Source organism: Tinamus guttatus, unplaced genomic scaffold (assembly GCF_059628265.1).
Source record: "Tinamus guttatus ecotype Peru unplaced genomic scaffold, ASM5962826v1 Tinamus_guttatus_pri_ptg000629l, whole genome shotgun sequence".
NCBI lineage: Eukaryota > Metazoa > Chordata > Aves > Tinamiformes > Tinamidae > Tinamus > Tinamus guttatus.
In genome coordinates, this window is record NW_028289163.1 from 607600 (window position 1) to 671880 (window position 64281).

A 64281-nucleotide genomic window follows, 5' to 3' on the forward strand; every position below is an offset into this window, starting at 1 on the left:
ATGCAGCCCGGCGCCGTGAACAGGGTGTCCTCCCCGCTCCCCAGCCCCAGCGCGCTCAGCGACGCCGCCAACTCGCAGGCGGCCGCCAAGCTGGCGCTGCGCAAGCAGCTGGAGAAGACGCTGCTGGAGATCCCGCCGCCCAAGCCGCCCGCGCCGCTGCTGCACTTCCTGCCCAGCGCGGCCAACAGCGAGTTCATCTACATGGTGGGGCTGGAGGAGGTGGTGCAGAGCGTCATCGACAGCCAAGGTGAGCGCCGCCCGCGCCGCCGCGCTCCCATTGCCCCTTTGCCAAGCTGCGGTCCGGGCTCTGATGGGTTTTAGGCCTGCAATCCGGGCTCCGATCGGTTTTAGGCCTGGAATCTGGGCTCTGATTGGTTTAGGCCTGCGATCCAGGCTCCAAGAGTGGTTTTAGGCCTGTGATTTGGGCTCCGATCAGTTTTAAGCCTGCGATCTGGGCTCCGAGAGCGGTTTTAGGCCTGTGATCCGGGCTCTGATCAGTTTAGGCCTGTGATCCAGGCTCCGATGGGTTTTAGGCCTGCAATCCAGGCTCCGAGAGCGGTTTTAGGCCTGCGATCCGGGCTCCGATGGGTTTTAGGCCTGCGATCCTGGCTCCGAGAGTGGTTTTAGGCCTGTGATCCGGGCTCTGATCAGTTTAGGCCTGCGATCCAGGCTCCGAGAGCGGTTTTAGGCCTGCAATCCGGGCTCCGATCGGTTTAGGCCTGCGATGCGGGCTCCGATGGGTTTTAGGCTTGCAATCCCAGCTCCGAGAGCGGTTTTAGGCCCACGGTGCTCCGGGCTCTGATCGGTTTTAGGCCTGCGATCCCGGCTCCGATCAGTTTAGGCCTGTGATCCAGGCTCTGAGAGCGGTTTTAGGCCCGCGCTGCTCCGGGCTCTTGCTCCCTGCTGCTGTTTTTCTCCGGGCTCGGAGCACGGGCCGCGGAGCTCCGGCTCTGCCGAGCGGGAGCTGCCCCTTCCGAGGCGCTTGGGCAGCTCCCGCTCCCCCCCGGGAATGTGAAAACCGCCGGAGCCCCGTGCATTGCCCGGGATCCTCCATCCCTGTGGAAAGGGGGCGGATGAGCCGCCGGCACCGCTGCCCATTGCCATGGGAATGGGAAGAGGAGCCGGTGCTGGCCGAGCAGTAGGAATCCGGCCGTGCAAATTCCCCAGGAATTTGCGGGAGGGCTCGGCGCGTTTCGCCGGGAGCCCCTGAGCTCTGCGATTGCAGCTCCCGGGTTGGGTTTGGAGGCAAAGCTCTCCCGAAAGCCGGAACGTGCTTGATCCGTTGGCCCTAACTCCTCCTGCTGGTGACTTCCAGGGAAAAGCTGCGCGTCCCTCCTGCGCGTGGAGCCCTTCGTGTGCGCCCAGTGCCGCACCGACTTCACCCCGCACTGGAAGCAGGAGAAGAACGGCAAGATCCTGTGCGAGCAGTGCATGACTTCCAACCAGAAGAAGGCGCTGAAGGCCGAGCACACCAACCGGCTCAAGAACGCCTTCGTGAAGGCCTTGCAGCAGGAGCAGGCAAGTTCCTTCCGCGCTCGGAAGCGCGTCGGCTCCGGGAGCGCCCGGAGGAGCCAGCCCCAACGCGGCTCCGGGATCTGCTGCTCCCTCTCCATGGGGTCTCCTGTTGGAGACCAAAGCCAAGTCCCTCTTGCTGTTCTGGGGGCAGTTGTGGTTCTCCACAGGGCTGTCCGGGACGTAAAGCTTTAGGGAACGCGGCGCGGGCGGCCGCTCCGTTCCCGTCGGATTTGTAGCTCCTTCCATTGGCAGCAGCGGGAGGCCGGGTCAGGACAGTGAGTTCTGGTCCTGCTTCCTGGAGCGCTTGGGAAGTCCGAGGGGGTCGGAGAGGGCGCTCCGAGCCCCGGGATAGCGCGGGAACGGGGCCGGCTCGGAGCGCGGCCGCCCCTCAGCGTCCTCCCCCCGCCAGGAGATCGAGCAGAGGCTACAGCAGCAGGCGGCCCTGTCCCCCACGGCCGCCCCCGCCGTGGCCAGCGTCAGCAAACAGGACAGCATCATGCGGCACCACTCGCTGCGGCAGGTGAGCGCGGCGGGGGACGGAGCGGGACGGGAGCGGGACGGGGACGGGACACAGAGCGGGACGGGACACGGAGCGGGATGGACACGGAGCGGGGCACACACGGAGCGGGACCCGGAGCAGGACAGACACGGAGCGGGGCACACATGGAGCAGGACAGGCATGGAGTGGGACGGGAGCGGGATGGGAGCGGGACGGGAGCGGGACATGGAGTGGGACACGGAGTGGGACAAGGAGCGGGACGGACATGGAGCGGGACACACACAGAGTGGGACACGGAGTGGGACGGGCACAGAGCGGGATGCACGTGGAGCGGGACACACACGGAGCGGGACGCGCGGGGCTCCGCGGAGCAGCCGGAGCGCTGGGAGAGGAGCCTCCTGCCTGTTCCCAGGGCGGCTCCCGGCTCCGGCTGCTCTTTGAAGTCGGAGCCTTGGCTTTTCCGAGCACTTTGAGGTTGCTTTGAGCCCTCGTCCCTGGGCCAGGGCTGGTCCGTGCAGGGCGTTAATGAGGCCCCGGAGGAGCTGCCTCCTGGCCCCCTATTCCCACCTTCCCACTGCTCCCTCCCGGCTGTGCGGGCGGATAACCCGCCCGGCCCGGGCCCGCGTCCGCCGGTGCCGTCGGGGACGCGCAAACACCGTTCCCACATTCCGGGCAAAGGCCGCGGGGACCCCCCATCCGAGCGGGTCCCTTCCCGGCTCCCGGGAACGGTGCCGGCCGCGGCGCTCACGGTGCCCCCCGCAGGCGCCGCAGCCCCAGAGCTCCCTGCAGCGCGGCATTCCCACCTCGGCCCGCTCCATGCTCTCCAACTTCGCGCAGGCGCCGCAGCTCTCCGTGGCCGGGGGGCTCCTCGGCATGCCAGGTAAGAGCGGCGGGATCGCGCGGAGCGGGAACGGCGCGGGAAGCGGGAGCGCGGAGCGGGAGCCGCGCGGCGCCCGGAGCGGAGCCCAGCGGCGCTGCCGTCCCCGCAGGTGTCAACATCGCCTACCTGAACGCCGGCATCGGGGGGCACAAAGCGTCCAGCCTGGCCGACCGGCAGCGGGAATACCTGCTGGATATGATCCCCCCGCGCTCCATATCGCAGTCCATCAGCGGGCAGAAATAGCGCCCGCCGCCGCCGCCGCCGCTTCTGTCGCATGCAGTGCCTGTACCGGCGCCCGCCGGCCACGGGAAAAAGAGAAAAAGACAAAAAAAACACCGAAAAAAGAAAAAAGAAACAAAAAAAAGCCCATTTCCGCCCTCCAGCGACCTGTCCTTCCCAACCCTTCACTCCTCCGGGTTTCTAGAGCAGCGAGAGGTCACCTCGCCGCGCTCAGCGCGCCGGCCGCTTGAGCTCAGCCCTGTCCACGCGCTCGCGCTTGGTTCCCGCTATTTTTTGTAACGACAAAGCCTAGGATTTCTCCCCATGTTGTGTTTCTTTCTCCCGCCGCTCCGGGCCGGATCCGCGTTGCCCTTCCCAGAGACTTCCCGAGCGCAGCCCCCCGGAGCGGGAGAGGAGCCCCCGGCCGCGTCCAAGCGATTTGCACTTGACCCTCCACACTAACCGCCCTCCTCACCCTCCTCCTCCTCCTGGTGCCGCCCCGGGGCTCCCGCCGCTTCCTGGAGCTTTTGTGTCGCTTTTCTTGGAATTCTTCTCATCCCCACCCCCCGCCCCGACCTCTCCGATGTTTAAGAAGATATAAAAAAATCCCAAAAAAAAGGAGAACTTGTGCAATGGGGAGAGCGAAGCCGCCCGCGCGAGGGGTCCCGGCCCCCCTGCCCTCACTGAGCACTTAGTCCCGCGGGGGCCTGGGGGGGGCCCAGCCCCCCAGAGGCAAAAGGATTTTTTTATTATTATTATTATTATTTCCCCCCTTTGGAAGCTAGTGAAGCGTAGTGGCATATATAGATATACATATATATTTTTTTTGTGTGTTTGGGGTTTTAATCTTGTTTAGCTGCGCGGCTCCCCCCTCTCCCCCCCCAGCCCTTGACTGTCACCGTCCCTGTAATCCCCCCCCCACTAAAAACCCTAAATCGGGATTTTTCTCACCGCCCCCCCCCCCCCTTTGGGTTTTGTCCCCTCCTGTCCCCGGTGCTGCCCCCCCCCCCCACAAGTGCCATTTCCCCCCACCGGGCGCTGCCCCCGGTACGAGGGCACCCCCGGTCCCCCCCGAGCTCCCAACGGGGGCAGGAAAAAGGTAAAAAAAATAAAATTTGAAAAAAAAAAAGTGCAATAGTGGGGCCAGGCCCTGGGGGCGGGGGGCGGCTCCTCGGTGCTACGTGGGACCTGGGGGGGCAGCGGGGCCCGGATCCCCCCGCACAGGTTAATTCTGCTTCTGTTTCCCTTTTTTCTTAAAAAAAAAGCCTTGACACAGCGTGTGCCCCCCCCGCCACGTGGTGGACGGCAGAAAATCCTCCTTTTTTAGTACAAACCGATGGCATTTGGGTTCCTCCCCGGGCTCTCCTCCCGCAGCTCCTCGGGCGCCGCTCGTGACTCCGCTCCGGGCCGGGGGGTTCGGGCTCGTTTCGTGGGTCCTCCAGCCCCCCCGCCCGGGATCTTAACCCGCTTCGCTATTGCTGCCCAGACGGTCTAACAAGGACTCATCCGTGTATATAAGCTATTTCTTGACACGTTTAAAAAAAAAGGAAAAAAAAAAGAAAAAAAATTGTACATTGTGTAGAAAAATGGAAAAAAAAAAACGGAAAAAAAAGAAAAAAAAAAAAAGCAGCCATGGGTATTGTGGAAGTTGTTACGTCCTCTTTTTTTTTTTTTTTTTTTTTTTTTTTGTAGTGTGACCTCTTGTGTATGACATTGAACCGTGCAAAGGGAGCGGGGGGCACGGCGCGGGGCCGCCCCCGGCGCGGCCATGCACTGGTGGCAGCCGCCACCGCCCAATCTGTGCCTTGCGCCACCGCGGCCCGAGCCGCGCCGGGCTGGGGGACGAGTATTATAAACTGTAACTGTATTTGCACTGTTTTTATTATTGCATTGGCATATATACAATATACATCTATAACAACCTGCGTGTGCGGCCTCCTTCATGTTCCCCCCAAGCCACCCCGCGCCGGACCCTGCTGTCCCCAGCTTGTCCCCACGGGACCCCCCCTTCCCGCCCTGGGACCCCCCCCCCTTTTCCTCTCTGTGTTCGGGGTCTGGGTTCAAAAACATTAAAGGAAAAGAGGGAGGGAGGGGGGAAAAGGCAAAATTTTTTTTAAAAAGCGCCGCGAAGCTGCTCGGATCCTGCCACCTGATTCTGCAGTGACTGGTTTAAAAATTTTTTTGGAGAAAGGATTAAAAATAATAATAAAACACACAAAAAAAAAACGAAAAAAAAAGAAAAACTTTGTACTATTTATCACGGCGAGCTATGTTTAATAAAGAAAGGACTGGTTTCTAACTTTTCCCAGGCTGCTGTGCTGCATTCCGGGCGGGATGGTTTAGGGATGGGTGGTTTAGGGGTTTGGCCCTTTTTTTGGGGGGTGGTCCCAGCACTCTGGTGCTGGTGGCACCGCGTTCGCCAAGACCAAGACGCGGGCGGCGAGACGAGCTACAAAACGGTCTTTATTCCCCAGAAAACGGGCGGGACGGGATGTGTCCGTAGGGAACGGAGGGCAGAGCCGCCCTAGAGGCGCAGGCGCCCGGTCACCAGGTCGTCCCAGCGCCGGGGACCCAGCTCCACGTAGGCGCCGGCGGCCGCGTCCAGCACGAACAGGGGATCGGCGACGCGGGCCGGGTCGAAGCCCTCGCGGGCCAGACGCCCCTTCTGCTGCTTGAAGGTCTCCGTCATGTCCAGGCGCTCCTGCGGGGCCGAGGGGCAGGGGAGCTCCGGGCGCTGGGGACCGGCCCGGGTATCCCGGGGGCCACCCTGACCCCCTGGGCACCATCCCAGCATCCGGACATGATCCCAGCATGCCAAGCATCCGGGCACCATCCTGGGCATCCCCGGTACCATCCTGAGCATCCCGGGCACCATTCCAGCATCCCAACATGATCCCAGCATGCCAAGCATCCGAGTACCATCCTGGGCATCCCCGGTACCATCCTGGCCCTCCTGAGCATCCCAGGCACCATTCCAGCATCCCAGGCATCTGGACATGATCCCAGCATGCCAGGCATCCAGGTGCCAGAATGGTACTGGGGTACCATTCCAGGCATCCTAAACACCCTGGGTGTTTAGGCATCTTGCGTACTATCCTGGAATGCCGGGAATCTGGATACCATCCCAGGCATCCTGGCTTTCCCAGGTACCATCCTGAAGCCCATCCCGGGCACACTGGGAACCAGCCCGGGCCTCCCGTGCGTGCCGGGTGCACCCCAGGTGTCCGGTCCCAGCGCGGGCAGCGGCGGCGCCGTTACCTGCAGCCGCAGGAAGCGGGGCCAGGCGTAGGGCGGCAGCAGCTCCCGCAGGTGCCGGTAGAGCCGGGCGCCGTCCAGGCGGCAGCCGGGACGCAGCACCAGGGCGGCCATCCCGGCGCGGCCCTCGTGGCCTGGGGGGACCGGGCAGAGCCGCGGGGTCGGGACGGGGCTGGGGCAGCCCCAAAGGCCGGCGAGGGGAGCGGGTGCCGGTACCTGGGACGCTGACGCCGTAAACGGTGGCTTCTTGCAGCGCCTCGTGGGCCAGCAGGGCCTCGGCCACCTCGGTGGTGGCCACGTTCTCACCTTTCCACCTAGAGGGGGACACCCTGGGGCTGAGCGGGCGCTGCGGAACCGCGGAACACCCCGGGACGGGGGGGCGGTGGCACCTGTAGGTGTCGCCGGTGCGGTCGCAGAACCGGACGAACTGGGCCGCGTCCTGCTCCATGAGGTCCCCGGTGCTGAAGTAGGTGTCCCCTTCGGCAAAGACGTCCCGGAGCAGCTTCTGCTCCGAGAGCTCCCGGCTGCCCGCGTAGCCCAGGAAGGGGGTGCGCGGCGTCACGGGGGCGATGAGCAGCCCCGGCTCCCCTGCGGGGACGGGGACGGGGCCGGGTGACGGGGACCTGTGTGGCCGGGTCCCCCCCTCCATCGCCGCCAGCCCAGGGCTACTCACCAGGCCCCACGCGGATGCAGCGCCCGGCCGCGTCCCGCACCGGGGCGCCCTGGGCCACGTCGTAGCGCACAAGCTCGAAGGGCGAGAAGAGCTGGGGGGGAGCTCAGGGTCAAGTTTAGGCTCCAGATCAGGGCCAGGGTCAAGGCCGGGGCCGTCCCCGCGCTGGCACCTTGTAGATGAAGCTGCTGCGGCCCACGGCGCCCGGGGTCCCCGTGTAGTTGAAGAGCGTGACGTTGCCCTCGGTGAGGCCGTAGGTCTCCACGACGCGCACGGGGCCGAAGCGCCGCACGAAGGCCCTCCACACGTCCGGGCGCAGCCCGCTGCCCACCGCCAGCCGCAGCCCGTGCGCCCGCTCCCCGGGGTGCTGCACGGGGGGATTTGGGGGCCGGGGTCAGCACCGGCTCCCCCCGCGGCCGCCCCGGCCCCGCACCGCCGCCCGGGCCGCTCACCGGCGGCTGGTTGACCAGGTAGCGGCAGAGCTCCCCGATGTACTGGAAGACGGTGACGCCCTCGGCGCGGCAGTCGTCCCAGAACTGGCTGGCCGAGAACTTCTCCTTCAGCACACACGTGGCGCCTGCAGCGGGGGAGGCGGTTTGGGGCGCTCAGCCGCCCCCTCGGCCCCACCCGCCGCCCGCCGGCGCTCACCGATGCCGAGGCAGCCCACGACGCCCAGCAGCGACCCGGCCATGTGGTAGAGCGGCAGCGCCAGGTAGACGACATCGCCGCCGCGGGCGCCCACCAGCTCGTAGAAGCTCAGGCACATGATGGACTTGAGGTGACTCACGCAGGCGGCTTTGGGCAGCCCTTGGCAGGGAGAGGAGGCGCCGTCAGGTCCCGGCCCCCCTCCCCGCTCTGCTCCGTCCCCGCTCGCCGCCGGCGGCACCCACCGGTGGTGCCCGAGGTGAAGATGTAGAGGCAGGTGTCCTGCATGTCCTCGGGCACCCAGGCGTCCTCGGGCGCCAGCTCGTCCGAGGCCTCGTCCAGCAGCGGCTGGAGGGCGACGGCGCCCGGCGGGTAGGGGCCGGTGCCCAGCACCCACACGGTGACATCGTCCTCGAGCAGCTCGCCCAGGATGGGCTCCACTGACGCAAACAGCTCTGCGGGGGCATCGGGCGCCATGGGGGCAGGTCCCGGCCCCAGCAGATCCAGCCTGGCGCATCCCCAGCTCCAAGGCGGCCTCCCCCTTCCCTCCACGTCAGAGCTGCCCCCATCCCAACCCTCCACCCCCCAGGGCCCTGGAAGGATGGAGGGGGAAGGAGGGACAGGGGTCACCACCACCCCCAGCACCTTTGGGTGCCCCCTGGAGTCTTTGCAGCCCCCAGACCCTTTTGCAACCTCCCACTGGCCCCAGACCCTTTTCCAACCCTCCCCTCCCAAGATCTTTGCATCCTCCCAATGCCCTCTGACCTACTGCAATATCCTGGTGTCCCAGACCCTTTGCACCTCTCTGGTGCCCCCAGACCCTTTGCAATGCCCTGGTGCCCCCAGACTCTTTACTATATCCTGGTGCCCCCAGACCCTTTGCAATCCCCTGATGCCCCTGGACCCTTTGCCCCTTCCTGGTGCCCCCAGACCCTTTGCAATATCCTGGTGCCCCCAGACCCTTTGCCTCTTCCTGGTGCCCCCAGACTCTTTGCACCGCCCCGGTGCCCCCAGACTCTCTCGCAGCCCCCCGGCCCTTTGCGTCGCGCGCCGCCCCGCGCTCACCGTGCGCCACGAGCAGGGCTCGCGCCCCGCATGCGCGCAGGCAGTGGCGCAGGGCGGCCGGGCGCAGCGCGGTGCCCAGGAACGCGGGCCGGGCGCCCAGCGCCGCCAGCCCCAGCCAGGCGCACACGAAGCGGGGCTCGTTGCCCACCAGCAGCCCCACGGCCAGCCCGGCCCCCAGCTCCCCGCCGCCGCGCAGGGGCCGCCCCCGCAGCGCGTGGGCCACGCGCGCCGCGCCCCGCGCCACGGCGCCCAGCGGCAGCTCCCGGCCCGCGTGGCGCAGGAAGGGCCGCGCGGGGGCCGCGCGCGCCGCCCGCAGGAACCGCGTCGCGAGGCTCCCGCCGCCGCCGCGCGCCGCCCGCCGCCGCCCCCGCGCCGCGCGCGCCACGAACGCCACGTCGGCCCACGCGTGGGGCCAGAGCAGCCGCTGCAGCAGCAGCGCCAGCGCCGCCGCCGCCACCGCCACCGCCGCCGCCACCGGCACCATCGCTCCGGCCGCGGCGCCGCCCCCCGCCCCGCGCGGGCCCCGCGCTCCGCCCGGCGCCGCCCCCGCCCGCGGCCCCCGCCGGGCGCCGCCACCTCCCGCCCCGGCCGCTCCTCCCGGCCCCGCTCCGGGGGCTCCGGTGCCGCCTCCCCCGTCCTGCCCCCCCGGTGCTCCCGCCCTGTCCCTACCCCCCGCACCGCAGCCCCCATCGCCCCTGTCCTGCCTGTCCCCAGTGTCCCCCGGCCCCGGCCGCCCCCCCCTCACCCCTTGTCCTGCCTGTCCCCGGTGTCACCTCCCCGCTGGCCCCTCGTCCTGTCCCCCTCCCCGCGGCCTCCCCGTTGTGCTCCAGGTCACAGGTCCCTCCCTGCAGCCCGGGCAGGGGGTGGCGGCAGCCGCAGCCCCGACAGGGACAAGGACGAAGGACAAGGAGGAGACGAGGGGGCCCCGGCGGCGCTTTGTACAAAACCTCTGTGAGCCTTTATTTATTTATTTATTAAAAACGCTTAGAAACGCTAGAATCTCTGGGGTGAAAATTAAAAGCATCGGGCAGGAGAAAGCCCCGCCACAGCCCCACGGCCCTGCTCCGAGCCGCCTCCGCGGGTGACAGTGGCGCTGGCCACCCCCCGCAGCCCCCTTGTCCCAGCACCCTGGAGCCGCAGGCTGGTTCGCACTGTTTATTTACATTTCTCATACGAAAATAGGAGGCGTGTGTGTGATATACGGCCGGGGGCTTCCCGCCCTCGGCCCTCTGTCCCTGCGTGGGGACATCTGTCCGTGCTGCCCCGCGTGCAGCTGGAACCCGGAGGGGCTCCCGCTCTGCCGGGGGAAAGGAGCAGGAGAGCCGGGGGTGCCGGCACGGAGAGGCCCCGTGGGCTCCTTGGCGGCTCCCGGCTCTGCCCTCAGTCGCTGTCGGAGCCCACGGCCGAGGAGCCTTTTCGTTTCCGCTTGGTGGGTTTGGGCTTGGTGTCCTCCTCCTCCTGCGCGGGGGGACAGGGGGAGGCGGCGCTGAGGGAGGCCGCGGCGGCGGGGAGGCCGCGGCGGGGGAGGCCGCCGGGCCGCGCTTACCGAGGCGCTGCTGGAGGCCGACTCCTCCTCGGCGTTGGGCGGCTGCGCCGCGTTCTTGCGGCTCCGCGGGCTCGAGAGCGTCGCTTTCCGGCGGCTCTTGGGCGGCTTCGACGAGGAGTCTTCATACTCCTCGGCCAGGGAGAAGAGGTCGCTGAACCTGCGGCGAGAGGAGGGGGTCAGGCAGGGCCGCGGCCTCGTCCCGGCCCCGTCCCCGTCCCCATCCCCGCGTGGCGGCACCTACTTCATCTTGTGGGCCTCGTCGCAGCTGGCCTGGACGTGCTGCAGCGCCTGCAGGATCGGCGTTTGGCTGAAAACTGCCAGGGAAGCGGCGGGAACGGGAGTCAGAGCCGGGGCGCCGGGGTGCCCGCTCGGACCGCGGCGCCGGCGGTACCTACAGTTCTGCTTGGTGTTGGTCAGGTTGAGGCGCAGGTTGTCCAGGTGCTCCAGGATCTGCTCCAGGGTGAGCTGGGCCAGTTTGCTGCTGGAGCTGCGCAGGCTGCGGGCAGAGGAGCAGGGAGCGTCAGAACCGGGCCCGGACGGGGCCCTGCTCCGAGGTGACCCCGTTTTGTCACCCCGGGATGGGGCATGGGGGTCCCTGGAGCTCCCAGAGACCGATCCCGCCCCATCCTCAGTGGAGGGAGCAGCACAGGATCCATCTCTTGGCTCCAGCAAAGCAGGGGACCCCCCGGGGCTGCTCCATGCCAGGGATTAGGGGGATAAACCCCACTGAGGCTGCTGGCTGCCTCCATCCCTGGCGGATTTGCGGGCACTAAGAGCCCCGTGTCCTGTGCCGAGGCCGCAGGACGGTGCCAGCGCTCGGGAATAGCAGGGGCCTCAACCAGCCGCCCACTAATTAACAGGGATTAGACCTGGATCCGCCTCAGAGCCCGGAACGGCAACCCTGGAAAAAGAGCCACGTTGTTTGGCCACAAAAGCCACTAATTAACGCCGAGGAGCAGGAGGGCCCGGAGCCCCTGCGAGGTGGCCGGGAGCGCCTGGGGACGCCCCTCGGGACACGGGGCCGGAGCGAGGGGCTGCTCTGCTTTCCCGGGACACTAGATGTCCTTCCTGCTCCGGGAAAGGGCGCCGGAGCCGGACGTGGGCGCCGCTCACCTCTGGCGTTTGCGCGGGAGGCTGTTGTTCTTGATGAGCAGCGACTTGATGTGCTCGGCCAGCAGGTCGTCGTGCTTGATGCACCAGTGCCGCAGGATGCTGGTGGTGAACTGGTCGTCGGGGTGGCAGGGCCGGCTCAGCACCATCTTCACCATCTCCTCGCTGGGCCTGCGGCACACGGGGAAGGACGAGGGAAGAGCGGGGAACAGCTTGGGGCCTCCAGCAGCGGGGAGGCCACGTCCCGCTCCGGGATGCGCAGGGAAGGAGCGCGGGGAAGCGCGGGAGGGGAAGGAGCGGCGCCCACACTCACTTCTCGCGCCGCAGCTGCAGCAGGAGGCAGGACAGGGCCTCCGGGTGCTCTGCAAGGGAAGGGAGGGCCGGGCTGAGCGCGGGCCGCGCGCGCCGCCCGCCTCGGCCCCGCCGCCCGCCTCACCTTTGTACTTGAGGTGCTGCAGGATGGGGATGATGGTCTCCAGCGGGATGCTGTGCGCCAGGAAGAGCTGCCACGTGCAGTACTGCTCGAACGTCTCCCAGTCGAGGCTCTGGACTAGAGGGGGGCACAAGGGGCGCCCGGGAGCTGCTCAGCCCCGCGAGCTCCGGCCGGGCGCATCCCGCTGGATGCCCGCAGTGCCCGGGATGGGCACGCTGGGATTTGGGATTGGCACTGGGGCTGCTGCATCGCACCCCGGGGAAGGGGATGCAGCTGGATGGGGCTGGGGGCCTGTCCCTCCCGCCGGAGCCGGTGGCACCAGGACCGCAGAGTCACCCCACGGCTCAGAGCAGGAGAATTAATGAGGCTCTTTAATTAACAGGCTTCAGCTGCTACTTGCAGCTGGATCAAGGCAGCTGTGTGATGAAGGCAGCGGGATTCCCGCCGGGAGCTCCAGGCCGGCTCTGCCCGACACCAGTGAGCTCGGCCGGCACCGGAGCCGCAGGGACACGCAGGGACATGCAGCAAAACGCAACGTGCAGCTGGGGGCCTCCCTGCGATGCAGCAAGGGTCAGGCTAAACTGCAGCCAGGGCCTTTTTGCTGCTTCTCTCGAGGAGCCGTCGAGGCGGCACCGCCAACAGCAAGCACCGGGAATCCTGATCCCAGGATTTCTGAGCACCGAGCTGCTTTTCCATCGCCTCCCAGATGCTCCCCGGGAGCCGTGACAAAACCGGGAGGATCCCAGCTTGGCTCCCCCAGCTAAACCTTGGAGCCGGTCAGGGCAGCGATCCCTTGAGCAGCGGGAATACCCCAGGGAATGCCGGGCTCGGCGGGAGGCCTCGGGAAGCACCGCGGCTGCAGCCTCAGCCGCCGGGACCCCGAGCGTTACTCACTGAGGATGTTGAGCACCGAGTCCTTGCGGAACATCACCAGGTTGCCCATCATCACGTGGCAAACCAGCTCCTGCAACTGCACGCGGAGCGCGGGGTCAGCGGGATGCGGCTCCGGGCCCGGAGAGCCGGCGGAGGCTGCTCGGACGGGCTCAAGAGCCCGGGGGCTACGGCCGGACACGCGGCCCCGCTCTGGATGTGGCAGCGAGTGCCGGAGCCCCCGTGGGCTGCAGGTGCCAGGGAGCAGCAGAAGGGCAGCACGGGGAGCTACGGGTCTCCCCGTTGGAAGCAGGATGCCCAGCGGGTCCCTGCAGCCTCCCTGGAGAGCTGGAGGCACCCGGAGCTCCAGCGGCTGCAGCCTCAGCCGAGGCCTCCACGGCCGGAGCATCGCGGGGAAACAGATGAAGAATAACAGGAAGGGACGAACGAGGCGGGCGAGGGAGGAGGGAGGAAACGCGGCTGGGAAAAACAAACCCCGGCCCCCGGGCGCGCGGCGGAGCCCGGCGGCAGCGCGGGGCTGAGCGGGGTCAGGGCACGGAGCCGTCCCGGCCCCGGCGCAGCAGGAGCTGCCAAGGAAAACGCGCCGGGGAGGGAGGCCCCGCGGCCGGGAGAGCAGGGCCAGGACGGGGGTTATGGGCACATCCCGATCCCGCCGGCGCCCGGCTCTATTTTGGGGCTGCTCCGAACGCTGCCATGGCAGGACCGTGGGGAAAGGCTCCTTCTGGAGCGGCGGGAGAGGCCGCAGCTTCCCGCTCGCTCCCGCCGGGATGGGGGGAGCTGGCGGCGCCCAGGAGGGCCCTTGGGGGCTGTGGATCTCTGCACCTTCCTCCCTGCGCTCTTCCTCGCGGCCCCTCTGCTCTCTCCTCCCGGACACCCACCCGGCAGGTCCCCTGGGACGGATCCCATGGGATCAGCCTGGAATTCCTGGCTCCGGGGCAGCGCTGGCCGTCGCAGGCCTCTCGGAGCGGGTCTCTGCCTCGCGCCCTGCCTGTTACTCAACAGGGATCAGAGTAAATCCAGACAAATCTCTCTCGGCTTGAATGTCCCAGCCCGGGGGGCCTAGGAAATCCCTCGAATGAAGCAGCTTGGATTTGCCCTTCTGACACTGCAGCTCCCCAGCACGCAGAATTCCTTCCGTGCGCTGCAATTCCTCAAGCTGGAGAGATCCCGAGAGGTCCCAGAGCTCCTGTGTGCTGAGCCCGGGCTGCTGCCTGCCGCCTGCTCTGCTCCTCACCCAGAACCAAGGGCAAGAGGGGCTGAACAGGGACTATTGCCCCTAATCCCCAAAGGACAGGCCGCTTTCCCAGCTCAGGTTTAAATACCAGGTCTAGGAGAGTGGAATGAGGACGACGCTGCCCCGCAGCCCCCAGGCAGGACCCCCTTACCTGGGCTGAGTCGATGACGGCCACGATCATGTTGAGCAGCTCGCCGCTTCGCAGGGTCTCGTCGGGGAACTGCAGGGGCCAGAGGGAGGCAGCGCTCAGGAGAGCGGCCGCGGGTGCCTCTCTGCGTCACCCGGGCCAACTCATCCCCAGCTACAACCGGCAGCACTTCCTAAACACAGCGAGGGGGGACTAGGGGCAAGAGGAACCCAAGGGCAGGAGGTTTGATGGACAGTGGGGACCAAACTGGTTCCTCCGCTGCGAAAGCAGCGTCGTCTGGGCTCACTGGGGCAGCAGGAGCAACGAGGCTCCACGTGGGGTGGAAGTGGCCGTTTCCCTACACTCGCTGCCTTCGTTAACAGCTCTGGGGCCTCGAGCGCGAGGCGAAACTGCAAGGAGATCAACACGAACACACAGGGCGAGAGGCCAGACCCGGCCGTCCGCCCGGAGCCCCGGCTGGAACGCGGCTCCCGGGACGTCCCGCCTGTCACCGGGCTGCAGAAGCAACGTGATGTTCCCCCCTGCGCGGGCGCGTGTGGAGGGGTTTAACCCCGAGCCCGGAGCAGCAGGCAGGGGATTGTGCCGGTGCTCGGAGCCAGGATGGCTCTGCAGAATGCCGGGGTGCAGGAAAGCTGCTGCACGGGGCCTGCTCCCGCACAGGTTTTCCTCCTCTTCCCAGGCTGTCCCTGTGCCCCCCTCTCCACAGCAGCCCATGGGAAGCCCTCGTGGGGACGGGGCTGCACAGCCTCAATCCAGACAGATGTTTCTGCTGCACCAGCCAGGAAGGAGGGAGGAAGGAGGGGGCAGCTCATTCCTCCCAGGGGAGGAATGAGCTGCCCCCTCCCTTCCTCCCTCCTTCCTGGCTGGTGCAGCAGGAAACATCCTGTCTGGATTGCGGCACGCTGCAGCCCCGTCCCTGAAGCCAGGGGACGGCGGGACGCGTGGGGGACGCAGCCTCCACCCTGCGACCCTTTCACAGAAGCGATTGGAGCCCGTGGAGCTGAGACAGCAGCATCTGGAGGGGGACGGGGCCAGCCAAGGCCCAGACAGCCCGTGTGAATCGAGGCCGAGCTCTGACCTAGCTGGGCAGATGCTGAGTGCTCTGTTCCAAGTGAGCTCTGCTATCCACTGCTTTGCTAAGTCCAGCTGGCTCCAGCTCAGCACAGGGTGCTGAAAGCAACAAACCGTTTCATTAAGCCTAAGGGTTTCAAATAAAGCTGAAGCGAAGAGCCCGGAGCCCTGGTGTTTGGTGTTGCTGGCGCTTGGCAGGGCCTTACCTCCGTGTAGATGGAGGGGGTGAGGTAGCAGAGCAGCCGCACGTCGTCCTCCTGGCAGGCCTTCATGTCCATCATGAGGCACGTGTGCAGGTCCCCCAGCTGCGTGGCCTGCGCGAAGGACTCGTACAGGTTCATCTTCCCCGCTGCAGCTTTGCTGCAAGGAGACGGCGGCGCTGAGGAGCAGCTTGACATGACCCCGGGCTGTCCCTGGGAGGCAGCACGGGCCAAGCCAGAGCCTGGACGCTTCCCCACTGCTCCCTCTGGCCTACCTGGCTTTTAAGTAGTACAGAAGGTGGTAGCCAATCTTGGGTTGCTTCTGATAGAGCTCTGATAGGAGATCCAGCAGCAGCGAGAAGCCGCTGTTATCTTCCTGCATCTGGCAGAGGTTCCTCGGGGAGCAGAGGAGACAACCACGTTACACGAGAGCTCTCTGCTGACGCCAGGGACCCGCAGCACGCGGGGAAAGGCAGCTCCAGGCCCCAGGTGTCCTTGTCATCTGCTCTCCAGCCTGGACACAGGGCTGCTGCTGAGTGTGACGGGCCACACAGCAACACCAGGATGGGGACACGACCCTGCGGCCACACAGGGAAGGACCCAGGAATCCTGAGCTTCCACAAACAACCAGATAAGCTGCGATTTTCCTGCGTTTGAAGTGTTTTTACTAAACAAAACACAGTGTAGGCAGAACAAGGCAATAAACTCTCTGACTCTGGGATCCTGGGGAGCACTGTGGCAAGCCAGAAGGCAGAATTAGATCCAAGCAGTTCACTCATGACAGTGGTCACAAAAAAGCTCTGGACATTTCAAAAAAACATCAGACAAGAAATATCAGACATACCTAAATATTAGGTAGAGCGGCTTCCCCACTGACTCCTCCAGAGACCTGCAGGACAAATGCCATGGTCAGAGCGCTGTGTGCATCTGCTTTGGGCCAGCAAATGGCAAACGGAAAGCCTTGCACGTTGCCTGCTGCTGTGCCTGGGGCCCTTCAGGATTAGCCCTAGCTAATGGAGAGACAGAAATAGTCCTGCTAACAGCACCCGGGAGCTCTGACCCGGAGCTCTGCTCCAACCCAGCCCAGGAGGAAGCTGTGGCACGGGCTGTGTCAGTACAGCAGGGACACGGGGTATTTAGCAGCCCACATGCCTGGTCAAACAGCCAGGAGCCCCAAAAGCACCAGCTAAACTGAGCTTCGACAGCACGACTTGCGGTAGCAGCTTCTTCCTGCACTTGTGCAAAGGAGGAAAACAGACTGTTTTGTGCACTGGATACAACTATTAAGCAAATTCATGCTGACTGTTTGCAAACGCTGGAAGCCCCAAAGAGAAGCTGGTAGTTTCAGTGCAACTTTCTGAAAATGGTGGAAATTTTACTGTGAAAAGCCCAAGTTCCACTGTGAAAGGATGAGAGGGAGGAAAATAAATGCTTACTCCTCTGTGATTTCTTCTGGCAAAACCTCACCACGGAAATGAGCCTTAAATAGCTCTTGGAGGCAGGATGCAAGCACTGATAACTGCTCTGAGTCAAAGTCCTCCTGGTGGAAAGAAAGGAAGAAGTGAGCAGGGGAAGCAGGAGCTCAAAGCCTGCCTGCCCAGCACAGGTCTGGTTGGAGGAACCCAGCATGGTGCTGCTGTCCCCAGCGGGGCTCGTGAGCCCTTGTGCTGCTCTGCAGCAGTGACAGGAGCTGCCAGAGCTGGTCACCAGCAAGACGAGCCCAGCTCCAAGGCACTTCTCAGCCACCGGGATGCCCTTCTGCTCGAGCAGCCAGTGATTCACTGAGCTCAGCTCTCCCTCTGCAGAGCAGGCAGCAAGAGCACTTAGCAATGAGGATTCCCAGCCCTGCCAGCCCTTTCCCAGCGTCCGCACGGAGCGGAGGAGCAGCCCTCGTGTGCTGAGAGGCCACTTGACTCTCAAGGAGCTCATTAGAGGGAGGGGACGATGTTTAGCTCCCTCCTGGAGAGCAGCGAGGGCTCCACCACCGGGCAGGACTTGCTGTAGCCTCTCCTGAGCACCAGGCCCTGGGCCAAAGCCAGGGGAAGCCGTGGCTGCACAGCCCACGTGGAAGGCCCGGGAGCTGCGTGGCCACCGGGTGAAGCTGTGGGCACATCCCAACGCCTCCTGCCTCCGCCAGCATCCGCTGGGGCCGAGCGATCCTCCCCTTCCCCTGCTAAACCTTCCAGCAATCAGCAATTTGGAGCCGTCCTGAGCTGGAGGTGACACGAACATCTGTGTTGAACAGCCACAGACGGAGCTGCCTGGTGTCATTCTGAGCTCATTTACGTTCCGAGCTCCCTCGGCCTCCTGTGCCCCAGTTTAATTGCAGCCCTGCCACCTCTGCAGGAGCTGGGCAGGCTCTGAGCTCAGCGCGCGCCGCCGCTCCGCAGCGCTGCTCCCAGCTCCGCGCTGTTACCTCCAGGACTTGATCCACGATTTCCTGCATGACCTCACACTGAGCTTCCGTATCGCTGCAGCACAAAAACAAGAGGAAATCCAAGTTACAAAGGAAGATACGGAGAGCAGGGACAAGGGGGCTTTGTGCTGAGCTGGCTACGCTCGGGAGGCCCCAGGACCTGCGTCCTGCTCTGCGTTGGTGCCATGTCCAGAGGAAGGTCCTTGAGAGCCCCAGCCCTGGAAAAATGGACTACGCTGCTGCAGCACCTATTCCCTAAGTGCCTGAGGCAGTCTGCAGCAAGACAAACTAATTAAATGACTGAAAGCATAAGATTAAATGCACTTAAGCCATAAAGACATAAATTAAATCAGCCTACTATGCCAAGGCCTGGAAAGCAGGAGCTTTTTAACCTGCTTTAGATGGAGTTAATTCCAAGGTCACTGTAAAATCTACAGTGGAGATGGGGAAATCCAAAGAACAGGCACATCTCCATCACTGGGGAATGTGCCCCATGCAGAGAGGTACCGAAACACCCCAGAAGCAGCAGCCCCAAAGAGCTCCCACCAAGGCTGTTCATGTCACACCACAGACCCCACCAGCCCTGCGAGATGGGCTCGTGGAGCAAGCGGCACTGCCTGACAGTATTGCAAGGTTTTGTGTGTGGCTGCCCTGAAGAGACCCACACGAAACACAACAACACCCCAAAATACCAACCTGCCCTTCTGCAGCTGCAGGACTTTATCCTTCAGTGACTCATCCAGTTGGTCCAGGAACGGTGTGATATCAACAGGCTCCTCCACAATGGTCTCTTTGATCGGATGAAACCTGAACTCCCTCTTCTTCCCTGCAACAAAGGAAGCGACAGTGGGATCGTTTTCCACTATTTTCCCAAGCAGCTACGTCTAGGAAGTATCCCGGGTGATCTCTGTCCTAGCAGCAGGAGTCACCACCCAGGCAAGCAGCTGTCTGATGTTGCCTTCACCATCTGGACCGTGTTGCCTTCACCATCTGGACCATCACGGTGCCCTGGGAGGACAGGCCTGGATGCAAACGCAGGTCACAGAGGAACAGGGAATCCACAAGTGCCACAGCCCACGCAGGAGCGCCAGCGAGGGAGCTCTGGCTGCAGGTTGGCTCATCCCCTTTCCTGGAGTCCTCTCCTGCTCTGCGTGGCGCTTTGGAGCCTGTGCCCCCTTTGGAGGCTCCGAGCCAGCCGAGCCGGCTGCAGGGCACCACGGGGACAGGATCACACTCCTCCAGCCCATGCTAGGCCTGTGGCCCCTCGCAGCAGAGGGTGAAGCTCTCCACGGAGCCACGAGAGCCCTTCCAGCAAGGCCGGGAGCAGCTGGAGGCGCCTGCAGCTCCAGCGAGCTCGCGGAGGGGACGCCGGCCTCGTGCGACAGCCTGCTCAGCCCGAGGCCTTTGGACGTGGAGGCCTCCTGCACGCGTAATGCAAACCACGTGCAACGCAATTAGCAGCTGCCTGAAAACAGACACCCTGTTCCCAAACAAACCACCCAGGCCAGCATCTGCCACGGGGATCGATTCCCAACAACACAGTGCAGCAAGGCTCTGGGATGAGGCAGAACCACGAGCTGAGAGTGGGGAAAGCGCCGTGTCCGAAGGGCCGAAGCTTTCGGGAACAAACACCCGAAGGAGAGGAGGCCCAAGAGACCCTTCCCGTGGAGCCAGGAGCGAAGCGCAGCTCTCCCCGCTGCACCATGACACCAGCGCTCCGGAGCATCAGCACAGCTGACTGCAGCTCTCACCTTTGCTGTTCAAGTCCTCTTCGTCATCGCTAAATGCGGCTTCTGCATTGTCATAGCAACTGTCATCCTTGTCAGACATGTGATTGTCCATTTCCATGGAAACGGGCTCCTCAATTTTGACTGCAAGAACAAAATGCAGGGGAGTAAGAGCAGGAGTGAGGTTACGATGGCTCCTGGCACAGCCCTGGGGCAGGACAGGCTCTGCCTACAAGTTGCATCTGCTGCTCCTCAGGCTCCAGCGAGGAGACCAAGTGCCCTGTGGAGGGGAAGAGACTCGGCAAGACTCTGGAAAAGCACCCTGGGGAGCGAGACTCTATTTAACCATCCCCATTTGGTGCCACATTTGGAAGGAGAGCAGCAAAGGCCTGAGCATCGTGCTCCCTGCATCATCCCTCACCCACGCCAGCCTCAGTCCCTGAGCTTCAGCCTCACCATCAGCTTCACCAGCTGCACCAGGCAGCAACACTCGAAGCATGGGGAGATGCTCCTTCTGCTGGAGCAGCCGATGCAATGAGGAGCCCAAACAGGCACGGCCCTTTTGCAAAACCGACAAAGCAGCAGCTCAAATGCAGGGTAGAAACACTAGCTATTTGCTTAATCTCATTTTAGTAATTAATTAGTCTACAGAGAAGGATGGCTAAGTAGTCCCTGTGGAGCACACCGAGAAATAGGTAGTTTGCATCTCCAGGGTGGGCTGAAGGAGCTCACCCGTCAGCTCAAGCAGTCACAAACGTTGGCATGCAGTGACCTCCCTCTGCTTGCCCAGGGGTTGCTGGCAGCCCCTGGTCCTGCACTCCTGCTGTGTCTAGCAATGCTGGACAGGGCCCGTGCCTCAAACGGAGGCAGGAAAACGCAGGAGCAGGTGGCACAGGAGCCAGGCAGGGATGCAGGGATAGGAGATGCTGTGCTGCACCCACGGGGGAGCAGGCAGAGCTGCAGGGCTCCTCCTCGATGCGCTCAGGACCACCTCGCTGCCTCTCAAGCCTAAAACTGGACCCTGCGGAGCCCCTCGCTTTGCTCGACGCCCTCGGGCACGGCGCTCTCGCAGCAGGGAGCTCCCCTCGTCCCGCTGCAGCGCCCGCGAACGCTGCGAACAGCCAGGGAAGGCCCCGCGGTGCGAAAGCTGCCGCCGCCTGCCTCGCTCCCTACCTTCGATGGGGGGTGAGGGCGAGCTGCAGAACTCCGGGAATTTCTCCCTCAGCATGGCACGGAGCTCCTTGTCCAGCTTGGGGTTGTCGAAGAGAGGGGCCAGGTGCCTGTGGGGGACGAGAAGAGGCTGGGATCACTGCCCTGCTTGGAGCAGCCAGCTCCTGCCTCCAGCCAGGGCACAGTCCTGGCAGCCCTGGCACTGCCCCGGGGGCCACCCTGGCACTTCTCCAGCATCACCCACCTGGATTCTCCCTACCAGCCTAAGGGACGCGCTGGCTCCATGAAGCCACTTGCCCCAACTCTGCCCTCTCGCTGCCAAGAAGGGCAAGGCCACAAACACTTCCCATTGCACCAGGACACAGAAAAGAGCCTTGATCTGGAGCCCAGGAAATCTCCTCAGCTGGGCAAGGGCTTTGCCTGGCACTAGGGCCTGCAAGCCCTGACCTCCCACTGCAGATCAACTGGGGCTCCCTCACTTTGTCACCACGGTGGCAGCAAAAGGCCCACAGGGAGAACTGAAGAGGCCTCATACGAGAGGGGAACTTTGTTCTGGTCACAGCTCGGTCCCCACAAAGGTTTGGAGACATTCCTACTGACATGGAACAGCTCTGGGTTATTTATCCCACCCCTTCTCTTAGCTCAAGGAACGGCTCTCAGGACAAGCCTCAGGACCATAAATACACAGCTGTGTCTTAAATATGAACATATTTGTGTTCATAAATAATACAAATGCCCTCCGCAGCTCTTCCAGAGCCTGGAGTTCATTTTTGCTAGGCTGGTGAGACTGGTCCCCAGGAAGCCTGGTGCACAACAGTTAGTTAATAAAAGCAGTAAAATTTAGGACTGTCTTACGCAAGGACTCGCTTCTCTACAATGTGGGTGAGAGAATTGAACACGCCTTGCCGGACATGAGCCTCCAGTGGGGGGTAGAAGTTGGGAATGATCTGAAAAAGAGGGGGAGATCAAGTCAGTGCCATGTTCCTGAACCCTTTGCCAACCCTCGGGCCTGTGGTGTTCTTGGACGCAGGCCAGAAAAGCCACCAGATGCTACTAGGGAGCAGTGACAGGCCCAGGGCCATGCCCCAAACAGCAGCGATTGCTGCAGGAGCAGCTGGGGTTTCTTGCATGTTGTGATGCTGCTGAAGAGGACCAAGGCAATGGGAGACCCCCCAGCACCTTCCCCTGCATCTCGGAGGGGATGTGGGCAGAGATGGGCACCTTAAAAATAAATCCCTGCAGGTTGTTACCAGTCAGCAGAGTCCACACACAGCCCTTGGTTTTTGGGAGGGCTGAGACAGCTCGTTCCGGGAATCTGGGTCATCCCATGAACCTTCCACCCAGTTCCTCTGCCAGCAGCAGCCAGCAGCTGCTTCTGGACTCGGACAACGGGAGTGCACGGAGCGAGCTGCGGGAGGGAGGGAAGCTCTTCCGGAGCTCGTGCCATGGAAAGACCCCATGTCCAGGGACTCCATTAGCTCTTGCTGGGACCAAATTACTGGAATCGGCACTCGGCACCACCGCTCCCAACACAGAGGGGTCCAACCAGCTCTGCTCCCCGGGAATCCTGCCCAAGTGGGGCCCTCCTTCGAAGGGAGATGGCTCTGAGTCATCCCCAGGCAGGGACTATTGCAGTGAGGCTCTCTTTACCCTCAGGGTGACACTGGATGAAGACCAAGGACTTCATTAGGTACTAAAGGGAACAATTCAGAAGTCCTCTTCCTACTAACGCTCATCATTCTGGAAGGATTTATTGGCAGAGCTGGGAAGTCTCTCACATTCCCACAGAGGCATTCCAATTAATGAATGACACACGAGCCCAATGCTCAGAGCTCTAGAAACAGCCCTGAATTTGCCAAGGTGCCGTAAAAGATCATCAAAACCTTTGGTGCTTGGGTTTAAGAGGCAGAGTCTGTCCACAGCACTCGCCTGCCTATGCTCTGGGCAGAGCAGTAAGGGAAAAAGCCCTCCTCGAGTTAGCATAAGCAAAGGGAGGTTAAAAGGGCTGCCTCAGGCTGCCAGGAGATAGTGAGCTGCTCTGCAGGCTATTTTGCAATCGAGAGGCTTGGGGCAGAACAGACCAGCTGATGCACTGAGGAATGCGGAAAAAAACAAGGGGGGAAAACATTTTTCTTGCTCTAGAGAATGGGCAGTGAGGTGACACTGTTTTTTCTGCTCAAATACGACCGTCTCTAGGGATTTGCCTTGCTGGGGGATGGAGCAGCAATTGCCTTTGCCCTAAAAGGGAGCCCAGAGTCTGTCTTGCCTGGGCACGTGTGATCGGTGCCTGCCCTGCGTGAGCAGCCCGCGGGAGCAGACTCCGGCTCCGGGGTCTGTTTTGGCACAGAGGGAAGGACACGGATGGTCCTGGAGCACCAGGAGGAGCAGGGGAGAGAGCTCAGGGCACGGCCCAGGGGCAGGGGCCTGCTTGGCCACCTGCGTCACGGAGCGGGTCTCTGTCTCCAGGCTGGACAGGCCCCGCGCGCTCAGCCCTTCCTCACACCACGGCTGCTCCGGGCCCTTCATCATCTTCGTGGCCCTGCGCTGGCCCCTCTCCAAGTCCCCCTTGTCCTGGGGAGCCCAGAGCTGCCCCCAGTACTCCAGGTGCCCCCCCAGAGCTGAGCAGAGGGGCAGGATGCGGATCCTCGACCTGGCAACGCTCCTCCCGATGCAGCCAGGATCCCCTGGGCCTTCTTGGCCACGAGGAACCACTGCTGCCTCGTGGTTCACTTGGTGTCGACCAGGACTCCCAAATCTCCCCTCCACCCCGATCCTGCAGCCAGTTTGGCAAGGCAGGGACTCTCCAGCAAGGCACGGCTCACCCGGCACATGAAGTCCAGCAGCGTGGCGGTGATGGCAGGGTGAGGCTTCATGGAGTGATGCATCACCAGAATGGCAGGCTCTGCAAGAGAGGAACAGCATCGGGAATCAGAGCCCACCATCTCTACCAGCTCTGGAAGCCACCAACCCTTCCCTTTGGCTCCTGCTCGTGCAGGGACAGGCTCCCCATGCAGTACCTATATTCATGATGCTGTCCTTCTCCGGGCTGAAGAAAAGCCAGTCATAAAATAGGGCGAGTTTGGCATTTGAAGCAGCAACGTTGGACTAGAAAAGAAAAAATAATAATAATATAAATTGGCTGTTGAGTATAGATCGGAGCCCCGTTCCCTTCTGGATGCCCAGCAGACTGAGTCCTGATACTGCCTTTCTATGGGGCACGCAGAGCCCTGTGGCAGCGGTGGCGGAGGAGGACACACACGGTGCCGAGCCAGGCACTGATCCTGCGGGTCCCTGCGGCTGCTGAGCAGGGGAATCTGCAGACAGGGAGGGAAAATCTGCGGCAAATCTGCCTGTTCTGCAAGCAGCTCCAGCCAGGGCGACAGGCAGAGCCGAGAGGTCAAGGCAGCTCTAAGCCCGGGAGATACAAACCGTGCGCTCTGCTAAGCAGGGCCTGACCTGGGTGTAATCAGACCCTGCGTATCACTTGTTGTTATCAGTGAGGCTTCCACGGGCACATGAACAGTCATTTCCTCTCCAGCTTCGGCTCTGCTCTCTTTGCTAAGTGCAGCGGGCGGCAGGACCGGGCGGGATGAGGATTGCCTGGCTGGGAGGTGGCTGTGGGAGCAAGGCTGCAGCGGAGCCTCTCGTTGCAGGCACTCCTGCTTGGACAGGAGAGGCCCCAAGACTTGGACACAGGCCACAAACATAAGGCAAAACTAAAGGGCAGGCCAGTACTTGGAAGTGAGAAAGTGAGATTTATGCTGGAAAAGCTGATCCCAAAGGATCCAACGTGCAGCAGAGCCAGGACTAAAATCCAGAGCTCAGAACAAAGACCCATGTCCTAAGCAGGGCTCTGCAATTCTCTCCTTCGGCCCAGCCAACAAACAGCTAATTCCAGGCTCCGCAGCAGCTTTCAGCACCAGCAGGTTACCACTTCCCTGCAAGGCAGCAGCTCCCGGGTAGTTACGTGATTCCCTGTCAGCCTTGGCCTGAGTTTGGGAACGACAATTTGCGACTCTGTGACTGATTAGCAGCCATTCCCGTGCTGCAACCAGGCACTAATTACAGAAGGCAGGCACTAATTGCAGGGTGGCTTCCCAGGGTCCGTCGTGACTCACCGTGCAGGTGGTGAGCAGCCACCCAATGATGGCCCAGCGCGGCAGGATGTCGGAGCTGAGCACCTCGTTGGAGGGGTGCACCACGCCGCAGATGTAGCGGATGAGGTCGCAGCGCAGCGACTGGCTGTCGGGGGTGGACAGGTATTGGCGCTGGAACCAGTCCTGGTAGCGCTTCTGCTGGCCAAAACGCACCTGCAGGGAAAGGGCAAGCCGGGAATCCCGCTCAGGGCTTGGGAGCATCCGCTGCGACGCGGGAAAGCTTCGGAAAGGCTGTTACAACCACCACGGCCACCCTGACGCTGCGGCTTTTGGGCAGCCTCCGGCTCGTGCCCTGCTCCCCGCCAGCCCCTCGCTGGCAGCGTCTTCAGAGAGCCCAAGGGCCCCCGGGTGCAGCCCTCACATAGGGCCCCCCGGCCCACCCGCGGGCCCTGCCTGCTGCTGGAGCACAGATAACACCCGGCGCTGGCGTGGGCCGTTCCTGCCTCCCTGGAGCGCCGGCTGCTGCTGCTGGAGCTCCGATAACCCACCGCATCGCGGCCATTCACAAAAAGGACTTGCCTTGGAAACCGGCCAGCCAGGAGCAACGCTCCCTGCAAAGCCATTTGGTGCCTTTTAATGAGGACCAGGGATGTCTGAGCCCATCTACGTGAGCTTCTGCTGGGCACCTTCCTGCCTCCTGCTGCCATTAGATGCCAGAAGCAGAGAATATTTGGACAAGTGGAATCTCTACCCTCTGCCCGATGGGCTGCTCTTCCCCCAGACAGGGTGTTTAGCTGTGTACAGCGTTTTCCCTCGCAGAGTTCCATGGAAAACCTCGCCAGCTGAAGGACACAGCAGCGGGTACTCTGTCCCTGTCACCACACTCAGGCCCACGGTGGGGAGGGGACGGAGCCGCCGAGGAGCCCTCCGAGACGAGTGCCCTCTTCCCCCCGGTGGGCACAGGAGCCCAGGAGGGCGCAGAGCAGTTACCCGAGAGGTCATGAAGAGGAGCTTGGTTTCCATGTCGGGAGTAAGGCGACAGGCCAGGAATTTGCGAGAAGTCCTTGACTGGAGGAGCTGCAGGACACCTAGGGAGAGACGGAGAGCGGTGTGAGCTCGCACAGCACCAGGAGACCCCAGCACCAAACTCACCACCATCCTCAGCAAGTCTGGTTTCTTTGCCCACATTTGGAGCATTAAACTCCCTTGCCCCAGGGCTACAGAGAAATGAGAAACTCCAGACTCCAGGTTGTAACAAACCGGGCACCTTCCCCATCCCTGAGCCCTTCACAAGGGTGCACAAAGATGCTCTCAGACTTGTCCCTGCTACAGGGGATCCCCTGGTGCCGCTGCAGACAAGGGCTTGGGAACAACTGCTCAGCCTGGGGGCTCCGAGACGGCCACAGGAACATAGAGTGTTTGGGGCTCTGCCCATTTAGCTCCAGCTTCTTCCCTGGGGCGAAGGCACCAAGTGGGAAGAGGAGGATCGGACAAAAGCAGAACTGCCTGTGCCCGGAGGGAAGGGAGAACGCAAAGGAGACGGGGAGGCTGCAAAAGCTGCTCTCAACCCCAGGCGGCTGGAAGGGGAGGAATTTATGACCCGAGCAGCAGAGCTTTGCTGCTGCCTGACAGGACCTGAAGGATTTACGGGGCGGCCGCCCGTGGCGCAGACAGGCGGGCGCCGCGGCCCCGCGAGCTCCGCTCTGCTCCGCTCCGCCGGGAAGGGCTCGTCCGGCCGGGAAGGGCTCGTCCGGCCGCGCGGCAGCGGCTCCCACCTGGGGACGGCTGGAGGGGACTTCGGAGCAGGAAGAGCAGCGGGTTTTGGTGGCCGGAGACTGGAGCTCCGTCTGTGCTGTCCGTGGGGCCCAACAGAAGAGGAGCAGGGGGTGCTTGCCCCAATTTAGGCATCATTTTGTTGGGTTGTTTGGGCCAAAATGGGTAACAAAACATGAAGAGACCCCGGCTGGCCACCCCGACTGCTGTGGGGAGCACGCAAAGGCAGAGGGACATTGGCAAAGTGCTGAGCACCCTCCAAGCATGAACGGGAAAGCTCAGTGTTTGACCGTGAGGATCAAGACAAAGCTGAGGAGACCTCCAGCAAGTTCAGGCTTGGAAGAAGAGGCAGGGCTGAGCCCTCCGCATGGAAACCTGCCTTAGCCGTGGGGCAAAACACCTCCCTAAGCCCCACGGACTAACTCTAATGGGGGGGAACTTGCTCCTTGCAGCCCTCGGCAAGTCTCAGCAGAGGCAGCAATGACAGGAGAGGCTCTGAAGATGGAGAAGAAGCCGGAGACTAGCGAGTTTAATAAGCATTTAATCAAATGATGTGTTGTGATTTTCCCTGAGCAACATCCGAGATCTTTAAAGTGACATTAATGCAGCCCCTGAGAGGGGAGCGGGCGTTTGCGGGGAGGGAGGACACGTTAAAGCCCTGCTTCCATTAGAGGCCCATTAGAACTGATGCAGACAGATAATGGTGCGACAGCCCTAGAGAAGTGAATAATTTATACCAATAACAAAATATGGATATAACGCTCTTTCAGCCGATTCTGTTTTAACCCAGGCTTGTGCAGAGACCTGCAGAGCTGAGTGTTGCTGCACACCAAGGGTGTGAAGCTACTGGGAGAAATAAAATCTCATTCAGAAAGTGTCAATTCCTGCAGCTTCTGGTCTTCCTGCTTTAGAGTTGCAGACTTTCCTAGGGTTCTGTTCCGGAGAGCCTGGAGAACTCCGACACGTTAGATCTTTGGACTCCAACTTCAACTCAGCTTATAAACTAGGTAATTCAAAATAGCACTGCAAATTCAGAACAAGCAATAGCACTCCCTAACCCTTGTTGTGGCCCAGCTGCATTCTCATGATATGTCATTACAGTGGCCTGAAGTATCTGTTTTTCAGGATACTTTAGAGCCCAGATGCAGCATTTAAGGAATGGTAAAAGCTGCCAAGCGCCTGGCTGGATCATGGGAGACTGTTCCCGTCCCTTCCCAACTCCTCAGCTTGAGGAGGCACCTCCTCCTACTTGGTGATGAGAGGGGCTCTGGAAGCAGACACGTGGGTTCGCTGCTGATGGAGGTGGCACCACATGGTGCAATTCGAGCTCTCTGCACCCTCTCCTCTAAGGATCTGAGGAGAACCCCCAAACCCCGTGTGTTTTGCTTGCCGGGCTATCACGGAGCCTCTCGGCTCCGTCCTTGCCTACCTGTGAACTGCGCGCTGAGGACCTGCGGGTTGTGGATGATGTCCTTCCAGAGCTGCTCAAACTCAGGAATTCTGGCCACGTTTTGCAGGAGCCTCACCAGGTCCCGGCCAATCATGAAGCAGTCCATGAACTCGGGAAAGGAGAGGAAAAAAAAAAATCTCATTTACTGTTTACCTGCTCCCACGCGGGGGGAAGGGAAAAGGCATCGGGGGCTGGAAGGGGGGAACAGCCAGTCCTTCGACCTCACGACCGGCTCCAGATGATTCACTCTTTGCACAACACTGGAGCTCCTGCCCCTGGCAGCCTGCCCCTCTTTTGAAGCTAGCAGGTTGGAAGAGGCGGGGTGACAGGCGGGAAGGTCAGCGGCTATTTTAAAATGTTCTCTCCCTTGTAAAGCAAACAATCGGCCCATAAATCTGCCGTTTTCTCCCCAGGACTGCAGCCAGTCTCTGAAGCTGGGACCTGACGTTGGTCCTTGGTGCCCAGCAAGGGCAGCGCCGCGGAGCCGGGCAGCGAAGGCCACGGCGCCGGCCTGCACCTTGGTGGCTTTTACTGCAGGGGACAGCCTGAAGGGCACCCCTAGAACTGTCACCGTGTTGTCCCCAAGCTGCCGAAGACCCCAGACAGCGCAGGAAAGGGACCGGCTTCGAGCTGCGTGAAGGCCAGCGAGTGAAGGGACACAAGCCAAGCTAGAACGTGGTCCCCACTGCTGCTCGCTCGGGGCTTTCGAACCACTTTGCAGCGGCCCCTCCAAACAGCCCCGGGCGCCCCGCTCGTGGAGCGTCTCCTCGCAGCCTCCACTCACCCGCTCGCGGAGCAGAGAGATGCAGAAATCCACTTCCTTCTGCCGCAGCAGCTGGAGCTGCGAGGTGCCGTGGTGGTCCACGATGAGCCGCAGGTACGTGTACACCGCCATGGCGATCAGGATGCTGCTTTTCAGGACCCATTCTCTGCAAAAGGAGCACGAAAAAGACCTTCAGCCACCTGCTCGGGACACCCACGGCATGAGCGGGACGAGCCCAGGCCGCTCGCGTGCGGCGCCGGGGTGTTTCCAGGGTCACAGACACGCTCCGAGTCGCAGCAATCCCAAGTATTTGCAACAGCAAGTGCTAACGGGCCCAAAACGAGCACAGGGAGCGGCTGCGCCATGGAGACACTGGGGCCGCGAGCCGGGGACGCTGCGACAGGGAATAACGAAGGCTGGGAGCACGGCGGGCTGTCCGGTCGGCATCCCCCCGCTCCGAGAGCGTCCCCGAAGGAGAAACCGCTGTCCAAGGGGGGCCGAAGCCAGCCGGGATCCATCGATCCCACGGGCGCTCCCGCGGCGCCGCGTGGCCGGGCCGAGCGGGGAGTTTAGCACAAACGGAGCGGGGCAAACAGGGCAAAAACTTGCGGGTCACACAAGCCCGAGGCCCAAAGCGTCTCCCAAGGGCTCGGTGTCCTGGCGCCTCCTCCAGCGGGGGCACTAGATGGCACTCGATGGCACTTCCCTGCAGCACAGCAATTCCCGGTGAAAAAATCACCAGCAGCGCTGTTGTTAGCTACAGCCAAATAAACGCTTTAACAACTCGATTGTTAACCACAGTAATAAGCAATTTTGGGAGAATCGCAGCTATTACGGACAGCAGTCGGTGAAAAACTACAGCCCATTTAAAAATAATGACTGTGCCGCCGAGGGCTGCGGCTCGGAATTTCGCTTATCATCAATTAGCGGCTGCTTTGCCAAGGCAGGACAATGCGAGCGCAGGGGACAGCGCAGGGGACGGCGCTTCCCAGCTGGCCCGGCCCCGGCAAATCGAAGTCGCAGCCCCAGCGAAGCAGGAGCTGCTAAAACACAGGAAGCTTTTTGGGCAATTAACTCCGTCCTCCTCCTCCCGGAGGAACACCTCCCCCGCCGCTCGGGAAACGCGGGAAGAAAATATTCCAAGGATGCGGGGCCGGAGCCCCGCGCGCTGCTCCGGCCGCCCTACCTCTGCTCCGTGAGGATCTCCAGCACGTTCTCGGCCAACCAGATATTCTTTGCTGTCACGTCCCCACCTGCAACCAAAGAGCAACGGGGAGAGAAAAGCTGGTGAGATGAAGGGGGCAGTTTTTCCTGTTGCCAAATCATCCGAACCGTCGCTCGCGTGAAGCCCCAGGGCTAATGAATGAATCCGGGCTCGTTCCGCTGGCCACGTGTGCTTGGCTGTTGCTCCATGTACAGCTAGAATGTTTGTAGCCATCAGCGGAGCAGGGCTGTTTTCCTGTTTCTGAGGAGATCAACAGGGTCTTTGCTGCAACAGCACTCTTGGAAAAGAGCTGTAATCATCTGGAACAGGGACTCGATAATTCCCCTTCTGGAAAGCCAGGGAGCCAGAAAGGGATGAGATTCAGTAGTGTGAAAGAGGCTGAAGAAGGAAACCCCAAGTGCTACAAACCACGTCTGGGGCCTGTGGCTGAGGTCCCCGGGGCAGAGGTGGCTCCTGCTCGTGGGCGCAGGAGGCCACCGTGACCAGCCAGGCCTTGCAGTGGGCCCAAAACAACTAAGGCACCGTCAGAGTGGCAGGGAGGGAGACAGCGACGTCCTCCCAGGGCAAAAGGGGCCCTGCCGGGGCCGTGCGACCCGGGGGAACAAGGGACACCTACACCAGGGGTCTGGTAAATGTTCTGTGTTTACAAGGTGACAACAGGGCCGGGGCAGCTTGGCCCGTGCTCAGGACCCCGTCCCCTCCTCGTTCCTCCTCCAGCCGTTTCCAGCACTGGGGGATAAAAGCAACATCAGGTTTCACTGCGGGACGTGAACCCCTCCGTGTGGACGCGAGCCAGCGGCACGAGCACGGAGCCGGGAGCATGGAAGAGGTGCCGTTCCCGGGAGCAGCGGCCTCTCCAAGGCTGCTCGTCCCCCGCCGCAGCCTCCCCGGAGAGGCTCTGCTCACCGGACCGGCTCGGTGCCCGCCCGCGAGCCCTGCTCTTCCCGGGGGCCTTGGGGACTCCGGCAGCAATCCCGGCTCCCCGGGCCGCGTCGGGAGGCCTGGCCTCGGCAGCGGAGGCCCGGGCGGGACTCACCTGCGATCTGCTTCATGAAGGTCATGCAGACGCCGTCCGCGCCGAGCACGCCGCTCTTCACCAGCTCCCGCAGCAACCACACGAGCTGCACGTCGAGGGAAAAGGGCAGCTGTGGTCACAGGGCCTCCCGCGACGGCCCCGCGGCCACCGGCCCTTTCTCCTTTCCAGGCGTGGGGCCTTGGCAAAGGGCTCCAGGGCTCCCGGAGCTCAGCCCTGGGCAAGGAGGTGCCCTCTGCCACGTTAGCGTGCCAGGGGCAACGGCCTCCCCTCACCTGGGTCCGGCAGGTGTCCTGCAGCTTCAGGTACTTCTCCATGAGGATCTGGTTGATCTTGTTGAGGACGATGTTCATGCCGTCCCGGCTCACCAGCGCCAGGTCCCGGTAGCACTGCGGCGGAGAGCGCGAGCCGGACACGGTTACAGGCGGCACCCGAACGGAAAACTTACAACCCCGACGGGATCGCGCCGAATAAACGAACTCCAGAGAGGAGCAAAAAGACATCAGAGTCCATGGGGAGACCCGGGGACCGGGCAGGGCTGGAGAGGGACAACCTGCTCCCTCGAGACCCCCTTGTCCTTTAGGACTTTCTCCATCCTCTTCTGCCTGCCAGGAATAACATTGACCAGGGAGCAAAGGTGCCGACTGTCCCTTCCCCTCCGGTCACGGCGGCAGGGGGTGGAGGGTGATTAGGAAGTCATTTGCTAAGTGGCTCTGCATGAATGTTAATTCGTGCCGCTAAATGTCATGATATTCCAGAGAGCAGGGCTCTGGTCTCTGCATCCTCCTTTCGAGAGTTAATGAGGCCTCAAAAGAGCTTTTTGATGAGGCTCCCTGGGCTCCAGCTCTCCTCCTCTCACAGGGCACTGGGGTAAAAAGGAGAGGGGGAAAAAGCCAAGGTCCCGCCAAGCCAAACCGCTGGCCCAAAGAGCAGAGGGGAAGAGCCCCATTTTGTCCCCAAAGCACCGGCTGTCCCCAAGCAGGTGCCCAGGCAGGTCAGCCGGGCCCGGCGCCAGCTCGGAGCGAGTGGGTGCTCCGGGAAAGCGGCGGAGCAGGGAGGGGACCCGCGCGCCGCGCTCCTTGCCAAGGCTGCAAACAATCCTCCCGCTCCCGGCGGAGCGGAGCCGCCGCGCGCAGCCCCTTTAATTAACAGGAAGGAACAAGTGATAAATGTTGCCTTTCATAGAATCATAGAATCATAGAATGCTTAGGGTTGGAAGGGACCTCTAGAGATCATCTAGTCCAACCCCCCTGCATACGCAGGGACACCTAAAGCACGTGGCACAGGACTGCATCCAAGCAGGTTTTGAAGATCTCCAGAGAAGGAGACTCCACAACCTCTCTGGGCAGCCTGTTCCAGTGCTCTGTCACCCTCACTGTTAAGAAATTTTTCCTTAAGTTCCTATGGAATTTTTGATGTTTCAGTTTCCGGCCATTTCCTCTAGTCCTATCAGTGGCCACCACTGAAAAGATACCATGACCGTCCTCTGCACTCCCTCCCTTGAGGTATTTATATACACTGATTAGATCCCCTCTCAGCCTTCTCTTCTCCAGGCTGAACAGGCCCAGCTCCCTCAGCCTCTCCTCATAGGGCAGATGTTCCAGGCCCCTGATCATCCTTGTGGCCCTGCGCTGGACTCTCTCCAGCAGCTCCACATCCCTCTTGTACTGTGGAGCCCAGAACTGGACACAGTACTCCAGATGCGGCCTCACCAGGGCTGAGTAGAGGGGCAGGATCACCTCCCTCGACCTGCTGGAGACGCTCTTCTTAATGCAGCCCAGGATCCCATTGGCCTTTTTGGCCACGAGGGCACACTGCTGCCTCATGGTCAACTTGTCGTCCACCATGACACCCAGGTCTTTCTCCGCAGAGCTGCTCTCCACAAGCTCAGTCCCCAGCCTGTACTGGTGTCTGGGGTTATTCCTCCCCAGGTGCAGGACCTTGCACTTGGCCTTGTTGAATTTCATGAGGTTTTTCACCGCCCAGTTGTCCAGTCTGTCCAGGTCCCTCTGGATGGCAGCACAGCCCTCTGGGGTATCGGCTACTCCTCCCAGTTTGGTATCATCAGCAAACTTGCTGAGGGAGCACTCTGTGCCTTCATCCAGGTCATTGATGAATAAATTGAACAGGACTGGACCAAGGACTGACCCCTGGGGGACACCGCTAGCCACAGGCCTCCAACTAGACTCTGCACCGCTGATCACCACTCTCTGGGCCCTGCCATCCAGCCAGTTCCTAATCCATCTCACTGTCCACTCATCTATCCCACACTTCCGGAGCTTGCCCAGGAGGATGTTGTGAGGGACGGTGTCAAAAGCCTTGGTGAAGTCGAGATAGACGACATCCACCGCTCTCCCCTCGTCTATCCAGCCGGTCATTTCATCATAGAAGGCTATCAGGTTAGTCAGGCAAGATTTTCCCTTGGTGAATCCATGCTGACTACTCTTGAGCACCTTCTTGTCCTCCATGTGCCTGGAGACAACGGCCAGTATGAGCCGTTCCATCACTTTTTCCTTTAAATGAGGGAAGGCGGAGGGGGGAAGCAAACAGCGCCGCGCGGGGGAGCGGGGCCCTTCGCGCGCTCCGACCCCGCGGCGCAGCCTTAATTAAAGGCAGAGGTGGCGGCGGAGGAGGCGGAGCGGCTGCGGCCGGACACGGAGCCCAGGGGGGCACCGGAGCCGCTCGGGGGGAGCTCGGGGTCTTCCCGTGCCGAGGGGAAGCCAAGGAAGGGGCGACTCCCCCCCAGAGCCCGGCCGAAAAGGCCGGACACAGGGCAGGTGGCAGCAGCAGGTGACAGGGGCAGATCCAATTACTCCCAAAGTTAACGTGCTCCGAAGGGCAGACGTGGCAGGAGGAGCAGCCAGGCCAATGACCACGGCCAGGAGCGGCCCTGGCACCGCGGTCCTGGTGCATCCCTGCCCCGCTCCATACCCCGCCGGAGAGCGGGAAGCGGGACCAGGACAGAGACCCCGGCGGGACCGGCAGCTCCGGATGGGCTTGGGGAAGGCCTAACCCGAGGGAGAGATGGAGCAAAGCGCGGGCAGGTAACTGAGGAAAACCCTGACTGGCCTCGGTGCAACCTCCAGGAACGGCCCCGTGATGGCACCGACAGAGCCCGTCCCACGGAGCGCTCCGAGGCAGCTCCGCGCCCTGGGGGATAACGTGGATAACATGGATCCGCTGCAGAGCTCTGCTCTCGGAGCAGCGATTCCATCGACACAGATCACTGCATGAGTCACCCTGTGTCCAACGCAGCCCCGGTCCCGCTGCGCCAGAGCCCCTCAACCCCTGCAAACCCCACGCACCCAGACAAGGACCCTGCTGTCACTGCCCCCTCGCACCGCGCTCCTGCTCCCCTTCCAGCTCTGCGTCCAAAACAAAAACATTCCCGACTCCCCGTCGGACCCTGCGGCGTTTACAGCACCAGCACCAAAGCCTTATCCAGGATTTTAGAACACAAAACGTTCATCTTCGTGGAGGTGACTAACTACTGTTTTAAAATCACAGCTTACAGCATCATTAAAAACAGATTATTTAAAAAATAGATCCAGTCTGGAAAGCTAACAGAGGTGAACTGCAAAGACGTAATTTTGTTTAGGAATTGGGTCTGTTTCTTCTCCACAGCCTAAATGATTATTGCTGTAGGCAAATACATCTGGACCCCAGCACGCAAGCCCATTTTGGGCATCCGAAGAGCAAGGCAGAAACTGGGAAATGCCTTACAGTTTTCTTTAGAAATCAGCATTCACCTCCCCTAATGAAAAACAATTAATTCTAGGGCTGGGAACGAATCCAGGCCGGTCCCTCTCCGGTGGCGGCAGCCGCATTACCCGGCGCAGGGGCTGCCGCGGTGCCACGTGGACACCACGAGAACAGAAGCAGCACGAGCAAAGTCATCATCCTGCTGCCATAAACACAGCTCGGAGCGCTGCGGATTCCAGCCAGGAGGCTCTCAACGCCTGCACGGGACTGAGAGGCTCCAGCAGAAGCATCTCCCCAAATGCCGGGGCTGCCGGAGAGGGAAGCTCCTGCGGAACGAGCCCCGAGCAGCGCTCGCGGCACGCGGCCTCCTACCTTCTGGGCCTGGGCAGGCTCGGTGAGGACCAGGGTGAAGAGCCCCAGGCAGATCTCCTCGTGCTGGGGGGTTCCTTTGCAAATCTGAGCGAGAGAAACAGCCGTGAGCAGGTGGGAGACGGTGCTAAGGGAGCTCGGGGAAGCGTCTGGAGAGGGAAACCCTCCGTGAGGCTGCAAAATGGGTGGTTAATGCAGCAAAGGGCAGCCCAGGAGGAACTTGCAACAGCATCACAAACGGATATGGAAAACGTAGATAAAAACGTAACATTCTTATCCATTTGCAGTACTGCTGCAAACCTCTCACAGGGTCTGGGAGGTGAGTACTGTGTGTTTAAAAGACACAAATTGAGAAACACCCATCCTCCAAAGCGACAGAGAGCGTTCCAGTGATCCCGGCTGCCCCATTTCGGGATCTTTAGCTACTCATCCAAACCCCAGGCAAGCTGATCAAGAGCACCAGAAGAACCTCCGAGGCCTCTCCTGCTCTGGGACCTGGCCAGGCTGTGCTACACATGCTGCACGTTAGGATTGTTATTAAAGCTTCTCCTACAAGCTCTTCATCCAAGCAGGAAAGGATTTAACCACCCTTGGAGCCCTGAAATCCAGCCTGCGATGCCTTCCTTTTCCCATTAAGGGAAAGGCAAATTGTACCAGTGATTCCAGCAACCTAAGGTGTTCTGGGGAGTAAAAAAATGCAACCAACATGCCTGAGAGCCCATTAAGATGTCACTCGGCAGTTTCCCTTATACGGTAACGTCAGCAGCTTACTGGCAAGTATTTTAAGACTTTGCCGAGTTAGAAATAAAGTCTGCATCCCTCAACAGAAAGAGGGAACCTGCCCTTTCCAGCGGGCTGGAGATTGGCTGTTTGGAGGCCAAGAAAAAGTTAAGCTGAGCAATGCAAGAGTGCAAAAACATAGGAGGAACGCAGAGGCGTTCTGCAAACCCCAGAAGCACGTGCAGGGCGACAGAGATGTCGGCGTGTACGTGCTGTCCCCCTCTCACAAAGCACTCGTGCGGTGGCAAAGGGGGCCATTCAGCCCAATTTCAGCACCCAATTGCACTGCAGGTTCCAAATATGTTCCTAGGCTTCCAAATATGTCCTTAGGCTGGGATTAAACCGTGCTGCTGTTTTGTCTGCAATAGCTCTGGGAGTCCTTGATGGGTTCAGCCCGGAGCCTCCTCACACCTGCCTGTTCTCGTGCATGGAGAGCGGGTACAAAACACCACAAATCGCTCCTTCCAGGCCAGACGTGTCCTTTCTCGGGGAGGTGACACTTACGTGAGCGTTGAGGGCGTCGTTGGCCTCCCTCTCCGACAGCCCGTTGGTCAGCGACGTCACGATGCCCACGCATCTCTCCAGTTTCTGCAACAAAAACCACACGTGAGCTCGAGGCATCCTCGGGGCCGGAGATCCAGCCATTTTCCACATGCAGGGATACCTGCTCGTGGAGAACAGGCTCCTTTGAAGCCCTGCCTGCCTGAGCAACAGCCAAGAACCCTGGAATAACTCAGCAGCTTGGAAAATCTTGCCCCCATTTATCCTTGCTGACATAAAAAGAGTGATAGAAGAGTCTCAAACTGGTTAGCAAAGGAGCTACAAATAAGGCAGCAACAACAGCCCACAAAAACACCTAAACAGAAAAAACAGGGGTGCAAGAGACGTTCTCAGCTTGTGTCAAAGCCCCCGAGCCTCTCACTCGCTGCCTCACTGAAGTTCCTTTGGGTTTTCAATGCTCTGCTGACGCTGCCTGAAAACCCAAATAAACACGGAACGCCGGGATACCACTCCACGCAAGGGCAGGATGCCGCAGGTTTCTCGGGGGCAGAGCACCCTGTTTTGAGACATAAACTGTCCCCATCGCTGCCAGGCGGCCTGTGACGACATTCACCTGCTGGCAGGGACCTTCCAGACCCCCTTGGGGGAATCTAAGCTCCAAGAGCCTGGAGTGAAAAACTGCGGAAGCAAATGGAAGCTTCCCTGGAGCTCGAGGGAAACCGGGAGGTTTACCGGACACTGCAGGGCTCCTTTAATCCCCAGGGCCTGTTCTCACGTTAGGACTCGCACTGCAACGCGTTGGTCTCGGTTAAACCCTTCCATAAACGAGTGCTCCGGACGCGGTCGTGGTCTCCTGCCCCTGCGACGGGTCCAGGCGGAGCCTCCCGTTTCTGGAGCTTTCTCGGTGCCTCCAGCGAGCGGCCACGGACAATCCCAGCCGGGCAACCAGCATGTTACGGGGAGGTTATTTCTACAGAGTCGCTTCTTGATTAAAATGCAAACAGATCACGCTGTTCACGGAACCCTTAGCCGTGATTAGCATCTCCTTTGCATACCAAAGAGGGGCAGCGAAGCCCTCGGGATGGGGTCAGCGTCTCCGCAGGCAGCGGGGAAGCAGCCTGGCCAGCAGGGCAGGGATGAAAGCTTGGAGAAACGGGCTTGGAGAAATGGGGTGATTGAGGAGCAGCGGGGCACCGAGAAGGGCAAACCCAAGGAGGACGGAAGGGAGGACAAGACTCTGCGACGGAAAAACAGTTGGAAGAGTCGCAGGGAGAAGGAAGACGAGGAGGGTGGTGGCAGAGAGCGGGACAAGGGCCCACGAGCCACGCGAGGACACGCAAGGACACGCGCCCTGCTGCTCTAAACCCAGGGCACAGCCTGGGTTTTCGCTTGACGCCTGCTGTGAGACACGTTTTGACGAGATCCGGCCCTTCCAGCCACCTCTTTCTCCCCAGCCCAGACGTGCCCAGCCCGTCGTTGCACACAGCTCCAAGCAGGGCTAAGGGGAACGTCCGGAGCAGGTTTCCTTGGAGCACGGCGGGCTGTTTGCTCCAATGACGGGGGCAAACGCAGGTTTTCCTGCGCACAGGCTCGTTCCTGCGAGAGCCTCCGCAAACAAGCGGGGAAGGAGCCTGAAACGGGAGGGACCCCCAACCCGGCAGCGCCCGCGACGCTCCGGACGCTGCTTTAAACCGTCCTCCTCGGCCCGCCCGGCCGTTCCAGCGGCGGCACCTGCCAGGATTGGAGCTGTCGAAGGAAAGGGCACAGCAGGAGCGAGGGAACAGCAACGAGCGGCTCCTCGGAGCTCCCGACGCTGGTCCGGGCGCTCGGAGCGGCCAGGCCGGAGCTGGGAACGCTCCGTTCGGGCCTGGATGGGGCCGCCGGGCGCTTTGGGGGACACAAACACCCCCCGCATTGGAAAGGGGGGCCCAGGCCTCGAGCCCTCCCCAAGGCCGTTCCCGGCCTGGCTGCCTCCCGTAACGGGAATCATAGAATCATAGAATCATGGAATGCTGAAGGTTGGAAGGGACCTCTAGGGATCATCCAGTGCAGCCCCCTGCACACGCAGGGTCACCTAGAGCACGTGGCACAGGGCTGCGGCCAAGCAGGTTTGAAGATCTCCAGAGAAGGAGACTCCACAACCTCTCTGGGCAGCCTGTTCCAGGGCTCTGGCACCCTCACTATTAAGAATTTTTTTCCTGAAGTTCCTGTGGAACTTTTGGTGCTTCAGTTTGGGGCCATTACCTCTAGTCCTATCAGTGGCCACCACTGAAAAGAGACCAGCACCATCCTCTGCACTCCCTCCCTTGAGGTATTTATATACACTGATTAGATCCCCTCTCAGCCTTCTCCGCTTTCGGCCCCGCTGCTTCCAAAGCTCCCCAAATCCCTCTTCCATCACACAGGAAACAACCCGGCTCTCCCACGGGCTCCCCCGGGAGCCTCGTCCTGCACCAGTTTCTCCAACCAGACCCCCGTGTTTCCCAACGGGGTGGAAACCCCCGCGATGTCACCGGGCATGGGGAGCCCCCGGGAGCCCCCAGCGCCAGGAACGGACCCCGGGACATCCCACCCGGGCACCTACCTCCTCCAGCTCGTCCTTGGCGTCCAGGAGAGTGGAGAGCAGCAGCTTCCCGCCGGCCGCCGCCGCTCCCGCCTTGCCCTTGGGCAGCTCCATGGCCGGGAGGGCGCCCGAGGGAGGGGGGCGCCCCCTTCGGCTGCCCCCCCCGGCAGGCCCCGCACCCAGATCCCGGCGACGGGACGGGAGAAACGGGAAAAACGGGGAAAATACGAGAAACGGGAGCCCCCTCTCGCACCCAGCTCCTGCAATAGGGGGGATCTATGGGGGGGGGGGGGAGCCCCCCGGTCCGCGCCCCACGGGAGCAGCGGGGGGGGAGGGGGGGTTTGGGGGTACCGGGGGGGGCACAGGGGCCGGGGGGGGGTTGTGGGGGGAGGGGGGGCTGCTCTTTGACCGGGGCAGGTACCGGCCCCCGCCTGCGGCCTGTGCGGGCGGGCGCTACGGGGGGTCCTATAGGGGGGCCCTATGGGGGGGCCCTATGGCGGGGGGTCCTATAGGGGGGCCCCGCAGGGGCACCGGAGGCCCCGGGGGGGGTGACGGGCCCCCCCGCGCGGGGCGGGGGGGGGGTCTCGGTGGCGGGGGGAGGGGAGCGGCGCCCCCCGCCCAGCGGCGCCGGCCGGAAGTCACCGGGAGACGGACGGCAGGGCCGGGGGGGGAAGAGGAAGCGGCCCCGCGGCCGGAAGCGCCCGCCCTCCTCGGCCTCCGGCGGCCAATGGGAGCCGCGGGGCGGCGCTGAGTGGCAGCGCGGAGGGGGCGCCGCGGGCCCCGCCCGGCCGCCGTGTGAGGGGGCGGGGCCTTCCCGGGCGGCGCGGCCAATCGGGAGGCGAGGGCGTGGCCTAGCCCGCAGGAGCGCCCCGCCCCCGCCGCGCCGCCACCCGCCCCTGCCCTATGGAGACCCCTCATAGGGATCCCCCATAGGGACCCCCCAATAGGGACCCCTCATAGGGACCCCCCCATAGAGACCCCCCCATAGGGACCCCCCAATAGAGACCCCCCCATAGGGATCCCCCAATAGAGACCCCCCCCATAGGGACCCCCCAATAGGGACCCCCCCATAGAGACCCCCCAATAGAGACCCCCATAGGGACTCCCCCATAGAGACCCCCCCATAGGGATCCCCCAATAGAGACCCCCCCCCATAGGGACCTCCCCCATAGGGACCCCCCATAGGGAACCCCCAATAGGGACCCCCCATAGGGATCCCCCAATAGGGACCCGCCCCCCATAGAGACCCCCCAGTAGAGACCCCCATAGGGACTCCCCCGTAGAGACCCCCCCATAGGGATCCCCCAATAGAGACCCCCCCCCAATAGGGACCCCCCCATAGAGACCCCCCATAGGGACCCCGCCATAGAACCCCCCAATAGAGACGCCCCAATAGGGCCCCCCCAAGGCAGACGCTGCCAGTGAAGCATCCCCAGGCCCCTGGCCCTGCATTGCCCCTTCCTCAGGGTGGGGGAAACCACCAGCCAGGGCCCCCCGGGGTCCCCTCCAGCGTGCGCCGCCCTGCAGCACCCCCCGATATGCAACTCCCTGCAATGTCCCCCCATGCAGCATCCTGCAATGTCCCCCCAATGCAGCAGCCTGCAATGTCCCCCCCTTGTACCCCCCTGCAATGTCCCCCAATGCACCTCCTTGCAATGTCCCCCCTTTTGTACCCCCCTGCAATGTCCCCCCAATGCAGCATCCTGCAATGTCCCCCTGTTGCACCCCCCTGCAATGTCCCCCCCATGCCATGCGCCCCTGCAAAGTGTCCCCCCCCAGCTCTGCATTGCCCTCCCCACGCCCCAGCCCCACCAGCCCTGCAGGAGCCCAGGCCGAGTGCGGAACACAGGAGCTTTATTACAAAATCCAGAGCTGCGGGAGCCCCCCCGGGCGCCGCTCCGTCCCGGGGCTCCTCGGAAGCCGGGGGGCTGCGACGGGCCCCGGCGGGGTCACCCGCGGGTGCTGCTCCCGCGCTCGCCCAGCAGCCAGTACGTCCTCACCTTGCCCTTGCCCTGCGCGGGGACAGCGCCGTCGGGGGGCTGGGGGGCTGCAGCCCCACATCCCGGGAGAACGGCGGGAGGGGGATGCCCAGTGCCCCAGTGGGACCTGGGGGATGCCCCATATCCCAGGAAAATCGGGGGGGGGGGGGACAAGGGGGTGTCCATAGGGGCCATGGGAGCAGGGTGCAGGGGGTGTCCCGTATCCCGACATGGTTGTGGTGCAGCGGGGATGCCCGGGGTCCCACTGGGACCAGGAGAGTGCCCAATATCCCAGAGGAATCAAGATACCAGGGGGCACAAGAGGGTGCCCAGTGTCCCGGTGACACTGGAAATGGTGGGGGGAAGGATGCAGGGGGACTCCCTGCATCCCCAGGGTGCAGGGGGACAGGAGCAGGGGGTCCCCACGGGGCCCCCCGCACCTTCATCTCCACGTCCCCGCGCAGCTCCAGCTCGAAGCAGCCGAACTCCTCGAGCACGGCCTTGGTCACGGCCGAGATGTGGATCCTGAGGGCTGGCGGGACGCGGTGGCATCAGCGCCGCGGTGCCCCCGTCCCCGCGCGCCCGCCCCCGCCGCGTCCTCCCCACCTTCGCCGTTGGACTCCATGCGCGACGCCGTGTTCACCGTGTCCCCGAAGAGGCAGTACCGCGGCATCTTGAGCCCCACGACGCCGGCGCACACGGGCCCTGCGCGACGCCGCGAGCTGAGGCGGGCGGCCGCGGGGACGGGGCCGGCGCGGGGACCCCGCCGCGCTCACCCGTGTGCACCCCGATGCGCAGCTTGAGCTGCTGCTGCGGCCGGTGGCGGATCCTGAAGGAGCGCACGGCGTCCAGCAGCGCCAGGGACATGCGGGCCACCTCGCGCGCGTGCAGCTTCCCGTTGCGCACCGGCAGCCCCGACACCACCATGTAGGCGTCCCCGATGGTCTCCACCTGCGGGGACAGCGCGCTCGGGGCTCTGCGCACGGCAGGAGGGCGATACGGGAAGGGGGAATCTCTGGCATATCCGGGAGCCTGGAGGGGCCGGCAGCGTGCAGGTGTGCACGGATGTGTGTCCATGGAGGGGACTGTGTCCACGGGGGCACAGGAGCATTGATGGGCAAGGATGTGAGTGTGAATGTGGGCACGGATGTGAGCGTGTCCATGGATGCAGGCGAGCAGGGACGGGTCGGTGTCCTTGGATACATGTGGGCATGGATGCATGTGAGCAGGGACGTGTTGGTGTCCTTAGATACATGTGAAAATGGATGTGTGTGAGCAGGGATGTGTCAGTGCCCTTGGATACATGTGAGCATGGATGCCCGTGAGCAGGGATGTGTTGGTGTCCTTGGATACATGTGAGCACGGATGCATGCGAGCAGGGATGTGTTGGTGTCCTTAAGCATGGATGCCCATGAGCAGGGATGTGTCGGTGTCCTTGGCTATTTGTGGGCATGGATGCATGCGAGCAGGGATGTGTTGGTGCCCTTAAGCGCGGATGCCCGTGAGCAGGGATGTGAACACGGGCACGGACAGGGTCACGTCCGCGGACACGCGTCTGCGCGGGCGCCCGCTGCGGGAGCCTCCCGGCGCGCACCTTGTAGACATCGAAGTTGTCGATGATGGCGTCAAAGCAGGTGTAGAGGTCGTTGAGCAGCGTCACCACCTGCCCGCGGAGCAGAGCGGCGTGAGGCCGGGGGGGACGGCCCCGCGCGGCCCCCGCCGCCCCGGCGCCCACCTGCATGGGGGTGCTCTCGGCCGACAGCGCCGTGAAGCCCACGATGTCGCTGAAGTAGATGGTGACGCTGTCGAAGGCCTCGGCTTGCACCGTCTCCCCGCGTTTCAGCTGCTCCGCCACCGAGCTGGGGGCGCGGGGCAGCGGTGGGCGCGGGGCTCACGCGGGGCCGCCCCGGGGGTCCCGGCGCCGCCGCCGCCGCCACTCACTGCGGCAGGATTTGGTAGAGCAGAGCCTCCGCCTTGCGCTTCTCCTCCAGGTAGGCCTGGGTGCGCTCCTCCACCAGCTCCTCCAGGTTGTTGGCGTACTGCTCCATGCGCGACAGCAGGTTGTCCAGGATGTTGCTGCTGCTCTCCCTGCGGGAGCGGGGTGAGCGGCCGCCCGGGATGGGGGCATCGGCACGGGGATGCGGGCGGATGGAGAGATGGGGATGGATGGGGATGGACGGGGAGGGATGGATGGGGATGGGTGGGGAGGGATGGATGGATGGGGATAGACGAGGAGGGATGGATGGGGATGGGTGAGGGTGGATGGATGGATGGATGGATGGATGGATGGGGATGGGTGGGGACGAATGGATGGGGATGGGTGGGGATGGCTGGGGGTGGATGGATGGATGGCAATGGGTGGAGACGGACAGATGGGGATGAATGGGGATGAGTGGGGATGGATGGATGGGGATGGATGGGGATGGATGGGGAGGGATGGGGATGGGTGGGGATGGATGGATGGGGATGGGTGGGGATGGATGGGGAGGGATGGGGAGGGATGGTTGGATGGGGATGGACAGATAGCGGTGGATGGGGATTGGTGGTAACTGATGGGGATGGACAAATAGGGATGGACAGGAATGATTTGAGACAGATGGAGAAGGATGGATGGGGATGGATGGACAGGGACGGACAGGGATGGATGGGGATGGACAGGGATGGACAGATGTGGTGGCACCTGTTGAACTTGCGGATCTGGACCTTGATCTGGTTGAAGTCGGGGCGCTCCAGCGCGTCCTCGGCCCAGCAGTGCTGCATGAGCTGCCCCAGCTCCTCGCCCTGGCAGCCCACGTTGGCCGAGGGCCGGAAACTGGGGCGCTCGCCGCTCTTCACCCGCTCGATGATCTCTGCGGGGCGCCCGGGGCGGCCGTGAGCGCCGTCCCCCCGTCCCCCCGTCCCCCCGCGCGGCCGCGCTCACCCTTGGGGCTCAGCTCCAGCCCCTCCACGTAGAAGACGCCGTTGCGCAGCGCGATCTCTTGCAGGATGATGCCGAAGCTGTAGACGTCGCCCTTCTGCGTGCCCCGCGCCGGCGGCACCTCCATCCGCAGCAGCTCCGGCGCCGTCCACAGCTTCTCTGCGGCCCGGGCGGTGGGTCAGGGACCCCCCCGGGGGCAGCTGAGCGGGATCCCCCCCACACACACGGGTGCTGGGCACGCGGGACCACCCTGACGTCCTCATGTAGGTACTGGGGTTCCCCCCTGTGCAGGTGCTGAGGGTCTGGGCAAGGAAGAGCCCCTGAAGCAGGTGCTGGGGGTCCGGGCAAGGGGACCCCTCCAATGTGCACAGTGGGGTCTAGGAAAGGGGAACCCCCCCAGCATGGGGTCTGAGCAAGCAGGGACCCCCCTGATGTGGATGCTCAGGATGAGCAGGACCCCTCTGACATGGGGCTCCGGACAAGTAGCCGGTGCTGGGGGTCCAGTTGAGCAGGGACCCCCCTGTGTGGGTGCTCGGGGTGCACGGGGATCCCCCGGTGCCGGTGCCAGCGCTCCGAGCGAGCAGGACCCCCCAACACGGGATGCCGGAGGCTGCAGGAGCAGCGTCCCCGTTGCAGGTGCTCGGGGAGCGCAGGGACCCCGCGGTGCCCATAGGAGCAGGATGCTGCCCCGTGGGCACCGGGGCGCCGCGCGGGGCAGGCCGGGGCTCACTGGCGAACAGGGCGTGCGCGTCGTCGCCGTCGGGCGCCACGCGGAAGCTCTCCAGCCCGTAGTCGGTGATCTTCAGCACGAAGCGGCTGTCCACCACGCAGTTGGACGACTTGAGGTTGCCGTGGGACACGATGACGCCGTTGTGCAGGAACTGCATCCCCTGGGGCGGCCGGAGGGGCTCAGCGCCGGCGGGGGGGACGCTGCGGACACCCCTGTCCGTCCCCAGCGTCCCCGTTACCTTGACGATGTCGTGGGTGAGGGAGTAGCGGAACATCCAGTCCAGAGTGATGCTCTCGTTCTCCAGGATGTCCTGGGAGGGGCGCAGGGGGGTGACGCCGCCGTCCCCAACCCCACAGGGACCGGGATGTCCCCGGCCACCCCAGTGTGGCGCTCGCCGCCCCGAGGTGGGGTGATGGGCACCCCGGTACCTGCAGGCTCCCGCGGGGGCAGTACTCAGTGAGGATGCAGATGTTGGGGGGGTCGGTGCAGGCGCCGATGAAGCGGGTCAGGTGCTCGTTCTGCACATCCCGCATCTACGCGTGTGTGTGAGGGGGGACACGTGGGGCACAGAGCCCTCGGGGACCCCCACGTCCCAGCCATCATCCCGGTCCAGGAGCATCCCTGTGGAAGGGCCCGGGTGTCCTGGCCGCAACACGGGCAGGGAGGGGGCAGCCCCCGGCGGCACCTACGTGCTTCAGCTCGAAGAGGACCTTGCGCGTCAGCTCGATGCGCTTGTGGTTGAGGTGCTTCACGGCCACGAGATTGCCCTGCTGGGGGGACACAGACTCAGTGTGGGCAGCCGGGGGGGCTCCCAGCGCCGCTGCCGCCCCCCCAGCCCCGCACCTTGTAATAGGCCGTCTTGGCGTAGACCTGGAAGTGCCCCTCGGTGGTCATGAGGGAGCCGTAGTTGGAGCCGCGCTGCGGGGAGCGCGCGGCGGTGAGGCCGCTGCCGTCCCCATGTCCCCATGGCCATCCCCGCGCGCGTCCCCGCGGCGCCGCTCACCAGCGAGAGCGTGAGCTTGCTGCCCGCGCTGCGCAGGTGCTTCTCCAGGCTGCTCATCTGCACGTCCTCCCAGCGCACCCGCCACAGCTCGGCCGCCAGCTCCTTCTCCAGCTGCAGCTTCCTGGTGGCGGGAGCAGCGTGAGGTCCCCTGGACACCCCCCACCCCAGCCCCGTGCCATGGGGACCGGCGCCGCGCGACCCCGCACACCTATAGATGAAGAAGGAGGTGACGGTGATGGCCAGGAGGATCAGGCTGACCACGAGCGACAGGATCTCCAGGGTGGACAGGGTGGCTGCAAAGAGGAGGGCAGTGGCGAGGGGCTGCACGGAGCCCTGGAGCTGCTGGACACCGGCAGCGCTGGAGCCTGGGGGTGAAGGACCCCAGAGCAGCCAGGACTGGCCCTGGTGAAGGAGCCCCAGACCCTGGCGCTGCTGGATCCAAGCACTGCCGGACCCGGGAGCTGCTGGAGCCCAGAGAAATCCCCAGCATCATCAGCCCCTGGCAGCGAAGGACCCCAGAGCTGCTGCACCCCGGAGCTGCTGCACCCCGGAGCTGCTGGACCCCGGAGCTGCTGCACCCAGGGCTGCTGCACCCCAGGGCTGCTGCACCCCAGGGCTGCTGCACCCCGGAGCTGCTGGACCCCAGAGCTGCTGCACCCTGGAGCTGCTGCACCCTGGAGCTGCTGCACCCCAAAGCTGCTGCACCCCAGGGCTGCTGCACCCCAGAGCTGCTGCACCCAGGGCTGCTGCACCCCGGAGCTGCTGCACCCCGGAGCTGCTGGAGCCCAGAGCTGCTGCACCCCAGGGCTGCTGCACCCCAGGGTTGCTGCACCCCAGAGCTGCTGGACCCCGGAGCTGCTGGATCCTGGAGCTGCTGGACCTTGGAGCAGCCCCCAGGGGTGATGGATTCCCACGGTGAAGGACCCCATGGGACTCCATCCCGGAGGCGCTGGAGCCCGGAGCGGAGCCGCTCACCTCTGCGGCACAGCGGGTTGCCGTTGTCGAAGCCGCAGGGCGGCACGTCCACGGGCACCGCGCTGCCCGGCCAGCGGATCTCCCGCCCCGGCACCATGCGGATCTCCTTGGTGGTGCCATTGTAGTTGGCCACGATCTGCCGGCGGGACGGGGGGACACGTGGTGGGACAGCGGCCCCGGGGGACCGGGCGGTCCCGCGCAGGGCCGGGGATCACCTGGAAGTCGCCCTGCGTGGGGTCCATGTCCCACAGGGAATAGTCGCTTTCCCTGTCCCCGTTCTCATCAATCTTCAGGAAGCCGGTGACGCCTGAGGACGCAGCGTGAGGGGCAGCTTGGGCTGTAAATCTTTGTCCCAGCGGCTCCCATCCCCAAATACCAGCCTGGGAGCGGGGCCAGCGGGCGCGGGGCGGGTGGCACCAGCCCTGCAGGATGGGATGGGGACGGGGACGGGATGGGGACGGGGTGGCGCCCACCGTAGAAGGTGCGGTTCCACATCTGGCGGGTGATGGCGGTGGCGTTGGCAACGGAGCCGCCGCGCTCCAGCGTCTCGTTCACGGCCTGGGCGTAGAGCAGCACCCCGTCGTGGAAGGCAGCGGCGATGAAGTTCATCTGGGCACACGGAGACGGGGCGCTCGGCCCCTCTGTCCCCAGCTGCAGCCGTGTCCGCTTGTCCCCACCTCCCTCCCGTGTCCCCTCCATCCCCAGATCCCTGTCTCAGCATCTCCAGCTCCATCCCATTTCCCCCATCTGTATGTCCCCACCCCACGTCCCCTCCATCCCCAGTGCCATCCTGTGTCCCCTCATCTCCAGCATCTCCACCTCCATCCCGTGTCCCCCCGCCCCACGCTCCCTCCATCCCCGTCATTCCCAGCTCCATCCCGTGATGCCGGCGGCACGCGGGCCCCACCAAGCCGTCGCGCATGCTGAAGTTGAAGTGGGCGCGCGCCTCCTCCTTGAGCCGCGCCACGAAGGGCCGGTACTCGGGGTTCTCGGGCTCCTTGTAGGTGATGATGGTCACGGCCTGGGGGGACAGCAGCCGGGACAGGGGGCTCGGGGGGCGCTTCCCGCCTGCGCTATTAATAGCCCCTGCTGGAAGCAGCGCTGGAGCCGGGACCCGGGGAAATTAATAGGGCTTCCTTCCTCCTCGGAGCTGCCAGCGCGGGCAGGGCCGGCGGGGGAGGCTGGGCTGCTCTGGCGCCCGCCCCGGCTCCGTGCCAGGCTCCGCTTGGGCACCAAGAGGCCGGGGGCATCCTGGGCACATGTGAATGTGCAAGCCCGGGAGTGCTCGGTGAATGCCCTGGCACTCGTGTGCACGGATGTGCATGCCTAGGATTGCACGGGGCATGCCCAGGATTGCACGATGAATGCCCTGGCACTCGTGTGCACGGATGTGCATGCCCAGGATTGCATGGTGCATGCCCAGGATTGCACGATGAATGCCCTGGCACTCGTGTGCACGGATGTGCAAGCCCAGGATTGCACGGTGCATGCCCAGGATTGCACGATGAATGCCCTGGCACTCGCGTGCACGGATGTGCATGCCCAGGATTGCACGGTGCATGCCCTGGCACTCGCGTGCATGCCCGTAGGTGCAGCGCCGGGCACTTGTGCACACGGATGCGCGTGCCCACAAGCACACGCCGCAAGCCCCGGTACTCGCGCGCGTGCCCGCGGGCACGGGGCTCACCTCGAAGGCCTGCCGGGCGCCGGCGTCGTCGCGGTCCCCGCGCTTCCAGGGCCGCTGCGGCTCGGGGAAGCGGGCGCCCTGCAGGCTGGCACCGAAGATGTCGATGTAGAAGAAGGCGTAGTCGCCGCCCGTGAGCCCCTCGCGCCAGGCCTGCAGCATGAGCTCGCGCAGCGTGTCCGGCGCGCAGCACACGTAGACAACTGCGTGGGGACACGGCCTCAGCGCGCGGCCCGGAGCCGGGACGCGCGGGTGGCCGGAGACGCGGCCGGGCCAGCCGGGAATGCCGCGGGGCTGCCCCGGCAGCGCCGGCCTCCCTGCTTCCCGCTCCCTTCCCTGCGGTGCTGGCGGCGGGGGGGACATTCCCGGCGGCGCTGGGACCCTGCAGGGGTCTGCGTGGGGACGGACCCGCCGCAGCCGCTCAGTGGCATCGGGGCCGGTGTGGCCGGGCCGGGTGCTGCCCCAGGAAAGCAGCCAGAAAGTGGGAAGTGCTGAGAGACCCGGCCACAGACGGGCTCTGGGGCTGGCTGGTGCTTCCAGCGGGGCCGGAGCTGCTGCCAGCCTGACACGGAGCGGGGTTTGGGATACGGGGACGCGACACGCATGTGTGCCCAAGGGGACGCACACACACGCACGCACAGCCGCGCGCCGCGCTCCGTCCCCCCGCCCCGTCCCCTCTTACTCCGTCCCTTCTGCTTGATCTCCTGGATGATGAAGGAGTAGTTGCCCTTGTCGCAGAAGACCACGTCCATGACGGTGAGGTTGTGCAGCTTGGGCAGCTGCATGTAGAGCCCCTCGGCGGCGAAGAAGCACGGCCGGTCGTCCATCTTCTCGTCCCAGTAGACCAGCAGCGCGCGCCGGCTCCAGCCGAAGCGCCGGTGCAGCTGCACGCCCAGCTCGCCCAGCTTGCGGTGGCTGGGGCCGGCGCGCGTCGTCAGCTCGAACTGGCCGCTCTTGTCGTCGAAGCCGTGCGCCTCGGCGCCCGCCGTCACCAGCGGCAGCCGCCAGTGGCTGGTGAAGCGCGCCACGGGCGCCGCCGTGTACACGCAGCCCGGCCCCACGAAGGCGGCGGGCTGGTGGGCCAGGCGCAGGTCCACGGCGGCCATGGGCGCCGCCATCTCGGAGCAGACGCCCTGCTGGTCCTCGCTGCTGCCGAACACCCAGCGCAGCCGGTGCCCCGGGAGCAGGTCCGCGCGGGCGTTGACGGCAGCGGCCGCCAGCCGCACGGCCGGCCCCACGCGCGGCCAGGCCCACGCGTAGCTCAGGTTGCGCTCGGGCAGCACCACGGCCAGCGTGAGCGGCGCCGCGACGGGGCCGGCCGCGCTGCCGGTGCCGGTGGCGGCGGCGGCCGCCGCGAGGGCGCCGAGCAGCGCCAGCGCCGCCAGCATCGCCCGCGCCGTCGCGCCCGCCGCTCTGGGCAGCGAGCGCCGCGCCGGGCGCCGCCTTTCCTGCCCCCGCGCCGCCTTAACCCCTGCGTGCCCGAGCCCCGACGGCGCCCCCGCCGCCGCCGCCGCCGCCCCGGGGCTCCGCGCCCGCCCGGGGCCCCGCCGCAGCGCGGGGGGACGCGCGCCCGGCGCCGCCGCCGCCCCCTCCTCGAGGGCTGAGACCGGGCGCGCTCGCGGCATGTACGGGGAGGCTCCGCCCCGCGGCAACCGGGGGGTCGTGCGGCGGCCCGCGGGGGGCCAGCACCGCCCAGCGGCGGCGGCGGCGGACGGGGACGCGCGCGGGGACGCGAACGCGCGTGGCGCCGGGCACCTCGGTGGCGCGCGCGGGGCTGGGCACCCCGAGGACACGCGTGGCACCGGCCACTCTAGGGACACGCGTGTGCCCGGTCCCCTTGGGGACGTGCACGGGGCTGGGGCACCCTGGGGACACGCATGGCTCTGGTGACCCGAGCGACACGCGCAGGACTGCACCGCTTGGGGACACGCAGGGCGCCGGCCACCGTGGGGACACGCGTGGCACTGGGCACGCTCGCGACACGCATGTCCTAGTGACGCTGGGGACACGCGCGGCCCCGGGAACACGCGCGAGCGCCGCGCCCACGTGAGCAGCCGCCCGCGGGCTGCGCCCGGTGCGGACGGCAGCTCGCGGCGCTGGGAGTCAGCGGGATGGCGGCAGCAATTAATGCAATTAACCAAAAGGTTAATTGCAAAGCCCCGGGGAGGGGGACACAAAATAATTGCCGGGGGCGGGCAGGAAAAAAAAACACCTAGCAGAGGATGGTTTCGATCCATCGACCTCTGGGTTATGGGCCCAGCACGCTTCCGCTGCGCCACTCTGCTCTGCAGTGGGATTTTCGCGCCGGCGCAGAAGAGCTTTATGCAGTGGCGCCGGCGCTCATGCGCATGCGCAGTGCGCGCACCGGCCGCGCCGCTCCCGGCCGCGCTGCTCCCCCAAGCGGCCGCGGCGGGAGGCGGTTGGCAGCTCCCGCCCCCCCGGCGGCGCTGGAGTGACGGCGGGCGCAGCCAATGGGCTGCGGCGGAGCGCGGCCGGCGGCCGGCGGCGCGGGCCAATGGGCGGGCGGGTTGTTGCGGGGTGTGTGGGAGCGCGGCCCGGCGGGGTCTCGGTGGTCGCTGGCGCGGTTTGTTGGTCGAGGCGGCGGAGCCATGAGGTGCGGGCGGCCAGGCCGGGCCGCGGGGGACCTGGGGGGACCCGGGGGCCGGGATCGGGGGGGCTTTGTCCCCGGCGAGGGGCCGGGATGGGGGCTCTGTCTCCAGGTGGAGGGGGACGAGGGAGCGGGGCGGGAATGTGCCCTGTGGTGGGGGGGACCGGGAGCGTGAGGTGATGAGGGAGCGGGACGGGGGCTCTGTCGCGTGAGGGGACCCGCACGGGACGGGGGAAGGGGGGTCTGCCCGGTGGGAGGGGGACTCGGGGCACCGTGAGGCCATGAGGGAGCGACCCCGGGGGGGACTCGGTCCCGTGGGGGACAGGAGGGAGCGGGCCGGGGTGTCCCGTCCGCTGGCGGGAGGATCGACCCGCGGGGGACACGAGGGTCCCCACGGGGGACACGGGGCGGGAGGGGAGCAGCTCCCCGCGCCCTCACGCCGCCCTTCTCTTCTCTCCGCAGGGGCGATCGAGGCCGAGGCCGGGGCGGACGCTTTGGTTCCAGGGGAGGCCCTGGCAGTGGGCGAGTCTGGCTTCTGCTCTAGAGAGGGTGGCTCTTTAGCGACGCAGGTTTAGGGGGTGGGTGGCAGCCGCTCGGGCTGCCGGGGCTGGCAGGGCCGGGGCTCTAGCTGGCAGTGTAGCACAGGGCTACGGTGAGGAGTAGAGCGGGTCGGCGGGCGGGCGCTGGCGGCTCCACGCCGGGTTTGTCACCGCTGCCGGTGCAGGGGCGCTCTGGTGTGCGGCCACCGCCTGACACGCCGGGGAGGGGGTGCTCAGGTATTGGCAGAGGGGTACGTAGAAAGCTCTCCTGTTTCTGTAGGGCCTTTCCTCCGTCTCCGGGGCAAATCTTCAAAGAACCGCGAGGGAGGGGGTGGCGGGAGGTGGCGCGGGCCTGTGTCCCTCCAGAGAATAAAGTCTGTTTTTCTTTCCCCCTTTAGGTTCCGGCCCTTTGTGCCGCACATCCCCTTTGATTTCTATGTCGTGAGTAGCTGGATCCCATCGAGCTGTTTGCAGGCAACAGCTGGAAGAGTTTTTGTTTGTTGAAAGATGCTGTCTAAAAGTCTTGGTTGCTGCCTTAATTTCCAGGTTTAATTTGTTAGCTTAGCTGGAGCAGGGAACGCAAACTGCTCTTGGTTGGGTACCTAACCTGAACTAGACCTACTTAGTGTCACCAGTGGTTTGGGTTATTTCGTGTTCTCCAGCCTCCTTGGCAATGTCAGTCCTCACAAGGACCAACAGAACCACAAGCCTTTCCTGGAAAAATTAAATAGCAAAAGCAGTGAACCTAAGAGCCAGCTTTGGGTTCGCAAAGGAACCAAGCAGCAGCGGATTAGAAAATGGGAATGTTTTATGTCAATGAGTGGGCTGAACCAGAGCCCGTTTCTTGCTTGGGCGTTGCAGTCTGATGTCTGATCCCGTTTCAGTGCGAAATGGCTTTTCCCCGTGTAAAACCTGCCGCGGATGAGAGCGCCTTCAGCGAGGCCTTGCTGAAGAGAAACCAGGATCTGGCTCCAACTGCGGCTGAGCAGGTTAGTAGAAACTGCAGAAAATTACCTTAAATTCTCTAGCTAGATGTTACTGCAGCATTAGCGGAACCGGAGAGCGCCTCTCCTTAGAATATAGCTCATATGGTAGTAGTAATTACTAGTCTGAGAGCAACTATTTGTTCCCAAAAGAGGTACTGTTGCAGAAATATGGGTGGTGTTTCTTGAACAACGGTTTCTAAGCCTGCCTATTGTTACCTGTTTAACAGCTACGTTGCACTGGGGTTATCGGCTGAGATGGGGTTATCTTTTTCTCAGGATTGTGGTTGTACTAGACAGTGGCTTGGTGCTACCACCCCTCTCCAATTCCTTTTCAGGCTTCCATTCTTTCTCTGGTGACTAAAATAAACAACGTGATTGACAATCTAATTGTAGCACCGGGAACTTTTGAAGTGGTAAGTCAGACTGTTTTACTGGAATAAAGCTACGGGGGGACATTTCAGCACAGGGCAATGCTGGTGTTTTAGCTACCAGACCTCGTGCCAAGGACAACTCCTGGGGTTTTTGGTTGCTCGTGAGTTCGTGCTTTGTCCCCGCGACGCCGCGCGTGCGTTAACCGCGTTCGTTCTCTGCTCTTCCAACCAGCAAATCGAGGAGGTGCGCCAGGTGGGCTCCTACAAGAAGGGCACCATGACCACGGGGCACAACGTGGCCGACCTGGTTGTGATTCTGAAGATCTTGCCCACGTGTGAGTGTCGTCAGCGCCGCTGCCCCGGCCGGCTGCGGCGCTCGGCCCGGCACTAACCCGCTCTCCTGCCTCTCCCCAGTGGAAGCCGTGGCAGCCTTGGGAAACAAAGTAGTGGAAAGCCTGAGAGCGCAGGATCCCGGCGAAGGTGGGACGCTCTTCTGCATCCCGTGGGGCAGGACGGGGGACAGAGATGTGCGCTGGAGTCCCTGCTCCCGGGTGACACGGGGACTGGACCGTCTTCCTGCCCAGCTGTGAGAGGTTGTTGCTCTTTCTCGCTAGTCCTGACCATGCTGACCAACGAGACGGGCTTCGAGATCAGCTCGGCCGACGCCACGGTGAAGATCCTCATCACCACGGTGCCTCCCAATCTCCGCAAGCTGGACCCGGAGCTGCACCGTAAGGGCTCGGCTCGCTCTGCGTGGGTGGGTGGAGGGGCCTTGAAACTAAAGCATCAAAAATTCCACAGGAACTTAAGGAAAAAATTTCTTAACGGTGAGCGTGACAGCACTGGAACAGGCTGCCCAGAGAGGTTGTGGAGTCTCCTTCTCTGGAGATCTTCAACCCTGCTTGGCCGCAGTCCTGTGCCACGTGCTCTAGGTGACCCTGCGTGTGCAGGGGGCTGCACTGGATGATCCCTAGAGGTCCCTTCCAACCTTCAGCATTCCATGATTCTTGGGCCCGTTGAGGAGCGGGGACAGTCACCGAGTCACCGTGGATGTTCAGTGTGAACCTGCAGGACAGGGGAGGCGGCTGGCTCGTAGCTGGCTCATTTTCGGGTTGAAAAACAAGTATTTCCACTGCTTCTTTTCAGTGGATATCAAAGTGCTGCAAAGTGCTCTGGCTGCCATCAGACACGCTCGCTGGTTTGAGGAGAACGCGTCGCAGTCCACGTGAGTTGCACCTTAGGCAGGAATGACGAGACCTCTGCGTCCCCCTGCCCATGGGGGCCCTCCCAAACCCCCGCGCGGCGCCGGGAAGGGGCTGCGCTCGCCCTGCGCGCCGAGGAGAGCCCCCGTTCCCGCAGCAGCCCCGTCCTTGCCACCTTCTGCAGAGTGAAGGTCTTGATCCGGCTGCTGAAAGACCTGAGGATTCGCTTCCCTGGTTTCGAGCCCCTCACTCCGTGGATCCTGGACTTGCTGGTGAGTGTCCGCAGGGGAGCCCAGCACGCCGCGGAGCTGCGGGTTTGCTCCCCTGCTCGGATACCGGGCTGCAGCACAGAGCGGCTTCCTGCAGCTCCAGCAGCAGGATTTGGGATTTGGCACCCACCTTGCATCAAGCTGTCCCAACATCACCTTCTCCGTCTCACAGGGGCACTACGCAGTGATGAACAACCCCACCAGGCAGCCGCTGGCTCTCAACATCGCTTACAGGTCTGGTACCCTCCTCGCTCCCCTCCTGTGACCTCCTGGTGCCACCTTAGCCCTGAAAATGCCCAACAGAAAAGCAAGGGCACCAGCTTGGAGCGCCGTTTGGAGGGCCCCAAGCTGGAAACGAAGCAGCGCTCGCGTCTGCCTGTGCCCTGCCCCTCGCCAGCTGCACGGCCCGTCCCGCTGCCCCTTTGCAGGCACTGGGTCCGTGTCCCCACACTAGCCCCGGGCTAGTTCCCAGTGTGCCGCGTCTCACCCGCAGGCGCTGCCTCCAGATCCTCGCCGCGGGGCTCTTCCTGCCCGGCTCCGTCGGCATCACCGATCCCTGCGAGAGCGGGAACTTCCGAGTGCACACGGTCATGACGCTGGAACAGCAGGTGAGCCGGGCTGGCTGCAGCCAGGGAGATCTCGCATCCTTACTGCGCATGCAGCAACATTCCAGGGATGCTACGGGCTGGACTTGCTGGGAGCTCGTTTTTGGGGTGCCCTGACTGTCCCCCCGTGCTGTAGGACATGGTGTGCTACACGGCGCAGACCCTCGTCCGCATCCTGTCTCACGGAGGCTACAGGAAGATCCTCGGCCAGGAGGGTGACGCCAGCTGTAAGTGCGGCCCGTGTTAACGCGGGGCTCTTCCCCCGTGCAGATCTGCCAACAGTTTGCTCCAAGAGGCGGCTGGGATCCGCTCCCTGCTGCTCCCTAACCCCCAGAAAGGGAAGGGGGGAGCCCCTCGTGCTCCCTGACGCCGCAAGCGCTGCCCCACGGCGCTGCCCCACGCGCTGCCCGCTCACTGCGCCCTCCCCCCCGCGCAGACCTGGCTTCCGAGATGTCCACGTGGGACGGGGTCATAGTGACGCCTTCCGAGAAGGCTTATGAGAAGCCCCCGGAGAAGAAGGAAGGAGAAGAGGAAGAGGAGAATCAAGAAGAAACGGCCGCAGGGGAGGAGGAGGAGAGCATGGAGACGCAGGAGTGACTCAGGTAAAGCCGCCCGGGCGCCGCTCTGGTCCAGCAGCACCCATGGGTGACAGGGCGCAGGCGGGGAGGGCCCCGGGGCAGCGCTGTCCCCACTGCAGCCTCTCTGCCCCTCAGCTTCGCTCCCGTCTCTGACCACGGCCGCCGTGAAGAACCACCCTGAGCACCCAGACCACGGCGAGCACCCCCTTCCTTGGGCTTGTCCTAGTTTTTTTTTTTTTGATTTTTTTTTTATAGGTTGTCATTAAACCGTTCCTTGTTTTGAGCACGTGCTCTTTGGTCTTCCTTACAAAAACAGGTCACAAAAGGCTCTGGTGACCTGGTGTGGGGTGCTGGAGCCCGGCTCCCTTGTCCCCGGGGCTCACGGTGCCTCGCTCTGCTCACAAGCGACACGCTGTCACCTTTATTACAGTGCCTACAACCCCCGAACACCGCGCGGGGTTGCCCCAGTCCCACTGTAGTCCAAAAGCGGCAGCTTTGAGCTGCAGGATGGTCCCGTGTCCGCCGCTCCGAACGGGAACGCTGCTCCGAGCCCCGGGCACCGCCCGCTCGTGTCCAAGGGCAGGGGCCGCTCCAGCTCCAAGGCGGCTCCCGGGGCCATCACTTGCCCGGCAGCCCCTGGGGGTAGCCGCCCGCCGCCTCGAGCAGGGCCCTGCGCCGCAGCGTCTCCTTGGCCACGCTGTGGTTGAGCCGCCGCAGCCGCTCCTGCGCCGGGCGCCACCGTCACCGCGCGCAGCCGGTGCCCGGTGCCGCGGCGGCCGCGGCGCGGCGCTCACCTGCGCGTTCTGCAGGATGTTGTTGACCAGCACCACGCGGCGCCGCGCGTTCAGCAGCTTCTTCACGTAGGGCTCCAGGTCCAGGGCCACCTTCTGCTCCTCGTTGATGCGGCACAGCTCTGCGGCGCGGGCCCCGCGGTGTCCCCGGGCCGCCCTTCAGCGCCCCGGGCCGCCCCGCAGCCCCCGGTTGCCCCACGGCGTCCCGGGACGCCCCGCGGTGTCCCCGGCCGCCCCGCAGCCCCCGTTTGCCCCGCTCACCTGCGGCCAAGCTCTCGATGTGCTCCCGCAGCTCCACCTGGCTCTCCCTGCGCGGGCACGGACGCGATCGGCCCCCGGGCCCTCCTCGTGCCGCCGTCAGCTGCCCCGTTCCCCCGAACCCGCCGCCGCCCCCAACGACAGCCCCTTTCCGCCCCCGGACCTGACGGCGTGGACGTGCCCGTCGAGCTGCCGCACCGCGGGCCGCAGGAACTGCAGGAGCCCCTCGGCGAAGAGCTCCCGAGCGGCCGGGGCCGGAGCTGCCGCCGGGACCGGGGCGGCGCCGCCCGCCGCCATCTTCCCGCGCGGCCCGCCGGGAAATGGCGCCGCTCCCGGCGCCCCGCGGGGAGCGCCGGGAAATGGAGTCCGCCGCGCGCGGGCTGCCGGGAAATGGAGTCCGCCCCGCGGGGAGCGCCGGGAAATGGAGTCCGCCCCGCGCGGGCTGCCGGGAAATGGAGTCCGCCCCGCGGGGAGCGCCGGGAAATGGAGTCCGCCGCGCGCGGGCTGCCGGGAAATGTAGTTCGGGCCCCGGTAACGGCCCCGTGCTAGCTGCAGCCCGAGCCGCGGCCTAACCGCCGCGCGCTCATTAAATAAGGCCAAACAAACGAAAAAAAAAGAGGGAGGCCCCGCCCAACCCCGTTTTTCCGTTATTTTTTTGCAAGGAGAAAAATATATCTGTGTGTATTGGGTGCCGGCGGCGCTCACGGCGCGCGGCGCGGCGCGGCCGGCATGGCGTGCAGCACCTCGTCCAGCAGCTGCAGCGCGCGGTGCAGGTGGGCCTCGAGCCAGCACGGCGTGCGCGTGATGGTGGCGCGCGGGTAGTCGGGGCCCCAGCCCTTGACGAAGCTGAGGCGCAGGATGCAGAGGCGCCGCAGGTCGTCCACGCCGATGCCCGCGGCCGCCGCCAGCCCTGCCGCGGGTGCCGTGAGCGGGGCCCGGCCGCGCGGGCCGCCCCGCAACCCGCGTCCCCGCGGCGCCGCTCACCCACGGCCGGCGCGATGCCGCCCACGGAGCCGGGCCCGGGGATGGCGCCCGCCACGGCGGCCGCCTGCGCCGCCGCCGCCGCCTGCGCCGTGGCCGCCTGCTGCTGCATCTGCCGGTGGCACTGCCGCAGGTCGAACACCTGCGCGTGGAGACGCCATCGGATCCGGTCGTGTCCCCGCCGCCGCCGCCCGCCCGCCCGCCCCGACCTTGATGTAGGCGCCCGGGTAGATCTTGTGCACGGCGTCGCCCGGCGCGCGCCCGGCCTCGCGGTCCAGGTAGTAGCTCTGCACGAACACGGCGTGGTCGCTCAGGCAGCGCATCCACACGTCGCCCTCGCCGCGGCACTCCAGCTGCACCCCCCGGCCGATGTGCAGCCTGCGGGGCGCCCGCGTCACCCTCGGCTACCCCCGGCCTGCCCCGCTTTGTCCCCCCGTCTGCCCCAGTTTGTCCCATCATCCACCCCACTTTGTCCCATCTATCCCATTTTGCCCCTATCCACTCCATTTTGCCCCATCCACTCCATTTTTCCCCCTCCCCACAACCCCACCTGCCCCCAAAACCTCCCCACGCCCCACGCGCGGCCCCAGCACCCCCCTGAGCCCCCCTGTCCCCACATCTGCCCCCTCTGCAGCCCCTATTTCCCCTCCATCCACCTCATTTTGCCCATCTGTGCCATTTTGTCCCCCCATCCGCCCCATTTTGCCCCCATCCGCCCCATTTTGTCCCCCCATTCACCCCATTTTTCTCATCTGCGCCATTTTGCCCACATCTACCCCATTTTTTCCCTTCATCCACCACATTTTGCCCCCATCTGCCCCATTTTGTCACCCCATCCTCCCCATTTTGTCCCTTCATCCTCCCCATTTTGCCCCATCTGCCCTGTTTTGTCCCCCCATCCTCCCCCTTTTGCCCCCCATCCTCCCCATTTTGCCCCCCATCCTCCCCATTTTGCCCCCCCATCCTCCCCATTTTGCCCATCTGTGCCATTTTGTCCCCCTATCTGCCCCATTTTGCCCCTATCTGCCCCATTTTGTCCCTCCATCCTCCCCATTTTGCCCATCTGTGCCATTTTGTCCCCTTATCTGCCCCATTTTGCCCCCATCTGCCCCATTTTGCCCCTCATCCTCCCCATTTTCCCCCATCTCCCCATTTTGTCCCCCCATCCTCCCCATTTCCCCCCCCATCCTCCCCATTTTGCCCCCCCATCCTCCCCATTTTGCCCCCCCATCCTCTCCATTTCCCCCCCATCCTCCCCATTTTGCCCCCATCTCCCCGTTCCCCCCGTCCCCCCGCACCGTGCCCGCTCGCTGCCCTCCGTGCGCTGCACGTTGGAGAGCTGCCCCAGGCAGAAGCGGTCGCCCCCGGACGGGTCCACGTAGCCGTCCACGGTGACCACGGGGCAGCTCGCGGGCACCTTGAACGTCTCCCCCACCTGCACGTCCAGCTCGAAGTAAGCGATGGAGCACCAGAACTCCGGCCCTGGGGGACAGGGACACGCGGGGTCAGCGCCGGCGCCGAGGACGGGGGGCAACGACCGCCCCGGGGGGCACTTACCGGGGTGGGTGGACACGGGCCCGGCGCTGGGGGCTGGGGGCCCTGGGGGGGAGCGGAGTCAGCGCTGGGGGGGGACGCGGTGACAGGTCCCCCCCCGCGCACCAGGACCTACAGTAGTGGCCGGGATGGTGCAGGGGGAGCCCCGCGGCGCTGGTCCAGCTCGACGGGGACCCTGCGGGACAGAGCGGAGTCCTGGCACCGGGACCCCCGGGGCACCGGGACGGGGGGCAGCGGGAGCGGGGAGGCACCGGGGGGCACTGCGGGGGGGGGCAGGATGGGGGGACACGGGGGGGATGGACGGGGGGACGGATAGAGGGGATGGGATGGATGGACAGGGGGATAGATAGGGAGGGAGATGGGGGATGGACTGGGGGGACGGAGGGAGGGATGGACGGGCGGATGGATGGAGGGGATGGATGGGGGGACGGATGGATGGATGGGGGGATGGATGGAGGGGACAGACAGGGGGGTGCCTGGAGGGACAGACGAGGAGTTGGATGGAGGGACAGGCATTGAACAGACAGGGGGACAGACGGGTGGGATGGACGGATAGAGGGATGGACTGGGGGGAGATGGGGGGGAAGGATGGATGGGGGGACGGATGAAAGGACAGACGGATGGATGGACGAGGGGTCGGATGGAGGGACAGGCATTGAACAGATGGGGACACGGATGGACGGGAGGATGAAGGGTCGGTGGATGGATGAGATGGACGGGATGGACGGGGGGCCGGGCGGGGGGGCCGCACGACTCACCCGGGGGCGCCGTGGGCGGCGGGGGGCCGAGGCCCGGGGGGCGGCGGGGGGCGGCGGGCGGCGCGGGGGGCCCGTGGGGCGGCGCGGGGGGCAGCGGCTCCATGTGCGCACACGCATGGGGCAGCTCCTCCTTGACGGGGGGCGCCGGGGGGGGCCGCTGCCCCCCGGCCCGGCCCTCACCCGCGCTCTGGATGCCGAGACCTGCAAGGGAAGGGGGGGACACGGTGGGTGGCCGGGGGGGGGACACGGTGGGTGGCCGGGGGGGGGGACGGGGGGCGCTCACCGATGCCGGGGGCCACGACGCGCTCGTAGTGGTAGGGGTTGACGCAGACGCTGTCGCACTTGAGGTCGAAGGCGAAGCGGCAGAAGCCGGCGGGTTTCAGCTCGTTCTTGTGCAGGTCGGGCCAGCGCCAGAGCCGCGCGTAGATGACGTGCGGGAAGCCCTTGCGGCCGGCCACCTGCGGGGGGGGGTCACGGGCCACCGGACGCCGGGGCCCTTCCCCGCGCGGGATGCGGGATGCTCCGCTCCTGCTGTCCGGGGGAGGCCGCACCGGGGATCGATGGCCCCGCGCGCGCCGGGCTGGCGCCGGGCCGGGGGCTCCCGCGGCGCTTCCCGAGGAGCCGCGTTGGCTCCAGACACAACAACCGCCCCCCCGGCCCGCGGCCGCCAGACGGTGACTCATGCGGCGAGGGGGGCCGGGGGGGCGCGAGAGCTCAGACACTGAAGTCAGCGCGGAGCCGCAACGGCCGCCCGGACGCCTGGGCCCCCCTCGGGAGGTACCTGCAGCCGCCCGTCCAGGGTGCGCTGGATGGTGACGCACTTGCTGGGGTGGGCGCCGTTGGTGGTGACGGCGGCGAGGAGCGAGTCCAGCTCGTCCCTCTTCTCCTTGAGCTTCCGCACGAGGCTCTCGATGGCGCGCTTGGCGAAGGTCTCGTTCTCCCCGCCCTGCCGGTGGCACAGCAGGCTGTGCACGATGCTCAGGCAGGCGTCGCTGCTGGCGGGCGCGCCGAGGGACATGGCGCCGCTGCCCTGCAAGGCACCGCGCGGCACGGGGTGCCCGTCACCTGCCGCCACCGCCGGGGGTCCCGCTGCGGCGCGCGGGGTGCAAGGGAGCGGGGCTGCACGTGTGCAATGGTGCACGCGTGACAGCAGTGCAAGGAGAGTGTGCAATGGTGCACGAGTGACAGCGGTGCAAGGGCAGCGGGCCTGCACATGTGCAATGGTGCATGTGTGATACTGGTGCAAGGAGAGTGTGCCTGCATGTGTGCAATGCTGCACGCATGACAGCAGTGCAAGGAGAGTGTGCAATGGTGCACGAGTGACAGCGGTGCAAGGGCAGCGTGGCTGTGTGTGTGCAATGCACACATGGCAGCAGTGCAAGGAGAGCCTGGTTGTGTGTGTGCAATGCTGCATGCGTGACAGCGGTGCAAGGGCAGCATGTCAGCCCGTGTGCAATGGTGCAAGCGTGACAGCAGTGCAAGGGCAGCGTGGTTGTGTGTGTGCAATGGTGCACGGGTGACAGCGGTGCAAGGGCAGTGTGTCTGTGCGTGTGCAATGCTGCCCGCACAGCAGTTGTGCCGGGGGAGCGTGCATGCACGGCGTGCAGCGGTGCACGCACATCAGCTGTGCAAAGGCAGCACACCCACGCGTGTCCCTGCCACGCGCGTGCAGCCCGGGGTGTCGGCGGGTGCCCAGCGCGTCCCCGCGCGCACCCGTGCTCGGACCGTCCCGTCCGTGGGAGCCCCGCGCGGCTCCGGCGGCGCCGCGGCCGGCGCGGGGGGGTCCAGACTAAACAGAGTCGCCGGGCGCTGGCGCCACCGCTTAACCCCTCGGTGCCCCGGCCCGTCTCGCCGCCCGCCTCGCCGTGTCCCGCCCGGGGACCGCGAGCACCCCGGGACCGGCCCGGTGCCGCGGGGCCCCCGTCCCGCCCGGCTCCGCGCTCTTTTGCCGCTGCGGCCGCCCTGGGCGCAGCGCTTGTGGCCGCGGAACGTCCTGGGGCTGGAGGCAGCCGCAACGAGCCGCGTTCCCCGCACCGGGATCCGCGTCCCCAGCACCGGGATGCGGGAAGCGCAGGCCCCGCCGCCCACGGGCCGCTCGGTATCAGCGCGGCCGAAGCCCACGGAGGAGCCCGGGGAGGCCGGATCTGCCCGCGGGGTCTCCCCTGCATCGGGGGGAAACTGAGGCAGGAGCCGCCGCGGACTCGGCCGCTTGGGCGCTCCCGCGATCCGGGCTCGGTTTAGGGGCCAAAGCGGCGGGGCCTCCGGTTCCCGCACCCCGCTGCCGGGGGCGGCTCGGGCTCCTGCAGCCCCGGGCCCGGCGCCGTCTCCGCGCTCTGCGTGGGCAGCGACGCCTCCGAGCGGCTCTTTTGTCCCGCGGCCGCCGGGTGGCTCCGGGAGGGGACGCGGGGGGGGCCCTGGGGCCGCCGCCGCTCCCGTAACTTTCCCGGGAAGCGGCCGGAGGCTCCGCTCCGGCACTGCCCGTCCCGGGGAGGCGGCGGGACCCCCCGCCCCGGGCAGCGCCGCGGACGGGGCCGTGCGGGGGCAGCCGGGCCCCGCGGCGCCCCGCTCACCTCCGCCGCCCGCCTTCGCTCACTCCGCTTCTCGCCGCATCTCCGCCTGCCGCTCCGCAGCCCCGGGCGGGCTGCACCGAACCGTCCGGATGGGGATGCTCCGAACCGGGCCGGGCTGCACCGAATCGGACCGGCCGGGCCGGGCTGCACCGAACCGGACCGGGCTGCTCCGAACCGGGCCGGGCTGCACCGAACCGGACCGGCCGGGCCGGGCTGCACCGAACCGGGACCGCCGCCGCTTTCCAACTTGTTCGCTACAAAAACAAAAGGAGCAACCGGAGCGCGTGAGGCCCCGTCGCGCCGCAGCCAATGGGAGGCGCCGTGACAGGCGGCAGCGGCGCCGCCAGCCAATAGCGGCCGCGCTAGCAGGGCCCGCGGCGCAGCCCCGAGGGGCGGCCGCGGCCCCGGGCGGAGTCGCGGTCTGGATCGGGATGGGAATCGGGATGAGGGATCGGGATGGGAATCGGGATGAGGGATCGGGAAGGCCCCGCTCTGAGCTCCCCGGTGCAGACCCTTCCCCAGCGTCTCAGCGCTGCCTTCCTCGGGGGAGGAGTTGCAGGATCTCCCCTCCCCTTCCAAGCCTGGTGTTTCTGGCCCTTCCCCACCCTGCTCCGAGGGCCCTTTGGGGGCTCAGAAACAGCCGAGTGCTGCGTTTTGGGGACCGGCAAACGTGTTCCCGGGGCTGTGGAACGGGTTCAGGGTGTGCGGCGGCAGGGGAGACCCCATGCACCAGGCTGAACCTTCACACACAACTTAGAATATGCAGCGAAAGGCGATTTGGGGACCCCCTCGTCCAGTGTTTGTGCAACCCCCAGACTCATTAGTGACTAGGGAGGAGCTGCTAATGAGCCAATTATTCAATTAACTGTTCATGAGCTAATCATTGAGTGTGGATGAGCTGTTCCAGGTGATGGCAGGTTGTGACAGTGACTGACTGACAAGCTGGGCAGTTGGGCACATTGTGGGCACAGCAGTGCAGTGGGGGACACACAAGCGCAGCAGACACCATCGGGGCAGTCCAACATTTTATTGCAGGTGCAGCCAGTGCTTCCAGCTCAGAGCAGGGAATCATTAGTCAGCAGGAGTCAACACACATTCAATATTCCTAAGGGAACTGCTCCATGAGGACACGCCATCAGCAGGGAGGTGACACAGGGAAACCCAGGAGTCACCGCTGCAGCCCCCATAAACAAGTTGTTCTTTATTCCATAAACCAGTTAACAAGATAATTCAGATAAATCAGATCTAACAAACAGGCTTATCACATAAACAGAACTAACAAGATAATTTGGTGTGATTTATCTATGAGTTAAACAAGTTGGTTGATCACAAACACAATTAACAAGCTGATCAGCTCCAGCAGCTGACCAAGTTTATGTTATTTTCCCTTACAGCCACACACAGGTTATGGTGCAGTCACACAGGTTATGGTGCAGTCACACAGGTGCTGGAGGCGCCATGCGGTCCCTATGGATAGGGACGGTCCCTATGGATTCCATAGGCGCCAGGCTCGGTGCGCACGAGCCCCGGGCACCCCCGCGCACCCCATCCCCTGCCCCCGGCCCCCCGCTCGTTCCTTACCGGCTCCAGCGCTCGAGCGGGGACAGGGCCGAGCCCCGGCCGGGCCGGGACCGCGCTCGGTGCCGCCGCCCGGAGCCGCGAGCGCTGCCCGGCCGGGACCGACGCCCCCGGCCCGGCCCCGGCTCCGCCGCCCGCCCCGGCACTCGCCGTCCCCGCGGGACCCCGGGGGCAGCGGCTGCTCCCGCTGCCGGGAAGGGGCCCCCAACCGGGGCGGCTCCGGCGCTGCCTCCGGCTCCGCTCGGCGCTTCCGCCCGTGCCGGTCCCGGCTCTTCCAGCAGAGCCGCAGCCCCGCGCGCACCCGGGACCGGCTCCTGCTCTCGCGGCTGCTGGTTCCGGTCCGGTCCCGGCTCCCTTTGTGGCTCCGGTTCCGGTACCGCCCCTCAGCACCGCCC

At 64.4% G+C, this 64281-nt stretch overlaps 7 protein-coding genes and 1 non-coding gene across 9 annotated transcripts in view; 2 read left to right on the top strand and 6 right to left on the bottom strand.

Annotated features, from left to right (window-relative positions):
• The window catches only part of GATAD2B (GATA zinc finger domain containing 2B), a 9065-nt gene extending 5925 nt beyond the window's left edge, over positions 1 to 3140 (top strand). Inside the window, exons 6-10 of the mRNA XM_088535325.1 lie at positions 1 to 247; positions 1316 to 1518; positions 1925 to 2035; positions 2777 to 2894; positions 3004 to 3140. The exon at positions 1 to 247 is cut by the window's left edge and continues 69 nt beyond it. Coding sequence (XP_088391451.1) covers positions 1 to 247; positions 1316 to 1518; positions 1925 to 2035; positions 2777 to 2894; positions 3004 to 3137 — 813 coding nt within the window. The 3' untranslated portion in view covers positions 3138 to 3140. The remainder of the gene's footprint in view (positions 248 to 1315; positions 1519 to 1924; positions 2036 to 2776; positions 2895 to 3003) is intronic.
• A 2487-nt stretch (positions 3141 to 5627) lies between these two features.
• SLC27A3 (solute carrier family 27 member 3) lies at positions 5628 to 9232 on the bottom strand. Its single transcript, XM_088535531.1, has 10 exons — positions 8749 to 9232; positions 7929 to 8138; positions 7687 to 7845; positions 7491 to 7615; positions 7211 to 7405; positions 7042 to 7132; positions 6758 to 6956; positions 6585 to 6682; positions 6372 to 6502; positions 5628 to 5814 (listed from the first exon to the last, which is right to left on the bottom strand). Exons 1-10 carry the CDS (start codon positions 9230 to 9232, stop codon positions 5638 to 5640), a joined length of 1869 nt encoding a protein of 622 aa, XP_088391657.1. The 3' UTR covers positions 5628 to 5637.
• Positions 9233 to 10116: 884 nt separating this feature from the next.
• Positions 10117 to 39064, bottom strand: INTS3 (integrator complex subunit 3). Its single transcript, XM_088535529.1, has 30 exons — positions 38972 to 39064; positions 36391 to 36474; positions 35110 to 35193; positions 31311 to 31424; positions 31039 to 31123; positions 29964 to 30030; positions 28799 to 28943; positions 27994 to 28123; positions 25782 to 25879; positions 24813 to 25004; positions 23712 to 23799; positions 23517 to 23596; positions 21550 to 21641; positions 20698 to 20804; positions 19549 to 19668; positions 18494 to 18623; positions 17798 to 17852; positions 16818 to 16921; positions 16226 to 16270; positions 15657 to 15776; positions 15388 to 15541; positions 14114 to 14182; positions 12732 to 12807; positions 11841 to 11954; positions 11718 to 11766; positions 11408 to 11575; positions 10690 to 10790; positions 10536 to 10608; positions 10295 to 10451; positions 10117 to 10206 (listed from the first exon to the last, which is right to left on the bottom strand). The coding sequence occupies exons 1-30, from the start codon at positions 39062 to 39064 to the stop codon at positions 10129 to 10131; spliced, it is 3072 nt and encodes a 1023-aa protein (XP_088391655.1). The 3' UTR covers positions 10117 to 10128.
• Positions 39065 to 40892: 1828 nt separating this feature from the next.
• On the bottom strand, positions 40893 to 49626 carry NPR1 (natriuretic peptide receptor 1). Its single transcript, XM_088535510.1, has 22 exons — positions 48921 to 49626; positions 48242 to 48441; positions 47462 to 47575; positions 47028 to 47163; positions 46770 to 46861; positions 46555 to 46690; positions 45788 to 45872; positions 45580 to 45700; positions 45420 to 45494; positions 45266 to 45343; positions 45005 to 45109; positions 44815 to 44886; positions 44577 to 44736; positions 43850 to 44005; positions 43610 to 43778; positions 42871 to 43017; positions 42665 to 42788; positions 42524 to 42592; positions 41706 to 41880; positions 41536 to 41634; positions 41370 to 41461; positions 40893 to 40962 (listed from the first exon to the last, which is right to left on the bottom strand). The coding sequence occupies exons 1-22, from the start codon at positions 49624 to 49626 to the stop codon at positions 40900 to 40902; spliced, it is 3174 nt and encodes a 1057-aa protein (XP_088391636.1). The 3' UTR covers positions 40893 to 40899.
• An 825-nt stretch (positions 49627 to 50451) lies between these two features.
• On the bottom strand, positions 50452 to 50523 carry TRNAM-CAU (transfer RNA methionine (anticodon CAU)). The gene has a single exon. It is a non-coding gene; the product is annotated as a tRNA-Met (tRNA).
• Positions 50524 to 50748: 225 nt separating this feature from the next.
• Positions 50749 to 55415, top strand: ILF2 (interleukin enhancer binding factor 2). Of its 2 annotated transcripts, none has more exons than XM_088535508.1 (14): positions 50749 to 50852; positions 51309 to 51348; positions 51782 to 51826; positions 52270 to 52374; positions 52707 to 52784; positions 52975 to 53077; positions 53157 to 53222; positions 53357 to 53473; positions 53889 to 53967; positions 54129 to 54216; positions 54386 to 54447; positions 54707 to 54821; positions 54955 to 55045; positions 55255 to 55415. In XM_088535508.1, exons 1-14 carry the CDS (start codon positions 50848 to 50850, stop codon positions 55413 to 55415), a joined length of 1155 nt encoding a protein of 384 aa, XP_088391634.1. In that variant the 5' UTR covers positions 50749 to 50847. The 2 variants fall into 2 exon arrangements, with proteins under 2 accessions (XP_088391634.1, XP_088391635.1); XM_088535509.1 differs by having other exon boundaries at positions 50772 to 50852; positions 51309 to 51368; positions 51784 to 51826.
• A 591-nt stretch (positions 55416 to 56006) lies between these two features.
• Positions 56007 to 56760, bottom strand: SNAPIN (SNAP associated protein). The gene is made up of 4 exons (XM_088535318.1): positions 56609 to 56760; positions 56449 to 56495; positions 56191 to 56309; positions 56007 to 56119 (listed from the first exon to the last, which is right to left on the bottom strand). The coding sequence occupies exons 1-4, from the start codon at positions 56740 to 56742 to the stop codon at positions 56015 to 56017; spliced, it is 405 nt and encodes a 134-aa protein (XP_088391444.1). The 5' UTR covers positions 56743 to 56760; the 3' UTR covers positions 56007 to 56014.
• A 386-nt stretch (positions 56761 to 57146) lies between these two features.
• LOC148592197 (SMAD family member 4-like) lies at positions 57147 to 60771 on the bottom strand. The gene is made up of 8 exons (XM_088535448.1): positions 60520 to 60771; positions 60022 to 60196; positions 59850 to 59939; positions 58984 to 59025; positions 58725 to 58908; positions 57636 to 57804; positions 57430 to 57568; positions 57147 to 57355 (listed from the first exon to the last, which is right to left on the bottom strand). Exons 1-8 carry the CDS (start codon positions 60754 to 60756, stop codon positions 57147 to 57149), a joined length of 1245 nt encoding a protein of 414 aa, XP_088391574.1. The 5' UTR covers positions 60757 to 60771.
• Between the last annotated feature and the right edge of the window lie 3510 nt (positions 60772 to 64281).

Excerpts from the sequence above, each read along its gene's own strand:
- SLC27A3 (XM_088535531.1), bottom strand. The coding sequence starts at position 9,232 with ATGGTGCCGGTGGCGGCGGCGGTGGCGGTGGCGGCGGCGGCGCTGGCG. Across the intron at positions 7,406-7,490 it reads ACCTGGTCAACCAGCCGCCG|CACCCCGGGGAGCGGGCGCA; the intron begins GTGAGCGGCCCG and ends CCCCCCGTGCAG. Across the intron at positions 6,503-6,584 it reads TTACGGCGTCAGCGTCCCAG|GCCACGAGGGCCGCGCCGGG; the intron begins GTACCGGCACCC and ends CGGTCCCCCCAG.
- INTS3 (XM_088535529.1), bottom strand. The coding sequence starts at position 39,064 with ATGGAGCTGCCCAAGGGCAAGGCGGGAGCGGCGGCGGCCGGCGGGAAG. Across the intron at positions 30,031-31,038 it reads CTTCATGAAGCAGATCGCAG|GTGGGGACGTGACAGCAAAG; the intron begins GTGAGTCCCGCC and ends CTTTGGTTGCAG. Across the intron at positions 17,853-18,493 it reads CTGCAGCTGCAGAAGGGCAG|CGATACGGAAGCTCAGTGTG; the intron begins GTTGGTATTTTG and ends TTTGTGCTGCAG.
- NPR1 (XM_088535510.1), bottom strand. The coding sequence starts at position 49,626 with ATGCTGGCGGCGCTGGCGCTGCTCGGCGCCCTCGCGGCGGCCGCCGCC. Across the intron at positions 45,110-45,265 it reads TCCTCTTCGAGCTGAAGCAC|ATGCGGGATGTGCAGAACGA; the intron begins GTAGGTGCCGCC and ends ACACACGCGTAG. Across the intron at positions 41,635-41,705 it reads GCGCATCGGGGTGCACACGG|GGCCCGTGTGCGCCGGCGTC; the intron begins GTGAGCGCGGCG and ends GGCGTCGCGCAG.
- ILF2 (XM_088535509.1), top strand. Across the intron at positions 51,369-51,783 it reads AGGGGAGGCCCTGGCAGTGG|GTTCCGGCCCTTTGTGCCGC; the intron begins GCGAGTCTGGCT and ends TTCCCCCTTTAG. Across the intron at positions 53,078-53,156 it reads TCTGAAGATCTTGCCCACGT|TGGAAGCCGTGGCAGCCTTG; the intron begins GTGAGTGTCGTC and ends GCCTCTCCCCAG.
- SNAPIN (XM_088535318.1), bottom strand. The coding sequence starts at position 56,742 with ATGGCGGCGGGCGGCGCCGCCCCGGTCCCGGCGGCAGCTCCGGCCCCG. Across the intron at positions 56,496-56,608 it reads GGGCACGTCCACGCCGTCAG|GGAGAGCCAGGTGGAGCTGC; the intron begins GTCCGGGGGCGG and ends GTGCCCGCGCAG. Across the intron at positions 56,310-56,448 it reads CATCGAGAGCTTGGCCGCAG|AGCTGTGCCGCATCAACGAG; the intron begins GTGAGCGGGGCA and ends CCCGCGCCGCAG.
- LOC148592197 (XM_088535448.1), bottom strand. The coding sequence starts at position 60,756 with ATGTCCCTCGGCGCGCCCGCCAGCAGCGACGCCTGCCTGAGCATCGTG. Across the intron at positions 57,569-57,635 it reads ACCCGGGCGCCTACATCAAG|GTGTTCGACCTGCGGCAGTG; the intron begins GTCGGGGCGGGC and ends CTCCACGCGCAG. Across the intron at positions 57,356-57,429 it reads CGGCATCGCGCCGGCCGTGG|GGCTGGCGGCGGCCGCGGGC; the intron begins GTGAGCGGCGCC and ends CACCCGCGGCAG.